This window comes from Sesamum indicum, linkage group LG3 (assembly GCF_026168435.1).
Source record: "Sesamum indicum cultivar Baizhima isolate 11 linkage group LG3, ASM2616843v1, whole genome shotgun sequence".
NCBI classification, from domain to species: Eukaryota; Viridiplantae; Streptophyta; class Magnoliopsida; order Lamiales; family Pedaliaceae; genus Sesamum; species Sesamum indicum.
In genome coordinates, this window is record NC_142659.1 from 22189914 (window position 1) to 22250000 (window position 60087).

The 60087-nt window shown below is 31.9% G+C and overlaps 5 protein-coding genes across 7 annotated transcripts; 3 read left to right on the top strand and 2 right to left on the bottom strand.

The window, feature by feature from the left end:
• Positions 1-3495: 3495 nt before the first annotated feature.
• On the top strand, positions 3496-12789 carry LOC105158413 (ATP sulfurylase 1, chloroplastic). The gene is made up of 5 exons (XM_011075167.3): positions 3496-4063; positions 6914-7319; positions 11003-11263; positions 11690-11776; positions 12380-12789. The coding sequence occupies exons 1-5, from the start codon at positions 3570-3572 to the stop codon at positions 12515-12517; spliced, it is 1386 nt and encodes a 461-aa protein (XP_011073469.2). The 5' UTR covers positions 3496-3569; the 3' UTR covers positions 12518-12789.
• Positions 12790-18348: 5559 nt separating this feature from the next.
• LOC148788794 (uncharacterized) lies at positions 18349-21263 on the top strand. 2 transcript variants are annotated; one of them, XM_088879013.1, is made up of 5 exons: positions 18349-18540; positions 18615-18675; positions 18766-18960; positions 19047-19277; positions 19520-21263. In XM_088879013.1, the coding sequence occupies exons 2-5, from the start codon at positions 18633-18635 to the stop codon at positions 20899-20901; spliced, it is 1851 nt and encodes a 616-aa protein (XP_088735139.1). In that variant the 5' UTR covers positions 18349-18540; positions 18615-18632; the 3' UTR covers positions 20902-21263. The 2 variants fall into 2 exon arrangements, with proteins under 2 accessions (XP_088735139.1, XP_088735140.1); XM_088879014.1 differs by having other exon boundaries at positions 18349-18514.
• A 1749-nt stretch (positions 21264-23012) lies between these two features.
• Positions 23013-26637, bottom strand: CAM8 (calmodulin 8). The gene is made up of 4 exons (XM_011075169.3): positions 26339-26637; positions 26023-26180; positions 24885-24965; positions 23013-23324 (listed from the first exon to the last, which is right to left on the bottom strand). Exons 1-4 carry the CDS (start codon positions 26415-26417, stop codon positions 23187-23189), a joined length of 456 nt encoding a protein of 151 aa, XP_011073471.1. The 5' UTR covers positions 26418-26637; the 3' UTR covers positions 23013-23186.
• A 20259-nt stretch (positions 26638-46896) lies between these two features.
• Positions 46897-52977, top strand: ARFC1 (ADP-ribosylation factor C1). 2 transcript variants are annotated; one of them, XM_020692685.2, is made up of 4 exons: positions 46897-47056; positions 47169-47367; positions 52270-52634; positions 52768-52977. In XM_020692685.2, exons 2-3 carry the CDS (start codon positions 47176-47178, stop codon positions 52627-52629), a joined length of 552 nt encoding a protein of 183 aa, XP_020548344.1. In that variant the 5' UTR covers positions 46897-47056; positions 47169-47175; the 3' UTR covers positions 52630-52634; positions 52768-52977. The 2 variants fall into 2 exon arrangements, with proteins under 2 accessions (XP_020548344.1, XP_011073472.1); XM_011075170.3 differs by having other exon boundaries at positions 52270-52977.
• Positions 52978-53115: 138 nt separating this feature from the next.
• On the bottom strand, positions 53116-56340 carry AGG2 (G-protein gamma subunit 2). Its single transcript, XM_011075171.3, has 4 exons — positions 55944-56340; positions 53722-53774; positions 53572-53616; positions 53116-53490 (listed from the first exon to the last, which is right to left on the bottom strand). Exons 1-4 carry the CDS (start codon positions 56058-56060, stop codon positions 53406-53408), a joined length of 300 nt encoding a protein of 99 aa, XP_011073473.1. The 5' UTR covers positions 56061-56340; the 3' UTR covers positions 53116-53405.
• Between the last annotated feature and the right edge of the window lie 3747 nt (positions 56341-60087).

Sequence of the window (60087 nt, forward strand, 5' to 3'; positions counted from 1 at the left end):
AGTCGGTGGTTGCATCAACATGTTCCGAAATCTCTAGCTCTAAAGGATCATTTGGCATCTTTGAGCGTATGAAATTGTACAGCAAACGACAAGTCAAAATGATCCTATCTTGGATGTTTATGGGATAAAAAGACCAGCTTCTCAATATTGCCTAATGAACTTTCAATAGTCCGAAGGCTCGTTCAATGACATTCCTTGCAGAAGAGTGTTTCAAGTTAAAGTATTTTTCGCGGTTCTGTGGTCCTCCTACTCCACGATCCCATTCAAGCAACACCTCTATATGGGCTGAGGAAGCCTTCAGCGTTCGTGTAACCGTTGTCGCACAAGTAGTAATTACCTGAAATGAAACCAAGATAGTTTCACACTGAATAGAAAAATAGAAAACATTGTATATGGTGAAAACAATCTGGTTTGTTATTAAACATTGAATACAACCAAATTTTCAACTGCTTTAAATGCCCAATGTGTTGACGATTGGTTACCATTAGGGACATGTAAACCATTCGGCCTGTTGATTGTGTTGTGCAACACCCTATTGTCTGCAGCATTACCTTCCCAACCCATTAGGACATATATGAATTGCATATTTAGGTACAAACTCTAAGAACATTCACCTACAACATGGCCCTTTCGAGTGTGGTAATCCTGTTCACTAACTCTTACATCAATAAATGTTCTGTCCAGTGCGCCGAGAGACCCCTAGTAAAAGAGTTGGTGCATTGTCATACAAACAGAAATAACAATGCAAGAAATGAAGTGCTATGAAATGTTACAAAGCTTGTCGGCCTGTTTACCTTAATCTCCACCTGCTATCGATGCAATCCTCATCAACAAGAGTTGGCAGTGCAAGGAACTTTGTGAAGCATTATTATAGCTTTCAGTACTGCGTGGAAATGTTTGCTCACTATTCTTCCAGATCTAATAAAATTTTGATAACCCAATTTTTCTTGTGAATGGAGATAACATTAAGGAATAATGCAATTTGTTTCGACATAGTGACGAATTTTGTGTCCGAAAGCCCATAGGAATGTTCAAGTAAATAACAAAGACGGTCAAATGCGTTAAGACCCTTAAGTAGGTTCCTAAGACAGACCATGTCATCGTACTCAACTAACCTAAACAGGTGCCTAACTTATTCGAGGATCCTAAAGTTACTCCTGTAACGACAAACCGAACACGCCTGGCGTTCGGGATCCTAGCTTTCAAGTATGCACAATTGTACAAAAAGAATGTGAGTGCAACAACGATACAACCATTATTTTCTCAACAGCAATTAATGGGCATATTTGTGGTTTCTCCTCATTCTAAGAAACATACATTGGATGAGAGTTTCTAATAACAATAGCAAACAATCTATTTTTTATAACACGATACATGTAGTCATATAATGCTAGCACTACTGCAAGGGACGATTTACAAATTTGTGAGTTTCCAGGTACTTAACTTGGGGTGGAATCAGGATAGAACTCTTAGAAAGAATTTATAATTAACATTTCATAATGGTTGCAAGATGAACATCCGTATAGTCCAACTACTAATAAAACGTTATTACAGACAAGAAGTCAGTAAAAGGGGGAAATGCGATTATATGCACCAAAAACTAATGAATCTTTACAGAAAATTATTTCGGGGAATTAGAACAAGGACAAATGTGATTATTTTCAAATAGCATCTCAATCATAAATAGCATACAACTAAACGACTATGCAAAAAAAAAGGGTTATCAAAAAATATGTAGTGAAAATATGTTACAAAAAATTGGATGTGTGCACTGTGGAAAATAGACAAACTCAATGTAACAAAGAAGACAAGTAAGACTTGATAATTGACTAGTTATTACAGTAATGGCCATAATGTAATTTTGTTTAAGTCATGGGGTAATTCAGCTAAAATGAGATGTAATGTTGGGGACAACAAAGGAAAAGAAAGTTAGTAGATAATTTGGTTGGACCCACCTACTTATAAACACCTAACTAAGGCCTATTAGCAAGGCTATCCAGCTTAGGATGTAGTAAACATGGCCTTAGATGATAGTAAATTCAAAAAAAAAAAAATTATAATAATTTTTAACATATAATTAACAAAAATTAATGAATTAAAGTACTAAAAATTTAGAAATAGAACTGTAACATCCTGAAATCTTAATAAATAATTATCCATTATTAGTGTAATAATATGGATAACCCGTATGATGATGAAGTATATTTGGTGATTAATTAGAATTTTGTTGGACAGGACAAATTCTTGGAAGTGAACAAAAATTTGAAGAGTAGGAATGGTGGGGCTAAAGTTTAGAATTGTAAAGATGAGAGAGAACAAATACAATCTTCTTTTACTATATATATAGTTATTCTATACACTAAAATTAGTAAAAAAAATAGAAATAAGATGAAAAAGGGGATGAGATGGTGGAATAAGGACAAGGTGTAAACACTCCTTACATCCTTATCAATATATATATATATATATATATCAAATATTATCAAACGCTTTATCAAGAATTAGTGCGAAGTGTACAAATATGATGTGAAGAAATTATAATATTAACGGTTCATTGATCATACGTTTTATAATTCATTATAAGACACGAGAACAACGTTTAGGATTATCCACATCATTTCATTATTTAAATAGTTGGGGAAAGTGATGTAAGTTTAGTTAATTGGATCTATATATATGTATCTACTTGTCTATCTATGAACTTGATCATAAATTGTCATGTACTTAATTGGATTATATGTTTGTCTCATGAAATGGTTGTTATATATTTTGTCTATGATTATGTGATACATATGGCGAATAAAGTTGAATTATGGGGATAATTATAATATGGTTCTAATTGATTGATTACGTTGCGAAAGAAAACGAATGATGGAGTTATTGTGAATGATTGTGACACGTTTCTATTTGATAATTGACTAGAATCAAATTGTGAAGATGTCAATGTATAGATGATACATTGAGATGAGCGTCAAACGGAGTTGAATTATGGAGTTGACAAAACGTCAATGATTTATTAAGAGGAGACTATCTTACTTAATGTGGGGGGCATATTCAATGATCTACAATGAGGTGATACGATTGATGACGAGCTGTATACTCAAATGATGATATAAATGTGATACGAGAAAAATGAACCTCTCTAACGTTATAAAATGTCCACCATCCTTAATCCATCCAAAAACTTCACATGTAAGTGGTATCCACCACTTCTAATCTCCACTTTGTAGCATGATATTTGATATTATAAACGTTTAAACTAATGGTGGAGAACTTGTATGAAAGTAAAGTGCATGTGAACCAAAAAAAAAGGAAGGCCGACCGTATGCTGCTGATAAGTTTTAACGTCTGTCAATAGGAGGGGGATTTTTAGTAACGTTTTGACCTCTTTTTGTAATATTTTACAAAACATAATGTTAACTTTAAAATTTCATAAAATGTAGCATTAAGTTTGAAATGGTGCTAAATTGTAAGACTAATTTTGTAATTTTGCCTCTCTTTCTATCCTCCCCAAACCTTATAATCATCAAAGCACAGTGAGAAGAAATAAGAGAGAGAGAGAGCCAAAAATGGCAGCCATGGCTTCTCTTTACCTGAAAACTTCCACCCAGCTCCCTCATTCTTTCCCGAAATTACCAAAAACCTTCGATCCGCCTCTGAATCTCCCCCGCCGCCGGCTCCCCGCTCCGAGAACCAGAATCTCCGCTTCCCTGATCGACCCGGATGGCGGAAAGCTGGTCCAACTCTTCGTTAAAGAGTCTGATAAAGAGTGGAAATTGCAGCAGGCCTCACACCTGCCGAAGATCAAGCTTTCAAAGATTGACCTTCAATGGGTGCACGTGCTCAGCGAGGGCTGGGCCAGCCCGTTGAAGGGGTTCATGAGAGAGTCCGAGTTCCTCCAAACACTTCATTTCAATTCCCTCCGGCTCGAAAACGGGTCGGTTGTGAATATGTCCGTGCCCGTCGTCCTCGCCATCGATGACGCCCAGAAGAGCCGGGTCGGATCGTTTACCAGCGTCGCGCTTGTTGATGAGAAGGACGACATGGTTGCCATCTTGAATGAGTAAGCAAATTTAGTCATTTCACTTTTCTGCTTATTGAATATTAATACATATAAATTTATGTAAATAACAATTTACCTTTCGAACTATTCTTTTTTCATACTTTCTCTAATTTTTCTTTTTTTTTTTTGTCATTTTACTATTTTAATTTTATAAAATTTATATTTTAATATATATGATCTTTTTTAATTGAATTCTCTATTAAAAAAAATCACATGCAATGCATATGTAATATTCAAAGATAATGTGATTTACATTTGCAGTTCATATAATGTTTTTCTTGAGAAATAAGTTGACAAGAAAAAAATCATATATGATCCAGTGTAAATTTTTCATAATTAGAATAGTAAAATAACCAAAAAAAAAATAATAGATGACAAAATATAAAATGGATATAGTTCAAACGATAGAATATTATAATTTACTCTATAAATAAATATAATTTTAATATTTTAGAAATTAAAAATTAAAATAAAATAAAACCAAACAAGCATAATATCAAGATAGCCGTGGATTTCTTTTTTCTTAAAAAAAATAAAATTACTAAATTAATTCATTTTTCGAACGTTAATTAGCAATGATTGATTTTTTTTCTATGAGGTGGATGCATAATGCATGTAATAGTTAATTGTAATAATGCGTTTATAATTTACCAAAAATATGTATAATTAATGAAGCTGTTCAATAAGAATTTTTTACTACGTTTTGACGTCATGTTCGTTGAATAACTGATATTTGTATTCCATTTGAAAATTTAAAATTATAATAAAATTAAAATATAATTTAAAAGTGGATCGCATATCATGTGTGAACATTCTAAATAATTAATTTTTAGTGCGTTTTCTTAATAAAAATAATTAAATTGAATGATCCAGAAAATAATGTTCATTGATACTCAAATATGTCATTAGAAAAAAAATACTATTAATTATAATATTAATAGATATGATTAAAATTACAATAAATAATTATTATTAATCACAACTAAATAAAATTGATATAAAAAAATAATTTTTCCATCGTGAAAAATTATTCGCCACATCTAGAAGTTATGGTAAAAATATTTATCATGACTAATTTTAGCTACCATCGCAAAAATTACCACCAACATCCGTTGCGTGGCGGTGGTCATTGACTATTTGCTATGGCTATTTATTATTATAGTTAATTATACTTGGACCCCTTTAAAAATGCTAAATTATACTTTTCTCCAAAGAGCCTGACCCCCTCCCGATAGGGTTTGGAAGAAAAATTATTGACGTAAGCAAAAAAATTACATAAATATTTAATCTTGTCCAGTATTTAATATTTTCATGTATATTTTTGTACTTACAAAGAAATAAATATAATATATATATAAAATTAGGTTAACATCACTCTATTTTTTGTTTCATAACTACAAAATTAATACATGAAAATATTAAACGAGAGGTAAAATTAAAAATTTATGCAATTTTTCTCTAACTTCAATATTTTTTGTCCAAATTCTAATAAAAGGGAGTCAGGTGTAAGCAATAAATTTTAAAAATAGTTGTAAGTATAATTTCAAATTTTTTTCGAAAAAAATATAATTTCGTATTTTTAAAAGGGGTGTAAAATAATTAACTCTTATTATTGATAATGGCAATTAACCATAGTTAAATATTATAATTCTTGCTGTATTTGTGCACATTTAATTTTAAATCTTAAAAAACAATTATTATAAACATATATTAATTGGACAAATAAAAAAAATTAGAAATATGGAAGTTAATTAAAAAAATAAAATTTAATAAAATAATTAACAGAATCTGTATAGTTGTCATGGTTGACTTGATTTCATTGTATTGTTTTTAATTTTCGTTTGTACTTTCAATTGCTGAGTGTCTGAAACAGTTAATGCATTGCTTAGCTGGAGCAACTTAAAAACGTGATTAGATTATGTATATACAGTGAGAAGTCGTGTCCTTTCTCCGACATTGTGTTCCTAAAGTTGGAGATTATGCTGTTTTTAAACTTAAGAAATTATTGCTACTAATTATTTTATAATAGAAGGTGGTTGCCCAGACTTTTATTATTTTTTCTTTTTGGTACAGTAGAATTGGTATATTAATTACTCAATAACTAGGAAAAAAATTAACGTGGAACTAATTAATAAGTAAAAATTTTGTTGCTACAGTATACTATTTAGTTTAAAAAATTTATTTACTGATGAATTTAACAATAAAAATTTACTTGCTAATAAATTTATGAGCGAGTTGTGTGATATATATATATATATATATATATTGAATAATGTAGATTAGCAAAGATAATTTTACTTATTAATCAGCTCGACACTAATTTTAGTATTAAATTTTTTTGTAGCTATTGTACCTTATTTTGTAGTAGGTCTGTTCAATTCGATTGACCAAATCGAACTAATTTTTCGATCAACCAAAAATTCAGTACGTCAATACCGAATTGAATTAATTTGTTCGATTCAATCCGGTTATAAACGAACTTTTTTCTAATTTGGTTCAGTTAAAAATCGAATAATCGAATTTAAAAAAAAAAAAAAACAAACTGTCATTTTTTTATTTTTAATAAAAAACATAAAATGGTAGAATTTTTATAATATACTTTATGCATAATATAATATATTAAATTGTAAAGTAAATTAATAGTTATCTAGTCAATACCCTCTTGTGACAGCCCATCAATCGTCGGAAATATTTGTTTGGTAGCCGTTAATTTTAAAGCAATATTTGTAATTTAATGAGGAAGTATTTATTATTACGACAAATTTCAATAGGACCAAATTTCATAAGGGTCCACTGTAGGTTACCGTATAAACTTGCCCTTTATACTGAATGATACCTATGTACTTGTAGCATTGAAATCTACAAGCACAACAAAGAAGAAAGAATAGCAAGAACCTGGGGCACCACAGCACCTGGTCTGCCCTATGTTGAGGAAGCCATTACCCATGCTGGAAACTGGCTTATTGGTGGTGATCTAGAGGTCATAAATCCGGTCAAGTACGACGACGGGCTTGACCGCTTCCGACTTTCCCCTGCACAACTACGGGACGAGTTTGAGAGACGGAATGCAGATGCTGTATTTGCTTTCCAGCTGAGAAACCCGGTGCACAACGGCCACGCTCTGTTGATGACCGACACTAGGCGTCGGCTTCTTAGGATGGGATATAAGAACCCTATCCTCTTGCTCCATCCCTTGGGAGGTTACACAAAAGCAGATGATGTCCCCCTCAGTTGGCGAATGAAGCAGCATGAGAAGGTTAGACGACTTTTTACATTTGCAATTGATATCATATATTTATGTTTAAACCTACGTCGCATAAAGCGGAAGAGGGGGCGAGCTAGGGCAGGGCAGGGCAGGGGTTTGAATACTCGCTGCATAAGTGGCTCAGGGTGTGTTAAGGATTACTATCATTACAATAGGTCTTTTATAGGTTTGTCGTGATTACGAATATCTTCTATTTATATAAAAAAATTACAAATACCCTCTTGGAGTTAACGACCATCTAACAAATATCCCTTATAATGGATTATCACGAAAAAATATTTGTTAAACAATCATTAATTTCAGAGAATTATTTATAATTTTTTAAATAACGAGTAAATATTTTTAAATTATACTTGGATATTAGTTAATTAACTTAACAAAATCTCTACTATTATAGATGTTTAAATATTCTTTTGAAAAAAGTTTCATATCTAAAATATTCCTATTTAATTATCATATTATAATTAATTGGATTCTATATCCATATAGATTAGATATGCACAAATCTATATAAGAAGGTTTATCTAACAAAACAATGGTTCTTATGAATATGAATAAATTTTTGTTAAAGATCCTTTGGTTAAGATCATTTCTAGTGATTTATTGTTATTATTATTATTATAATTAGATGAAAAAAATAACCTTTATTTATTGAATTAAGTACTTAGGAACAAGTTATGATTTTTCTTTTCTTCAAACTTTAAACATCTTTAATTTATTACATTTGAATTTTCCACTGAAAAAATTCATACTTTGAATTGTAAAAGTATTCTCATAATGAAATGTACTATATTAGTCCAACAGTCAAGCAATTTATGTAAAAAAATATTAGGGTGAATAGCAATTTACCCACTGTGATATTGAAAATGAGCACATTACTCATCTATGCAAAAAATATAGTAATTTACCATGCTGTACTTTTTAAAATGAAGCAATTTGCCTCCTTATATAGAGAGGTAAATTGATTCATTTTAAAAATCATAGAGGGGTAAATTATTGTATCTTAAAAAATACAGGGAGATAAATTGCTACTTGTTTTTTCATAAGGGGGTAATTTGCTGATTTGCCGTACCACACGGGGATTGCTTGTATTATTTCCAAAAATATTAGAACAAAAGAAGTTAAAAATATTCAAAAACAAAAGTAGACCTATAAGCTTGATTCAAAGTAGAAGCTTGGCATGTTAATAGTATTTTCTACTAATTTAATATGTTAATTTTTAGAATTAATTACATATAAACATCTCTATAAATGTAAAATTCTATTTTTTTTCAAAACAAAATTGAATTACACTCACATCCTCTCTCAAAATTGTCCGTTTCTACCTAAAACCCTCCCGTTATGTTTGCAATATTCCTTTTGTGGGCATGGCTCCATACATTTGTCTATTTGTCACCATATAATTGTTCTAGTTGGAGCTTTGACCAAAGTTAATTTTGTTTTGTTCAAAATATAATGATAATAAGAAATCATGTTAAAAAGAAAATTAACGTTTTTTTTATTATCTGAATTATTCTTGATATAATATTTACCTTCTAGACTAATAAATATAATACTTATTTTTTTGGTGGAAAAAATTACTTTTTATGTCTTGAACAATTATATTATTCTCAATATATTTTAGTATTTTACATATTAAATCATCTTCAAATTATTTTCTAAATTTTAAAAATTTAATAAGTGAAGAATTAAATAAAAAAAAATAGAGTAATAAATTAATATATATAATAGATACATAACAAATATAATATCCCAACAATTTCTATATACTTTTGAAATGAAATTGATATTTTATATATATATATATATATACATATGCTTAACTAAAATTTAAATACTTTTAGGAAAAGAAGATTAAAAACTGTATTTTGTCATATTTTTTAAAGAATATATATTTAAAAAATGAATATATAACTACTCATTTTTATCTAAAAATTATATAGTTAATAACTTAATTTTATTACCAAATTAATAATATTTTTTACATGAAAGTGTTTTGGGTATTTATTATACTCATTAATTAATTTTGGGATGTAAAGTAGTTCAATTTGTAAAGTAAATACTCAAAAAAAATTTAAGGTAAATAATGAATGAGTAATATACAAAAAAAAACTTTCATATAAAAGATCTTATTTTCATTGTGTATCTTTTATATACACTAACTTATTACTCCACTTTAATTTAAAATTTTTCATTTATTAAAAATTATTCTTATATAGTTAGAAAATAATTTGATGACTGTTTAATATACAAACTACTAAAATATATAAAAAATAATATAACTATTTAAGCTATGATGGGCAATTTTATTCAATTAGGAGATAAGTATTATATTTGTTAGTTTGGAGGAATAAAAATTACATAAAAAAGAATAATTCAGGAAGGCAAAATGTAATTGTAAATCATATTTTTCTTAGGTAAGACATTATCTTACCCTAAGGACTCGTTGGCTTCAAGTGATGGGATTAGGTTGGTATTGATTAATGATGGATTAAGTGTGGAATAAATTAAAATTATCACACTATATACTTTGTTTACTTGTATCGATAAAATTTGGGATAAAACTAATTTTATGCTTATTTTTAATGTATATTTGGGATAAAATAAGTGACAATTGATCAATTTTCAAAAATACCCTCCCATTAAAACCAATGACCAACAAATTTCCTAGAGAAATTGAACCTAGGTATGTTTGTATAAGTGAGGGTTGTTTGTAATTTGAATTTAGAGCTCACACACATAGACCTCGTGGGATAATATATCCCATCAAGTTAATTAGGTTTTATATCATGCGTTCGTGAAAGACTATAATGGGCTTGTGGCATTAATAGCGGGCCATAATATATTCAAGTAAATAAATGAAAGGACTGAATATCTTGAGATATTAAGCCCAATCACTTGAAGTAAACATAGCCCAAGAATTTTGGTTGGGTGAAAAGTGATTATATAAAAAAGTAAAAGTAAACGTTGATGTATAACAAAAGGTTTGGCGTTTGCTTAGGGAGAATAGTTGGAGAGGAAATAAAATTGGATGCATATGAAACCCCTTTAAAGTCTTAACTTTTTTATCATAAAAAAATTTGATGGAAAAATAAAAGTATAAGGCCAAGAAGATAATAAAAAAAAGGTACATATTTTATTTTTATTTACTCTATTATTCATATATAACTTTCTTTCAATTCTTTTTTTTTCTTTTTGCTGATAATATCGGTACACAATTTTTCAAGACAATCAAATTGCCGGAAAAACTACTACGTCGTGAATTATTGATAGTAATTTTTATTTTATCTAAATTTAATAGCTTAAAATAAATGCACAATACTCATTTTGATAAATATTTTTACTAATAAGATTCTTAAAATTTCTATATAATAAAATTATTTTGTTATAATACTAACTTATTTATTTTCTAATATAAAATAAAGAGAAATGGTTAATTATAAAAAATAGTATTTTCTTCTCAATTTATTTTTTAATACCAGATAAAGAAAAGTATTTGAAATTTAATCTGCTTTTCAATCATAACAAACAACTTAAAACAAAAATTATTTTTCTCTCCCTCTTGCTTTTTTCACTTTACCTCCCCTTTCACTTTCATTTTTCTGTCACTTGAACCAAACAAATCCTCCAAGCTTCCGTACGGCAATGTTCTATCCATTGACGTGTTCCGATAGGTGCTTGAAGACGGGGTTCTGGACCCTGAGACTACAGTGGTGTCTATATTCCCATCGCCGATGCACTATGCCGGCCCGACTGAGGTGCAATGGCATGCCAAGGCAAGGATTAATGCGGGCACCAACTTCTATATTGTAGGCCGGGATCCGGCAGGCATGAGCCACCCGCTTGAGAAACGAGATCTCTATGATGCTGATCACGGGAAGAAGGTGCTGAGCATGGCTCCCGGGCTGGAGCGGCTCAACATTCTGCCGTTCAAGGTAAACAAACACCATTCACATTTTACTCTAAAATTAGATGCAATGAAGCTTTTTTGTGATGTAAGACAATCTCTTTGAAATATGATTTTTTTACACAAATCATCCTGTATTTTAAAAAATTGTACATGCATCTATCAAAAACTTTTAACATTAGTTAGACAAATCATTCCTATTTTTTAGAAAATTACACACACCTCAGAAATGTTAACAATATTACGCAAACTACCCCTGATTTTAGGCTGTCAGGGGTAGTTTTTTAATTATGTAGAAAGATAATTTGTAATAAATCATAAATCAAGAGTAGTTTCTGTAATTATGTAAAAAATAAAAATAATTTGTATAAATAAATCAGGAATCAGGAGGTATAAATATAATTATCCCAAATAATTATCTTGAAATTTAATACGGAGTTGGGAATTATTTCAGTTGGCTGCATATGACAAGACTCAGAGCAAAATGGCATTCTTTGATCCATCAAGGGCTCAAGATTTTCTCTTCATATCTGGCACTAAGGTATATATGTGTTCTCTTTTCTTGAAAATTAATAACAAATACGTTATCATCCTTCGAGAAATTACGATATTTCTTGAGATATCTAATATAATTATGTGACTATTGAAGTCATAAGGTGAAAATGTCAACTTTACTTTTATTGAAATTTTAATTTTTTAAAAAATAAAAATAAAATAATGTGATGTTGGACGGATGTTATTGTAAAAAAATATAAAATTTTTAAAAATATGTAAATTCTAATTTAGGGTCCCAAAGATCATTTTAGGCAATTCAATACAAAATTGGAAAGAAACCTTAACGGAAACTAACAAAATGGCTTAATTGTTGAACAGACGTTATTATTCAAAGATATGAATAATTTCTCAAATAAAAAGATATTTGTAATTGTATCAAATTTCAAGAAAACTCACATAGTTTACCAAAATTTAAAACAAGAAGAAGATTTTTCTGTCTTAACTAGGATTACTGTTAAGATAGATGAAAAAGTTTGTCTTCAGAAAGCTTCTAATGAAAAAGTTTGTCTTCAAAAGGATTACTCTCCAAAATTTAGTTTCTAGCAACAGTTTTCCTTATACATTGTCCAATTACATCTCGTTACTCCAGATGCGAACCCTTGCAAAGAACAGGGAAAGCCCTCCAGACGGTTTCATGTGCCCTGGCGGCTGGAAAGTCTTGGTCGAATACTATGATAGTTTATCTCCGTCCGAGAATGGCAGGCTGCCTGAACCTATTTCAGCTTGAAAAACCATTACATGTGTAAATAGCTTTGGGGAAACCTCGTACCTCTTCATATGTACCATACGTGTGATTTCATCAAACTTCATGAACAGCTTCTCTTCAAGTTTCAACAATAATAATACCATCTAAGGCAGCATGTGAGAAGAATCGACATTCTTAGCTCAAATCTGTAACATTATGGTTTGAAAAGCACTCGTCTCAGTGCACATCGTATGATACTGTGTTTTCTGCTTTCTGAAGGATAGGACATGATTGTTGTATGTTTCTCACTTTTAGTGGTTCCTTGTGCATAAATTCTTACAGAAGAATGTTACTGATTAAGGATTGTGGGAGTGTTATAAATAATTGTGACCCAATGACTTTATTGAAGAAGCTTACTTGGCAGCCCACTTGCCCAGCCCACTTGGCAGCCCAAGGAACCGACCCGGTAAACCCGACCCATTCTACCTACCTACTTATATCTGCTACCTGACCCTAAATCTCATTCTCATCTCTCTTTCTCTCTTGCGCTGACGGTCTCTTCTCCTTCTCTATATTTTCTCTGAGATTTTCTTTCCCTTCATTCAATGGCAGCCATGGCCTCTTTCCTAAACCAACTTAATGGTTTAAGGAAAGTGACCTAGACCTTCCATCCCCACCTCTTCTCTCGACCCTTTAAATTAGGGGTTTTCTTCCCCTTGTTGAGATACCGAAACAAGTGATTATCTCGTAAAGCATTCCTATATTTCTTCATGAAATCGAGAGTTTGGGGGTCTTTGTGACCTTTTGATAAAAAGATCTAAGTGATCAGAGTGTGTGGTCGGGTTTTGAGTTTCAGTGATGTTACCGTGGGTCGGTGCTTTGGATGCGGTACTTTTGTGACCGTATTCCCTTGTGTTGGATCTGGTTTAATCTGAGCCGATTTCATTCTACAATTATTGTTTTTCTTTATTTATTTATTCATTGTTATTATTCATTAAATCTGTAATATTCGGTTTGTAATATTTTTAACGAGTTTCGTACTCCGCTATTGTAATAGTTGAATAGGCTATTTTGATGATATCCACTCTACAGGGACTTTTGACTTAATCTTAGGTTAAATTATATTCCCTTGAACTACTTGATGATCAGGCTTGTTCTCTGAACTTCAGCGGATGAAACATCTTGTTCTTACAATTTTTCTCTATGTGAAACATTAAGGAGGGTAATTACATAAACCTCATGTGTGATTTAAAATTAGCTGAAAACTCGTCGGTATTAATGAAATGAGCAAAATAAATTCTTGTGTTATTGTAAATCCTGTAAAAAGTACCCGTGCCATCAATAACATGCGGAGAGTGCATTACACTGCCAGTTGTGTGAGTATGAATATTTTTTTCACAACTATTAACAATAAATGTGGTGAGAATGATAAAAAAATACCCCTTAGGTTTATATTACACTTTATCATAAAATTAAAAAAATAAAAAAAGAAGCTTGTAATTTGATATAAGATAATAAATAATATTATTAACTAAATTAATGTTATGATTTAGTTTAGATAAATTTTAATAAATTCTATTTATTTATAGGATATATAATTAAATAACAAAATACAAAAAGGTAACTCAATTTTTTAATATTATATTATTTACTATAAATGATATTTTAAATTAACATATATTATTATATATCTTTAACATAAAAATCAAAATTATTTATATTTAAGATAAAAAATAATATTTTTATTTAATTTTAAACTTTAAAAAATAATTTAATGTAAAAATTATCATAGTGTTTGGATTTATTTTTTGAGTATGTTATTGTGTTTTATGGAGATAGAGAGAGAAAAAGAAAGATAAATAAGTATGTGTTAGAGATAGTATGTATGGTTGAGATTGTTTTTTGAAATAATTTAAAATAAGTATTGTATGTTTAATATTGTATTTTGGGAGACAAAAATTACTGTTCATTATGAAATTGTGTCTTTTTTATATATATGAGTGTGTATATATATATATGTACATATTTATATTAAAACAGTTAAAAACACTCAAATAAGATGTTTTTGTATGATAGCAAACATTGGTACCTTCTAAATTTTCTTTTTTTTTGCTCCCTTGCACTTACCATCAGTGACGGCTGTTAACCACCACAAATTAAGTAGGGCGGGGTCATTGTCACCCAGGCTGCAAAATGGCGACTCACCTTAGATCTGGGCCACTATCGCTCACAAAAGGGGTGTAGTCATCGCATGGATCTAGGCGCACGGCGATGATGCCCTCCGCATTTGGGCAATTGTCATCTAAAGAAAAAAAGAAATTTAGGCGACGCCAATGCCCCTTTTTGGATGACGGTCGCTCCATTGAGGGCAAGTCGCCTTCGCCCAAAGGTATCACGACCGTCATTGCTTTTGCACATGTATATATATACACATATATATATCATATATATATAAATAAAAATATTTATATACTAGTACAATGTGGACCCTTAATTTTTTATCATTGAAGATCAACGTTTGTTAATACAAGGATATAACGGGTGAAAGATAAATTTTTTGTGTTGTTAGGGGGAACGAATAGTGGGGGAGAGTGTGCATTATTTTAAACATTACAATTCATTTTTATTTTTTGTCTATTTCATTAACACAAAATGATTTTTAGCTAATTTTACATGACAAATGGGGGTTTTATGTAATTACCCCAACATTAAGGCCCTGTTTGGTTCAATGATTTCAAGCCTCGATGTCAATATTGTCCATTCAAATTCTAACATAAGGGGTACAATCGTAAAATAGAGAACTTCTACTACTGGTGCAAATATAATTCTAAAAGCTTTTTAGAGAAAAGCGTAATTTTGCCCTTTTAAAGGGGATTTAAAAGTATTTAATCATAAATAAAATATGCATATATTAAATAGTACTAACCTGTATGCCACAGTCAAAACACGGTATTATTACTATTTCTACGATTTTCAAAAAATTGACTTGCATTATTGCTAGCAGTTACAACTTTAAGCACAACAACGAACGCTTGATTCATCAATTTCCATCATACCGAATTTGACAACGGGCTTTAGCAATTATACAGAAAATGGTGATTTGTTGGCTTTGTATGACATCAATTGCTCTCATATGACAGGATCACAGTCAAAACAAGATGTTTTAGTTGATTTTCATTTTAAATAGATACAAATCGTATCGCCTTAAGCAAAAACACTCAATTCAATAAATTAAATATGGAGATAAATATTATTTTATGACATATATATATTAAATTTAAAATGTTGGATACTTATGATGAGTTTAAGGGCAGTGTAAGCTTTAACACCAAGAAAACACATGAATAGTCCCATAATTTCCGAAGCTTTATTGTCACAATAATTTGGGGCTCCACCACCATTAGCCCCAATAATTTATTCCTCCAACAAAAGAATTTCCAAATATTGACTATAATCATTTCATTCACACATCCAATGTGTTTTTAGTTTTCTATTTTAAGCTTTTTAAAAAGTCTTAAAATTGGGAAATTGCAACACATTTATTCTTATATTCTATGAAACTTCTAAAATGATCATAAAGTTGAAAAACAAAACTCGATACATTCAGTTTCATGAATCCCGTAAAATGACTAAATGTGTCGAGTTTTCATAAAGCAGCAGAGTAAAAATGTTACTCCCTATTCTATGGGACTAAAAGTGTAATTTTACCGAGATCTAATTTAATTGATGAAATTGAGGTTTTGTAACCAAGAAGTCATGAATTCGAGTTTCACCAATATGTTGGTATTTGATTTATTTTAATTGTAGTTGTTGGTATACTATAATAGTAATTTAACATTTGAAAATTAGATATATTAATTACTAATGATTGTAAATTTGTGATATAAATGTAATCCATCTCTGAAAAAATATTATGTGTAATGGCATTAGACTTGATTGGTCCTAAATAGGCTGGTCCTGATGCAATGGAGGCCCCTTTGTTATAATGGGGAACTGTTGACAAGGAATCATGTGAATGAAGCAGAATAATTGAGGAAGATGATGTTTATTCAAGTGAAACTGTCATGTTCCAGGCCCACGACATTACGTGACATGAGCTAAAATAAGCTAACAGTTATAAGTTGGTGTAAAAGTATATATTGCAGCTTAAAATATTTTGTAAATAAGTTAAAAAAAAATTATAATTTTTTTGATCTCATTATTTTTATATATTTCGAAAATACCCAATTCTTGTAATAGTTAAAATCTACCGACCTACCAGGATAATTAGGTAATTTCACAAATCGGATGGTAATACATCAGCTTTTTTACCTAACACTTCTACGTTAACTTCTTTTTCCGTATGACTATTACTTCAAAATACTTCCAACTTTTATATTTTAATCATGTATCCAGTCTAGTTTTCAATAATTAGAAACTTTTGGAAAAGCATACATAGTATTTGGTTTTATTTTTTGCCCGTGTCTGAAATGGGTCAAAACATGGTAAATGTTTGTTTTGGAAGTTTTGATGGTGTTTTGAGATGTTTTGATACAGTATCTCATTTATTTTTAGTCAAAATAAGTCTACATTAATTATAGTTCCTACATTTAAAAGAATTTATATACATACTCATACATATATATAAATATATATAAAAAAAATATGATTTGACAATGAATAGTAGTTTTTGTCTCCCACTAAACAATATCAAACATACCATACTTATTTTATATTATCTCCAAAAATAAATCCAAATATACACACTATCTCTAATACATACTTATTTATCTTTGTTTTTCTCGCTCTATCTCCACAGAACACAGCAAAACAAGTCAAAAAATGAAATGAACATAGTGATAAGTTTTTGCATACACCCCTTAATCCAGTCTCATCGAGCTTAACATACCTAGTCTGTAGGTGGGATTCTATGGCATTGAGAATGTTGAGAACATAGAGCTCTCCATTTTATGTGAATATATAATGCGTACTTCAATTTCACTAGGCTTAATACTAGACAACAGAGCTATAGTGATGAAATTGGACAATGTTACGATGGGTTTCGACAATAACCACATTATACTGCGTTTATGTTACCTTTAAATTATCCCAAAATATATTTTTTGATAGTCATATTTCGTTAGTTGAGGTAGCCACTATAAATTCATTCGACATACCTTTAAATTATACCAAAAAGAAAAAGAAAAAAACTCACCTCATAGATCTGCTGATTGAATTTTCTGTTCAAATTCCTATTGAATCTTTAATTGAATTTAATTTATACACGCGACATGTATAAAGATGGCATCATTTATTTTATCTAAAGAGAAGTGTGTATATATTAAAAACAGTACAAAATGAATAGCGTTTGAAATAGAAAATCCAAATTCCATAGAAAGAACAAGAAGCCGCAAAACTCAACTCAAACATTCTCTTACACAAGAGTACTCATTTTGCTGGCAGAAATGCAGCTAAGACATGCAAATTTCTTACTTAAATCAAGTTTGGTCGAACAAAATCAATCATATGACAAATGTGCCACTTTTATTAAATTATACACCAATCACACCATAAATATATTATATATATCATATAAGTAGTTAAAATATAACCAAACCTGAGTTGGAGTAAAAATTTCCCGACACATAATAGATCACTTCACCATATTCCTTCCTCACATCCTAAGAAAAATAATCCTTTGAAACTCCACAGTTGTCGCCGGGCCGAAAGAACATCATCTGACAACCTCTTTTCAGCCAACTTTTGTTTAGTTTAACTGAATTCTCATCATTGTACAAGTACTAAAAGAACACCTTCTAACAGTGTAAAAAGGTCTTCAATTCAGCCTCCTTTTCTGTACTTCAAATGTATGGAATAAGAATGAGAGAAAACAAAGTCTAAAGGCTTATGCTTTAAGCAAACATGACCAAAAGTTGCTGTACTAATCAAGTACCACCACTCTGGCACTACACATTCTTGCTGCATTAAAGCTGTCTTCTAAAGTTTTCATACCTATTAACATCTGAGAAATCGTTTATGGTCGTGGTCGTCTTCATCATGGTCTCAATTCTTGCACGATAGTCTCGGTGATTTTTCATATTTGGGACTAATGTGGTTCTGATCAGTGTTCGAATGTCTGGCTGACATTGTTTTCGTGCAGGAGTAGAGACCGTTGAACATGCGAGAAGGGATGGGGAATCAGAACACGTCAGGGATTGTAGGTATGATCGATCATGGAATTGTTGTAATAAATCTTTTCAACTTGTGATTGTTTTTTCCTGTAAACATCCCTAAGCATTGGCCTCTGGCAGACGAGAAAGGCACCAATGAGTCAGTGGAAAAGGCAGAAGAAGTCAGTTCTGGACATGATTTGAAGGAAGACAAGCCGGTACTAACTCAAGAACATGAAACACAAGGTTCTCAAGAGAAACCTGATAGATCAGATTCTCATGATGTTGGAGCTGATTTAAGTCCTCCTGTCGAAAGACTGGCAAATGGCGAAAAGGGTTAGTAAAACATATATGGTCTCGTTTCTTTTTTCCATTTTAGCGCTGCAGTTTCTCAAGAAGCTTAGGATTTTTACATGGTTCAGAGGAAGAGCACGGATATGTTAATGAGGACTGTGAACCTCAGACATCTGCTATACCTGAGATCTCGAGCAATGGTGTAGAGATGGAAGAGTCGAATTTGGAGGGAGGAAAATCCATGTTGATTGATCAAGTGATCCACAGCAATGGTGAGGAGACGGAAGAGTCGAATTTGGAGAGAGGAAAATCCATGTTGGTTGATCAAGTGCATGATCGATTACCATGCAATTTAGAAGGTCAGTTGTCAATTTGCATATAATGTCTCAGCTTTGCGATACTGCATCAAGTCTTACCAAGAAACTTGTCTAGGCACAAAAGAGGTATTCTTTGTAATAAATTCTGCAGATATTTGCTACTTAGAGTCTTAGACATGCTGAATCACTTGTTGTAAGGCATGCAATATAGAGTTAGTTTTTGCATACGTTTCACAATCAGTCTTGCAATTTTCTGATGTTCTATATTCGAACACTGTAAACAGAGGAGATACAGAGAAGCGACTCCACTTTGGAACCAAAATCCACGTTGACTATTGAAAACTTGGAGTTTTTACTTCATGAATCTATCAACATTGCTTCAGAGCCACAACATCAGATGATGTTCGTAGAAGAGACGGCCAAAACTCTTGAATCGGTCAACTCCTGCCTGACTGAGATGGAAAGTAGCACGTATGACACCCAAGTAGTAGAAAACTTAGGCGTAGACGCCATTTTAAACATTGATGATAATGACGCAGAGAAGAACAAAAATGACTTGGTTGTTTGTGATATGGATTCTGCTAAAGGCGCATTATCAGAAACGTGTACGTGTAAAGACGAGCTTGCTATTGTAATTCCTGCTGATGACACTGTCAATGAGCTTCAAGGAACTCGTTTGCTAGATTTGTCTGCAGCAAGAAATGAGTGTTTGGCTGATGTTGAAGAGAAGTTAATGGTGAATGAATTAGGAAATGGTGATAACATGAGTCCGGTCGATGAAACTCAGCCTCCCGGTCAAGAAATTAACCAGCCCTTGAGTTGCAGCAGTGCACAACCATGGATGATCGAATCTGATATCAAGAAAAACAGAGATGAAAATTCAGTTGAAAGCAGTTTTTCTGGTTCAGCAGAAGAAGAAACAGATCAATTTAGATTCAGCAACTCCCCCAAAATGGTCCCAAGTGAAGAACCTGAGGACACTAACGAAGAGGTGAACGACATTCGATTAGTCCAAACGGAGGGTTTAATATCAATGGCCGCGAATCAAGAAGACAGCAAGTCAACAGACGAAAGTGCACTAATTCCACCAAGCCCGTCTGCTGAGCAACACTCTAACAGCATAACACCTATATCAGAAAATGCTGAATGTAAGGAACATCAACAAACAACAGAAAGCATCGGTGTTGATTCAAATCCGATCAATCAAGCTGAGCTCAGAAAGTCTCCAAGCTTCGACTTTGGCCTACCTTTTGACACAAGGTCCGAAGAATCTGATCAAACTCCCCTGTTGTATCAGGACAGGACTGCAAAGAGAAGCTTCTCCAATGGTTCGGCTCTGAGGTTCAAGAACAGAAGTGTTCAAACTGAGTTCTTAGGCAAATCCCTGCAATATGAAGCAGTGGAGGTGGACGAAAAGACTATTACAATGGAAAGAAGCCACTCTGAAAGCTCAAGAACTCATCCCTTAAACCTACCAAACAAAAACACAAAGGCTGATACCGAGATCAAAGCAAAACAAGAGAATTCAACTTCTGACGAGAATAACCTAAAGGCCTCTGCATCAAAGGAAGATCGTGCTATCGTTTCACCAAAAGAGAACGGTAAACGTAAGCCGAGGCCATCCCTCTTCACTACATGCATATGCTGCACAGCAGCAATCAGCTAATGCAATTTCTTGCAAAAACAGCAGTACTTCTTGACCTTCATTTGCATGATTTATTCTCGGGTCCGTTTTTCGTTCAGTTTTAAGCTGTTTGAGAGGAGAATATCGACAAAGAGTCCATTCGGAGATGAACTTCTTTTTCTCTGTTCTCTTTTGTGTTCCTTTTTTCTTGTTTCATGTTTGGGAAGCTTCTTGAGTGCTTGGAGAGGCAAAGAGATGTTTAAGGTGGCAATATGTAGCTGCCAGGATTTGTGCATACAATGATTTTCAGACATTGTTGGACTATGTATATACATCTCTTCAACTTTGTGTGCCTGCTATGTAAATGAAGTGTCCAAGTGTATGTCGTTAATTTCAATCAACAATCGATAAACTTTAATTAGTATTATAAATAGAATTAATTACATTTTTATTTTTCTAAAAATACAAAATTATAATTTCATCAAAAAAAAATTTAAAATTACACTTACACCCCTCTTGAAAATTCTCCGTTTACACCTAACTTCCTTCTATTTGGGTTTGAACGAAAAATACAAATATTAACAAAACAACTAGATGAATTTTTAATTTTGTCCCTTAATTAACATTTTCATATACTTTTTTATATTTATAAAGAAATAAATACAGGGGAAAGCCCAAACCCTGCCAAGCTCATACGACCAACAAGTCTTGGGTTTGGGCTACCTTATAGACATATAGCTCATTAGTTTTTTTTTCTTATATATATACATAAGTATGTAAGATGGGCTTATTTGACAGGGTTTAGTCGAACTCCCTTTTTTTTTTTAGCCCATCATTCTTGTAGGCTTTTAGCTCATTAATTAATGCAGTAAAAAAAAAAAAAAAGAAAAGGTAAGGAGGAGAAAAATTAAATTAAGGCAAAATATTACTTTTGGTCCCATTAGATAGGGTCCTTCTCACTTGCAGTTCCACGCTTTACGTGTTTAACACTTTTAGTCCCAAAACTCTATTTTTTTAACAAAAATGGTCCTATTTTGTTAACAACTAACAGAAACGGCACGTGACTTGTCACGCGCCGTTGGTCAACTGTGGCAAAATATCACTTTTGGTCCCACTAGATAGGGTTCTTCTCACTTGCAGTCCCACAATTTAATTGTTCAACACCTTTAGTCCCAAAACTCTATTTTTTTAACAGAAATGGTCATGTTCCGTTAACAACTAATGGAAACTTGTCACGTGCCGTTAGTCAACTAGCAGCTAGCGAAAAAAAATAGAAGACCATACTTGTATTTAATTTTTGGAGGGAAAAAAAAGCGTCAAAAAAATTATTTTTTTGCTATTTATATATGTAAATAACCCACAAACACCACACAATATTTTTATCTTTTTTTCATCACTTAATCTTGAGAGCAATAGGCTAAATAATGTCACAAACATTTCAAAATACTTCAAATATTGTGTGATGTTTTAAGGAACAAAATTTTGCAAGGTACTTTAAAACTTTTGGGGGATGTTTTGCACATTTGGAATTTGTAAAGTGGTAGAATATGGCAGATTTTAAGCAGTTGCACTTTACAGCACATTTCATTAATGATCAAAATCAGTGGATTTTAGTATATTTTTTGTTTTTTGCATTTTAGTGCTTTTATGCAAATTTTAGTTTCTGTTTTTATTGCTTTCAGGATTTATGCTTACACATTTAAACACAACAAAAACTATAATTACTTGCAAAAAAGGCATATCCATTAGTCCTTTTACACATAATTCACCATTACTTAAATGTCATCTAGTAATATATAAAAGCATCCTTTTACATTCACCATTATAATAGCATTCAATATTTGAAGGATGTTCTTATGGTGAATTGTGTGTAAAAGGATGTTCACTCAAGGGTGCTAGATGTAATTTTTTAAAGCACAAAAAATTTACGTGTAATTATATCAAATCTCAACGGAGGAAAATATAATTATCCCTTAATATATTATTTTATATTTTCATAATTCAATTGGGCGCTAAATTTTGATTGTTTAAAAAAATCAAACTTTTCTAGTTTAGAAAAAACATTGGGTTAAGCAAAACATCCATGAAAAATTTGAATTTGAACTATAATTAAAGAATACAATCATGAAAATAATGTATTTGAGTAGCAAAAATGGCACATGAACTTGAAATATTAGTAAAAGGGAAAAAAAAAATAAATTGATCCTATTTTTTGTGACTGCATTTAGATATATATGTTAACAATAATAATGAAATAATTGGTGGGAAATTAAACTTGAGATAACCAAAAAAAAAGAAAAAGAAAATTGAAAGTGGTGCATGATCCTCTATCCCACGGTCATCATCATCTTCACGAACTCATCGTAGTTCACTTGTCCATCACCGTCCAAATCAGCCTCTCTGATCATCTGCTCCACCTCTTCATCTGTTAATTTCTCCCCTAGATTGATCATCACGTGACGAAGCTGCAGGAGATTGAAAAATAACTTATTTTTTTAGTACCCGATTTTGATCAGAACAGAGTACACACAGTGCATGTCGATGTACTGTATTACTGATGATTAAGGATGATGACATGAATCGTAAATGTATGGATATGATGTACCAAAAAATCCGCGGTTCCTAACGGAATAGGTAACAAAGCCACTTTGCCGCCCACTGCTACTAAATCACCACCCCCCCAGGTTAAACTGGTGCTTGCCGTTGCACCAGGAGCCGTTGCACCGGGTGCTAAAGCATGGGTGTTTTGTATCCATTGAGCAAAAACGTACTTTGGATAATTTCATTTATATCCCTAATTTATAGTTTATTTCTATAAATCGTTCCTGTTTTTTAGCAATTACAAAAAGCACTCCTAACAGCTAAGAGATAAGAATAATTTATGTAATGATGACGTTTCTGGTGGGTGTATATATAATTTTTCAAAAAATAGAGACAGTTTATGTAAATTATATTGTTATTTCTGATGGGTGTATGTATAATTTTTCAAAAAGTAGTGGTGATTTGTATAAGTAAATCATAAGTCAGGAGGTGTATATGTAATTATTCTTAATTATTTTTTATGATAAATTATGTTGACACCCTTGAAGTTATATCCAATTATACAAATACCTCTATTCTTTGTTAAATTATAAATACACCTTTTATTTTGAAGCAAAATTTCATAAGTAACTCCCCGAGTTAAGTTACATTTGGGGGTGCACTAAAATTTTTTTAAAGTGTAAGGTGTATTTGTGTAATTAATTCTAACATTAAGAAGTGTCAACATAATTTATCCGATTAATTTTCAACTTAAGATAAATTTGATTTATTAAATTAGTATCACTATGAAATTTTTAGTTTTCAATTTGGTCAAGCTTACGAATCAACTCAGGCTTTAATTATAAGCATTTTCTTTTACTAATTTAATTTATTAATTCTATTTCAAATATTTAAAAAATACTTTTTCAATTTTTTTTGATTTTTTTTATAAAGTTTGCGAACTTTTCTAATTATTTTAATTCGTATAGAATTCTTGAAAATAAATTGTTTGACTGCAAAATTTAATTAATTCCAACATACTTTCATTATTTACTATTCAAAATATAATTTTCCAAGTAAAAAAATTTATCGTAATAAATATAAAATATCTAGTATTTTCAAAACCGTTTTATCATTTTTCCCGAGTATGTGTAAACAAAGAAGCTTTTACTTAATTTCATCAGTGATGAAATTATATATTTAGTAGGACAGGAGGTTCAACATTTTTAGTCTTTTACTTTATGAATATTTTTAAAAATAGTCCCAAAATTGAAAAAATTAGACATATTTTTTTCAATTTTGAGATCATTTTGAAAAAATCTCTTAAAGTAAAAGATTAAATGTGTCGAATTTTTCTAATTTTAGAATTATTTTAAAAATTTCGTAAAACAAAAAACCACAAATATTGAACCTTATGTTATCGGACTAAAAATAAAAATTTCCATTACATCACTATTTCAAAAGTAAAAATGAAAATCAAACCAAACAAGGCATCAAAAACTGACCTCATTAGCTGATATATAACCATTTTGATCCTTATCAAACACTTTGAAAGCTTCTTTAAGCTCCTCCTCAGCATCAGTTTCCTGATTAAAATAATCCATCACTTCTCTTTACTCAGTAATTTGTAGCATAAAAGCATACAAAAATATCTAACTGGACATTTCTTTTGAAATAAAGAATGAATAATTTACACATATACCCACAAGGTTTGGATATATTACAGAAAAAAATCCCTCAAATTTAAAAAATTGTACCGCAACCCCTGATTATGTATTATAACCCCGATGGGAATCTGTAGACAGGGGGTGCCATGTAATTTTGCAAAAATCGAAACATGGAATTTTGAAAACTTTTACTACATTTATACAGCCATGCATTATAATTACATGGAGAAATTTAAGTGTAAAATATGACTATTTTTTGGGATTATAATATAATTTTTCATGATCGAACTACAAACACGAGAAAAAAAGAAAAAAAAGATTTTTCATTATTTTACAAATGGTTACATGGACACCTTTCGAGTTTTGGTTTAATTAGACGTCTTGTAAGCATAATATATATAAATATCTCGAGAGAAAAAACTTATACAGAGCACTTAAAGTACATTACGTTGGTTTCCGTCACCCTCTTAAGGGGTGTATTTAAAATTTTGCAAAGTGCATAAGTATTTATATAATTAGATCTAGTTTTAATACGTGTCAATGTAAATTATTTTAAAAATTATGGTAAATCGATACTATCCATACAATTACACAATATTAAAGCAAAATCTTAAATTTTGATTGTGGTCAATCAACATGTATTTTTATTTCAGCAATGACCAAAAAAAATTTTGTCATTGTTTTAGGTTATGGCCGATGCTTCAGCCTCACCCATGAAAGGCAAAATTACACTTTGAAACCCACAGCACACGAGGTTCAATACTTTAGTTTTATGTTTTACGGAATTTTAAAATAATCCTAAAATTAAGAAAAATTGACACTTTTAGTCCTGTGTTTTATAAAATTTTCAAAATATTCTCAAAATTGAGAAAACTCAACATATATAATTCCTGCTTTATAGGATTCCTAGGATATATATATATATATATATATATGCTTTGTGATTGAGAAAAACAACATTAATGATCACCCATACCTTAATTTTCTTGGCCATGAGGTTCAAGAACTCTGCAAATTCTATGGTTCCATTCCCATCTGAATCTACTTCATTGATCATGTCCTGCAGCTCTTCCTCAGTGGGGTTTTGATCCAAAGACCTTATAACTGTAGCCAGTTCTTCTACAGTGATGCAGCCTGCGGTTTCATTTTTTGTTAATCGATCACAAGTTTGTTAAAAACTTTTTTGGCACGAAATTTAGTATGCAGTCATCACTGTCTGAACTGAAACACAGAATGCTTCCAAGACAAGAACAACAACAGACTAGGACAAAAAGAGATGAAAAAAGACTCACCATCTCCATCTTTGTCAAAGAGACTGAAGGCTTCTTGGAACTCAACAATCTGTTCCTCATTCAGTACTGTGTTTTCCATGAGCTTTCCTCTCAGCTACTGTTAAGTCCAAAGGGACAATGATGTATGTGCAACTAGTGTGTGTTTTTGGTGTGAGAGAGAGGAAGAGAGAGAGAGAGGGGGGGAGTTGAGTAAAGCTCAAACCTTGCTGGCTTTATGTAGAAATGGGAATTGGACAACAAAGGGTAGTAAATGCATCCCCATTTTCATTAATGTTTACAAAGAAAACTATAAAAATCAATGATGGGAGTCAAGAGTGAGGTTGTGAGCGGACTTTGGTACATATTGTACTTACTACTTAGTGATCTATACACCAATAACCAGATGGAACACACTCAATACATGTATAAAATAGGAACGAGAATTTATAAAATTATGGGTAAAAAATAATAGAGATGTACGATAAATATGGGATATTTTAGGAATTTCACATTTCACACGCCAAATTAATATGGATAAATTATTAAAGGTGCGAGGGTATTTTAGAACTTCTGCATTTCGTATATCTTATTTTTTTATTTTCATTTTTCATAAATTAATAAATACTTAGATAATTAGAAAAATTAATTCATAACATCTTTATTTATAATTTTAAAAGAAAATTAAGCACATAAATCGAGTGATCCAAATGGTGCTAGTATATATTCAATTCAAAAAAAAAAAAAAGAACTATATCAAATGTTGCAACAAGAATTTTACTTGCAAATTAGCTCGACGATGATTTTTTTTTTTGTTTTCATAACTATTGAGTCATTTTCTTATAGTGTAAATAAAAAACAGAACTGTTTCGAAATGAATTAAAGAATTAATGCACCTTATAATATTAGATAAAAAAAAAAAACCCATGTTCACATACATTATTAGCCTCTAACAAGTACATTAAAGAGTATGTAATTGACAAAACCCTAGAAAAGACATACTCAAAACAAATGAAAAAGGGGTCAAAGTTTGAGATGTAGTTTTGACAATATTTAGGTCCCGTACTCACTTTTAATCCTGATATATACGAACTCTAGCTAGGTAGCCAGCCAGACAACTCATGCCCTTGACCTTTTCAAACATTGTCCCCTTGGATTTTCTCCCTTGACCTCATTTCTATGTTCACATTGAGGCTTCTTGTTTACGCGCACATTTGTGTGTGTATTATATTGTAAGATAAACACAGAATTCTTACATTATTTTCATTAACAGCTGTACGGTTTAATGTCTAGGGGACATTTGAGAGCTCCCAAAGTCCAAAGGGGAAGAAGTATATATGGGAAGTCGTGTTGTGTGCATTTTTGTTGCCCGTAGTTAACTCTACGCCCTAACGGCACGCTGCACTGCCTGCACGAGGGCAGCCGTATATTATACTATTATGTGCATGTACTTTTACTGCTCGTGATTTGCACGTATATGTCACTTCTGTATTATGTTCTTCTAGGAATTATTAACTTAATGTCTCATAATCCAATGAATTCCTAACGTGTGTATATATATATATATATATATGTATGGCTTCTTAATTATGTGTCTGTTGGAAAAAAAATTATTTCAAGTAATTGAAACAACGTTTTGAAATATAATAATTAGATTTAGAAATTAAAAGCAGTCAAAGCAAGGTTGGAACAAATAATATAAAATAATTAGAAACGCTAATTACGATAAAATAAATTAAATTCGAAAACTTACAATGAGAATTGTATAGTAACAATTATCACAACAAATTGTAGTTGTTAATTTAACCGAATCGCGGAGTTACTGCTTGCCTTGAAGAAAATATACATACCGTATCAATAGTGCACCGGGTACAACGTAATTTCTCCTAGAATAAGATGGTTGCAGTTCTTTCGATTTTATAACTATACCGAAGAGCACCTCGAACAAACACTGAAAAGCTTGTTACCGAAACTAAGTTCAAGTTTGTAAAATATTGGGAGAGATACCGAGAGAGATTGTTCCAAAAGGAGAGATTGAAAAAGAAACTTTAAGTTTTTTTTTTTTTGTCTTGCAAATGAGAAATAAATGGCCTATATATATAGGCATGACCAAAATCCACTACTAATTGCAGCAATAAAATCAGCCATAAAATGCCTTCAAATCCAATTAAACAGCCATAAAACTGCCAAATTATTTCTTGTAACAACAAGAGGTTAAGGATCATAATGAGGTGATTCAATTCCTTCAAATTTCAATTCTATGGGTTTCAAATTCAACAGTGTCTACGTTGTTAGGTAATTAGCATATTTTTTTGTATTTAATGGGTTTCCTTTATTAAAAAATAAATTATAATTCAATTTCTTTTGAAATTTGATATAATTACGAATATTCTCTTTTTATTTGAAAACTTACAAATACCTCCTTCAAATGAAAACTAATTATGTAACCCCTAGACAGTTAGATGAAATTACTACTTTACCCTTGCTGAATTAGAAACAAAATAGTTGAAAAAATGTAAAAAAAATTGAGATGTGGGTAAAATAAATAATTCATAGGGAATATTAGTCCGTAAAAGTATTTTAAGAAAATCTAAAAGAAACTATAGATTCTTTCACAATCAAACCCACTTATACAATAACGGTATTTAATTCTGAAAGTTGGCTAGGTAGCTGACCCTCGTAGTCCGTTCTTGACCAAGTAAGAACTTCATGGAAGGGTTTTGCAGACTTGTACTTTCTATCAATAGATGGGCTAGCAGAAGAGACCTAAGGGGGTTCTTTAGATGCACTTACAGGCAGGGAAATCATTGTCTTGCCTTCCCGGCTGGGCTTCGAATGGAGTGGCAAGTGGAGGAATGAATAGCAGGAGAGCTATTAAGTTCATTTTATGATGTTAGCTCGCTAGGAGTGGAAACGGAACCTTCTGGCCCCTTTCTCCCCTCGGCCTAATCTTCCTTTTGCGAAAGGAAATAACTAGCGCAATCCTTTAAAGTTTGATCCCGCCCTTAGACTCCTTACCTTCTTCGACTAAACTCGTTGGCTCCGTGCTCTTTTCGGTCGAAACCCTATTCAAGAACTTTCTCTCATAGATTCCCTTCAACAAGTCATCGCCAGCAATCAGCTCTTATCCACTGTTGTCAAAGGGCGAGCTGCAAGCCTGTTTGTAAGCCAAGAGAGCTCTCCAACCCGACCATTCCAGACATTATAATGCATAAGTCAAAGGGGCATTTTGATAAGTTCCCCATAAAATTTGAATAAACGCTCAATAGAAACTAATAGAATAAGCTCGTTGTTAGGCAAATATTAAACTTAAGAGGTAATTTATAATTTTCAAATAATAAGAACGTATTTATAATTATGTCAAATATTAAGAAAAGGGCATATTATTTACCCTTTAATTAAAGATATTTGTTATTTCTATGTCACTGATCATATAAAAATTATCCCATGGTATGTATCTCTATGTCAATGTGTGAGCTCTAATTAAGTACAATACCAGCATAACAATTTTTTTATATAAATAAAAACTTAAGTTGGATTGTTCGTCTTATTATGACATTTCAAAAGAACCAAGTGATCCTATATTATAAATGAAAGCGATTTAAAAATTATAGTAAATTAATATTATTTTATTATAGTAAAATAAAATTAATCTAAAAATTTAAGTTTTGATCATTTTTAATTAATATTTTTTATAATTTTAACTATGGTAATAACTTGGTTTTGCTTACGAAAAAAATGAGTAGCCATGCTATGATTAATTAATATTCATTAATTAATTATAAAAAAGATGATATGTAGTGTGACTAACCCATTAATTAAAGAAACTTAATCAAAGTGGAGTAATTCTTTTTTTGGCAAAAATAATTGAAATATTGCATAATTAAGTATCAACACAGCTCCGCCATCATATTCTAAAGGGTTAATTACATTTTGTCATTCGAACCATGATCGTTTTTACACTTTGGTATTTAAACTTTTTTTGTGTGTTAACTTACAATCTCAACTTTATAAAATTTTGCACTTTACCATTTACGATCGTTTTTTTTTTTATTGATTTTTCTGTCAAAAATGCATCACATGTTGTGCATATATGGCAAAGTGCAAATTTTAAAAAGTTAAAATGGTAAATTGACACAAAAATAAAAAAAAAATGATGACAAAATGTAAAAACAAACACAGTTTAGATAGCAAAATGTAATTTACCATACTACGAACTAGCTTCAATTATTTCCATTGAATCAAACACTTTGTTTCATAATTAATTATGATGTTTTAAAACTAAAAAACTCTAAGACCCTTTAAGATTAATGATCCTTTGTCTATGGTGAAAATAAAATGAATTTGAACCTATATCTTCTTCCTTTTTTCATAATAAAGACCGTTGTGTTTAGATGGCGGACTCGTCTTTTTAGCTTAAGATATAAAATATAGAGTTAATTACATTTATCACCCTTAAAGTATACTGCACTTTCGCAAACGCCCTCCAAATGTTCAAAATGTATCAAACATTATAAGAGTATTTGTAATTTTTCAAATAATGAAAAATATTAATAATTATATCAAATTTTAGAAAAGCACATTCTAATTTACCCTAAGAATAAAATAAAAGACCCTATATCTTATTTGGTGTTTTCATAATAAAGACTCTAGACGGAGGAGTCGTCTTTTTAGCTTAACACATAAAATACACCTTCAAATCCCTAATTAGAACCTAATTATAATTAGGGGTGGCAGATGAGTCGAGCCAGCTCGAGCTTGAGCTCAATTGTTTCTGTTCATGAGCTCGCGAGTTTTTTCTATTTTTTATTTTTTATATATATTTTTATTTTTGAATTTTTTATATATTTAATTTTATATTTAATATTTGATCAATTTAATAATCAAAATTGACCATATATTATAATTATTAATCAATATCATATATTTTATTTTGAATAGTAATAAATATGGTACTTTTATTTATACATTTAATCTTTATACAAAAATAAATTTAATCAATAACTTAGTAAATTATAATATTTCTTGTAATTAAAATTATTATTTAATATGACATATATAAACTTTATGTTGTATTTTAATATATATTTGTATTACGTTATACATTTTTTAAATTGACAAGTAATTCACTTATGATTTTTTATCTATTTTTGAGTTTTATATTTATATCAGGATACATACTATGGATTATGTAATCCATTTTATTATTTATAAATTTATGTCAAAATTTAGTGATTCCTATGAATTAATCTAAAAATAATGATAATGATAATAATAGTGATGGTTGAACAATTTTAATTATTATTTTATTATATATATAATGAGATCAAAAAATTGAACAAACAATTACGATATCTTAAAATTTGGGTACCCGATTCACACCAAATTTAAATATATGGAAGGTCGTGTCCATTAGATCATATCGGACGGTTTGATTTAAAATCACATGACCTGATTCTACGATACACCTACTTGAATGATTATTATTATGTTTCGAGTACGATATCTTGACATATGCATATCCAATAAGTCTAAAATTTTACCAAGTGTATTTTTCTATAAGCTTCATCATATCAATGGTCTTATCTGAATTTTGATGGTCCGATTAACCCATGTTGTTCAACAATGTAAGATGATTGTTAAATCAATGTAATACTAACATTTATAAATATATAAATTTACTGCAAATTGTAAACATATATTAATCTCAGCTATAAAATATTTTTATGTATTTCAATTGCATTATTTTAAATAATTCATACTTTTCTATAACTTTAAACTATTCAATATGATTTTTTTTTGTACAATTTACTAATTATATTACTACAAAACTAATCAATAATTTATATTTATAACAATAAATTAGAATTTCATACTATATTTTCGTGTATTTATAATATAGTATACATCATACAATCTATTATATTACTTATAAATTTATGTGAAAAATTGGTGATTTTTATTAATAATAATAATATAGTATGCATTATCCAATCTATTTTATTACTTATAAATTTATGTAAAAAATTAGTAATTTCTATAATTTAATATAATAATAATAATAATAATAAAACAAAAACACAAAAAATCAGATTGGGCTCGAGCTCAGCATATAGGAGTCGAGCTCGAGTCGTTGCCACCCCTAATTATAATATATGCACGCCATTTTCTATGGTTGCCAAATATTAATTTACAGCGTATATAAACTCATAAATGCCCTCACATGCATTAAACATTCCAAGCAAGCAATTAATGACAAATTATCATAGTAATTAGTGCAGACGTACAGCTTAGAGGTTTGGAAATTGTGCTTAAAAACTCTTTTTTAATTTTCGTGAGAATTTGAATCCTTAATTGTAATTAATGTTGTAATTACAAAATCAAGACGACATAAATGTGCTCGGCTGTTATTGATCAAAAAAAAAAAAAAAAAAGTGGTTGGCTGTCAGACGCGGTTTTGCTCGCCATTGGCCCACTTAACGAGGTACAACTACGACATCTGTCCATGTATATATTATAGTTCAAATTTATCTATGATTTCCTTCTTTTAGTCAATTTTAATTTTCAATGATCTTTTCTTTTTTTTAAAAAAAATATATATATATAATGGTTGAATGTCTAGGTTCGAATGTTAGTATTCGTTTGATTCAAGTGAGAAAAAATGAGAACTGAAAGAAGGAGGAGAAGTGAAAAGGCAACGGGGCGGAAAGAATAATAGAAAAATTATTTGATATGATTGAAAAGGGAGAAAATTTCAAATACTTCATCTTATTCTATAAGAAAAAAAATAGATTGAGAAAAAATACTATTTTTTTAATTTTAATGATTTACCCTTTTTTATTTTAGATGATAAAATAAAGAAATTATTATACTAAACTAATTTTAGTATAAAAACATTCGAAAATCTTATTGGTGAAAATATTTATAAAAATATATATATAATGGTTGAATGTCTAGGTTCGAATTGTGTTAAGATTCGTTTGATTCAAATGAGAAAAAATGAAAACTGAAAAGGAGGAGGAGAAGTGAAAAGGCAAGGGGACGAAAAGAATAATAAATTTTTCTTCAAATTATTTGATATAATTGAAATTGGAGAAAATTAATCTCAAATACTTCGTCTTATTCGTTATAGATTAAGAAAAAAAATCCTTTTTTTTTAAAATTTTTTTACTGATTTATCCTTTTTCTTTATTTTATATTATAAAATAAAGAAATTATTATACTAAAATAATTTTATTATAAAAAAGCTAAAAAATCTTATTGGTGATAATATTTACAAAAAAGGAACAAAAATATTTTTTATTAATTAAAATATTTATCAAAATAAGTATTGTGCATCCATTCTAAATTATTCAATTTAAACAAAATAAAATTTTCTACAAAAAATCAATGATGTAGTAGTTTTTCCAACGATTTGCTTATCTTTTCTCAAAAATACATATGTATCTCTGTTATCAGTAGGAAGAAAAAAAATTACAAAAAAACTAATATAATGTTTAGATTCGTTTTCGGAGTGTTTTGTTGTCTTTTGTGGACATATAGAGAGAAAAACAAAGATAAATAAGTGTGTGTTAGAGATAATATGTATGTTTGGATTTATTTTTGGAGATAATTTAAAATAAGTATTATATGTTTAATGTTGTGTTTTGGGAGACAAAAATTACTATTCATTGTCAAATCATGTCTTTTTTATATATATTTATATATATGTGTGTATATATATGTATGTATTTATGTTAAAACCGTTAAAAACACCTAAATAAGGTGTTTTTGAATGATAACAAACATTGAGTACGTTTTGACTTGTCTCAAAAATAATTTGGAAATGAAAACAAACATAGTGTAAATGTATGGAGATCAATAATGGAGCAAAAAAAAGTAAAATGTGTACTTTTTTTTTACCTTTTAACCTTATACTTCTATTTTTCCACCCAATTTTGGACGAAAACGAAATTAGATTTCAGAGGAGTTTCATATACATTTAACTTTACAACTATTATCTCTAATCAAACACCAAATCTTTTCTTATACATTTATTTCTACTTTTATTTTTTTTTTATATATTCACTTTTCGCTTCAACCAAACAAGCTTTAAATTTGATTCACACACTTACTTTTAAAGATAAAAACGAAAATATTCACAAATTTATAAATAGCTTTTCCATTAGTTCGTGCTTATAATTTTGTTTAAAAAAATGTCACTTTAGAACTAATTGAATATATTCCTTTTTTTTTTTCTCCCATGAAACGTATCTGATTCAATTATTTTAATTCAAGGAAAATAAGAAAAGTGAAGAATTAAATCAATTATTTATGATAATTGCAAAAAAAAGAAATATATAAAAGATGCAAGAAATGTTGCGGACACAACTGATGTGGGACTAAGCTTACGAAGGTCGTTAAGACCTCAACCCCCAACTCGTTGTCAAATTATGGTAAGGTTTGAACCCGCACCATCCATTTGTTATCAAATAGTGTCTTGCGCGCTTTGTGCATAAGTTATAAAAAGATTTAAAGCGTATCTTACATATTCGGGACAGAATTCCCAAAATTCTACACACAAAAATGTAAAATTACTATTAAATCTCTATGAAAATGTCTTGTTTTAAGTACTTCATTTATTATTCCAAGAAATAGATACATCAGTTACAGAAAGATTTAATGCGTATCTGACGTATTTGGGGCAGAATCCCCAAAATTCTACACACAAAAATGTGTAATTACTATTAGACCCCTCTGAAAATGTCTTGTTCAAGTATTTCATCTATTATTTTAAGAAATCGTACATTAGTTACAGGAAGATTTAAGGCGTATCTTACGTATTTGGGGTGGAATTTTCAAAATTCTACACACGAAAATGTGAAATTACTGTTAGACCCCTCTGAAAATGTCTTGTTCAAGTACTTCATCTATTATTCCAAAAAATAGATGCAATAATGGTGTTTACTTCACCCCATATGCAAAAAGTAAAAAAAGTACAAACATGACTAATTTTTTCAATCATAGATAACCTTTTGTTGTACAAATGGCTGTAATTTAGGAATAATATCTTATGACAATTACACCATTTTAACATTAAATATATTGCATTTAACCCCTTAAAAATATAAAATATTATCAAGAAAATACTGAATAAGGGGTAAAATTAAAAATTTATATAATTTTTTAGAAAGTGTTTAAAAGGGTTCTATGTGTAATTAATTCAAACATATATCATCTATGAAAGTAGTAACCGCAGCCAAAATAAAAAATATCAAGAGATCTTTTTCCATTCAAATTTCCAGTGATTATATGATACCATTAACGTCACATAATTAAAAGTAGTTATGTGTTAAAATTTTATTGAATGATTTATTTATTTCTCAGAACATAGTTTGATTGAGTAAATATTATATTTGGTCCCTTAAAATTTTCATTTAAAATTATTTTAGTCTCTCAAGTTTATTTTTTTGACTTTAGCATCCTTAAACTTTACTTTTTCTCTCAGTTTGGTCCCTCTGACCATTTTTCTGCCAAAATATGGCCGACTTTTGATTTTTGGAGGGTAAAATGGTCAATAAGTTTGATTTTATCATTTTAATTCTTTAAAATTATAAAATTATAAAATTAATTCTTTCGTACATGAAGAAAAATAACTTTTTTTATATTATTTCATGCTGATATATTGTAATTATCTTATGTGAATGATAAAAACTTAAAACTCTTGTGAACATAATAATAATATATTGCTTAACTTAAAATAATCAGTCTACTTTTTTAGTAGTTAAAAAAATACTAAAATTATGAATAAATTTCATAACTTAATTAATATGATGACAATATAATAAAAAAACTAAGTCACTAACTTTTTTATTCCAAGAGTTAAAAATAAGTTTAAAAAAGGTAAATACTAATAATATTTATTAAATATTTAGATTTTCGAGCAAGAAGTTGGTGGAATGTGCTCTTTAACTAAATTTTTTTGGCGGATTTCATGTATATAAAATTCATTTTAAGAGGTTTCTAAATATATAGTCACATTTTATAGAATAAGTTCCATAAAAGTTTTTTAAAATAAAATTTATACATATTCAAAATACACAAATAATCTAATAAAAGTTACATTCCATCAACTTTTTCTTCAAAAGCGTAGCTGTTAATATTTAATGACATTGTTAAAGTTTAATTTATTCGATATAGATTAAAAAATCGACTTAATTTTTTTTATTATATTTTTAGATTAGACAAGTTTTGTAATTTTGTATTTTTTTGGTCACTTTTGAAAGTGGAAAAAAAAGAGACTATTTTATTTTGAGTTAAGCAATATGCTAATATTTTGTTCACAAGAGTTCAAAGTTTTTATTTTTCAAACAAGATAATTACATCATATTTCACCATATAAAAATATAAAAAAAATAGTTTTCTTTCTAAAAAAGGACTAATTTGATAATTTTATAAACGTAAGGGACTAAAGTAATAACATCAAACTTAAATTGACCATTTCACCCTCTAAAAAATCAAACTCCGGCCACATTTTTGAGAAAAAATGATCAGAGGAACCAAATTAAGACATAAATTAAATATTTAGCGATGCTAAAATCAAGAAATAAACTTAAAGGACTAAAGTGATTCTAAATAAAAATTTAAGGCACTAAATATAATATTTACCTTTATTTATTTGAATTGTTAATATATTGAATCAATCTTAAATTTAAATGCATTAAATTATATAATGAACAACATACTATTTAAAAAAAAATTTTATTGCTAATAATTCGAGGAATACACTGAACTAAAATGCAAATTAACTCTATACAAAAAAGATGTGTTTCAGTCCACATTCAACCCAGTAATATTTGAAAAAATCATAAAACAAGTATAATTAGTACACTTATGTGCAAAAATTCACATTCTTAGTGCTGTCAAATCAAATCACAATCAAAATATTTCTCAACTTATTTAAGCAATTATATGTTATGTCTCACTAGCCCTTTACGTTGCATTCACAACTCTAAAAAGTTTTGGTGAATTATATTTTGTCATTCAAATTATAATCGTTTTTAATATTTTAATATTTGAATTTTTTATTTTTTGTGTCAATTTATCATATCAATTTTATGAAATTTTACACTTTGCTATTTATATTAATTTTTCACCAGATTTTTTGTCGAAAAAATATCACATGTGATATTTAAGAGTTATATGATGTGATATTTTTCACATATGTATAGAATGTGATGTTTTTTCGGCAGAAAAATCAACTTAAAAAAAGGTCATATATGGGAAAGTTCAAATTTAAAAAAGTTGAAATAATAAGTTGGTAAAAAAAAAATGAAATTAAATGCCAAAGTATAAAAATGAGCACAGTTTAAATGGCAAAATGCAATTTAACCTGAATTAAATGCAATATAATTTTTCCACTTATTCAACAAAAATGACTGAAATAAGCATCTTCTCATCAACTAATAACTTTTAGCTTAATTTGAAATAAGCATAAGTAGAAGTTATGTTTCCAAACACCCCAATCGTAATTATATTCATCTTCTAATAAAATTATGAAATAGAATTATGACATAATTGCATTTATACTCCCGACCTATGGCTTATTTTTATAAATTGCTCATATCTTTTTTAAAGTTTACAAATACACCCCAGAAACGTCAATATCATTTACACAAACCATCCATTTTTTTCCAAAAATTACACATACATTCCCAAAAAAATCAACAATATTACATAAACTACTCTTATTTTTTAGTTGCATGGGTAACTTTTATAATTATACCAAAAATATGAGTAATTTGTATAAATAAATTATATATCAAAGATTTAAATATAATTATATGTAGAACTATCTATTCTCCAAATTAATATGTTATCTATGCTTGCATTAATTGTACCCAATTGGGTAGGGTAGAGAGATATTGATAATTCTCAAGTTATTTAATAATAGAGAAAATTATTCAGTTTGGCAGGTTGCATATTTAATGCTGCTGCTCCAATTTATTCATCACCAAACGCGGCCTTAAGTACAAAGGCTTTCTTTGGATTTGTATTCTCGCATTTTTTGAGATAAGATAAAATATACTAAATATTTATTTTTATGTTTTTACACTTTATCTGCGTGTTTTTCTGTTTTTCGACTTTTTATATATAATACATATATATACATAATATAAAATAGACATGATTTGATAATAAATATTAACTTTTGTCTCTAAAAAATACAACATTAAATATAAAATATTTGTATAAATACATATTTATATATAAAAATATATGATTTGACAATTAATATGATTTTTGTCTCTTAAATCCCAACATTATACCTACACCACTTATTTTAAAATATTTTAAATTACACTAAAATATAAATCTAAATATATCATTTATTTTCAACACATATTTATTTATCGTTATTTTTCTCTATCTATTTTAAAAATACAAATCCAAACGCAATCAAAGTTCTTTTGTCAAATCAAAAAATAAAAAATAAAAAAATAAAGTACAAAGTTTCTTTGACTCTATCAGAGTCTAGGACCAGACGGTGACGTTTTAATGTGTTGTTGTCCAATCAAATGAAGTTGTCAGCTGGAAACTTTGACCAAAGACCACTCTCTTACTTTTATTCTCTCTTTAGGTTAAATATATGGATTAAATACATTTTGCCCCTTCAATTATTCCCAAATTACATTCACCCCTTAAATTAATATACATAACATTTATCACCTCCTGACTTAATTATTGGGACACAAATACCCCTTATGCATGTCATATATCTTTATGACCCTAATATGTCAAAATTTTGAAATACTATTAATTAAAATATAGAAAGAGTAATTAATAACTTGAGCATTATAAATCAAATTAAAATAATAATTTAGTATCATATATATAAAAAAATTACTAATCATAAAAGGTTTATTTCATTATTTTGATTTAAAACTCTCTTCACCATTTACTTGTCGCCATTTTAATAATAATTTAATAATAAAAATATAATAAAAAAAGTGTTACTTCATTTATTTGGGACTTTTGTGGATTTTTGATTAGTTAGTAATTTTTCTAAAGTAGAATTATTTATATATTTTTATATTTTTAAAAATAAAATTAAATATTCGCTCTTTTTTGAAATTATTATTATTGCATGTCTATCTTGATCTCGTTCCTTATGCGAATGTGGAAAAATAGGAAATATTCCTCAAGAATCTTAATTTCAAAAATTGCATTTAAATAAATATTGTGAGACGTTCTTATCTTTTGTTATTATAATAAAATAAGCAAAATAACTCTTTTGGGTTCTATTAGATACGATCGTTTTTACTTTTGGATCCCCACCTTACGAGGCCGACACTTCTAATTACAAAATTATAAAGTTTGCCGTTAAATTTACCGACAACGACTTATTATGTTACTAAATGGTTGTTGACCAAACCAATAAATGCTCAAATTATATTTAAACCCCTTATAATTTTTTTCAAAAAGGTTAAACCCCCCCATATTTCTAGAAAAATTATTATTGGACTTTTCCTAATCTTATAAAATCATCCTCCTTTTTATTTGGAGGTTTATTTGTTTTTTTTTTCTCACTAAAAAAGAAAAATACTGTTATTCTTAATTATATTTATTTAAATATTAAAATACCATAAAAGTAAATCAATTTTTTTATTTTTTTTATTTAAATCATAAAAATAAATTAACATCACATGAAAAAATATTATACTAAAGTTTATTTTCTAAATTTAAATATTTATATGAATATAAATATTAATTAATTATAATAACTATATACTTTTAACTCATTTAAATTATTATGTAATTTAAATATACTTAAGTAAATTATATTATCTATTATATGTAATATTTAAAATTAAACTATCATTATTTAAAATAATGATTTAATACTTTCTTGTAATTATGTTAAGTCTTAAGATTTTAAATTAATTTCTTAATTTTTTGAAAGATTAAACATTAGAAAGAATATGATTATTATTAAAAAATAAATTTACTAAAATTAGCGCTTGCCAACCCACCCCCACCCTAGCCACCAGATCCCCTCTGCCGGTCTCATAAGGCACCTTTCACAATGCGGAAAAAAGAGCATCATGTGGCTAGTAGTCCATAATAAACGACTATTTCTGCACGATAGCAACAACAACAAAACTCTCGCTGACGCTCGCATAGGGTGTAACATCCATAAATTTTTAATTCATAATTGTGGAATTAATTGGCTAATATTTATAAAATTTAGTTAATTAGTAAATAAATTATACGTTACAATTGAAATATAATAAAACTCGAACGGGATAAATGGGAATTTGTTATAATATTTTGAAACAAATTATATTAATAAAAAAAATTTGCTAGGACGGAATGGATATTTTAGGAAAAATTTGAAACAAAAATAATATATTATATATGCATAATAATAGTATTATATACTAAAAAAAAAACTGAAAAAAATAAAAAAAAAAGACAAGAGGGGGGCGGGTGCGCCATCACCCCCACCGCCCCACCTACATTTTGTTATCTACATATATATGTTTGCCATTCTCCAAATTCACACACACAGTTCACACAAATCACAAATTGAACACACGCGTTTTCGGACAAAAGAGGTATCGAATTTTGAATTTTAATTTTTACGTAAATAGACAATGAACCATTGAAGGAATTTGTGCAGAGGTTCAATGCTGTAGCATTAGAGGTACCCTCTGCTACACATGAGGCGGAGGCCAGTGCTTTCGCATAAGGACTCTTGGACGGGAACTTCTTCAAGTCCCTAGTCAAGAAACCTGTCTCCAAGTTCAATGCCCTCTTAGCTCATGCAATGAAATATACAATATGAAGGATGCTCAAGCTACCAAAAAGGAGAGTCGTGGGGAAAAAGAAAAGAAGTGTGGGAGGAAGCCTCCTCCAAGAAAACTCGGACTGATTTTTTGAGACAAGAAACACCCTTCCAGAGGATTAATGCAATATGCACCCCTTTGACAATACCCATTACTCAAACCGCCATAATTACTCAAGCCCTTATGACGGTTGAAGAGAAAGGCCTACTAACTTGTCCCAAGTCATGGAGAGAGAACCCCTAACATCCTAAGTCGGACAAATTTTGTCATTTCCATAATGATTACTGTCAAACCATTGAAGAATACCGACATCTGAAAAATGAGATTGAAAGACTTATCTAGAACGGATATTTGTAAGAGTACGTTTGTTGGGAGAAAGCTCAAGGAATAGGGCCATACTGAAAGCAAGAAACAGACAAAGGGAAGGAAGTGAAAGTTTCCAGCCTTGAAGTTTCCCCAAGCAAAGAGCATAAAAATACATTTGGGAGGAAGGCTGGCGCTAACGACCTTCCTCATAAGGGAGTCATCCGAATGATTGGAGGAGACCCAAGTGGAGGCAACTCCCATCATGTTAGAAAAGCTCAAGTCAGAGAGGCGCACCATATAACTATAAAAAAGATATGGGATGTCAGGATGATGGAAGACACCCCCTCATCCAGTTCGGAAGAGTAGAACGACTGGGTCCCAAAAGCTCTCACAATGATGCTCTAATCATCACAACATTATTAGCCAACTATGAAATAGAATGCACCTTTATAGATTCGGGTAGTTCTGTGGATGTATTGTTTTCAGAGGTATACGATCAAATGAAGTTAGGGGAAACCCCCCTGGAAAAGGTTAACACCTCCTTGTATGGTTTCGGGGGAGAAATAGTCCACCCTTGGGGCATGGTTTCACTTCCATTAACTCTGGGTACTAGGACTACTTGGAAGATTTGCTTACTGAAATTTTTAGTAGTGGATACACCCTCAGCCTACAATGTTATTTTTAGGGAGACCCACCCTCAACGCTTTCCAAGGTATAATATCCACTTATCACATGAAAATCAAATTCCCTACATGTGCAGGTGTAGGAGAAGTGCAAGGAGACCCCTTCAATATCACAAGTGTTACGTGGAAGCTGTTTGTAATGGGCAAAAAAGAAATAAGGACAAAGTACCCAAGGAGGCACCCCCAAACAAATGAGAGAAGGGGACTATAGAAGATAAAGAAAGCAAAGGGGTGTCCCCAAGGTCCAGCCAACCAAAGAACTAATGAATATCGAACTTGTGCTTGGAGATCCAGAAAAATTTATGCAAATCGGTTCTCAGATGGAGGACACAGTATTTGAAGAAATAGATCAATGCTTACGCCGCAATGTGGATATCTTTGCATGGACCCCATAAGATTCTGAAGGGATTGACGCTAACATCATACACCATCTTAATATAGATCTCAACATTAAACCACTAAAGTAAAAGAAGAGGCATATTGCGCCTAAACAGGATAAAATAATCCAGGCTGAAGTCGACAAATTGTTGGTGGAAGGACACATCAAAGAAATATAATTCCTTGAATGGCTATCTAATGTCATGTTAGTACCCAAGCCAGGAGAAAAATAGAGAATGTGTCTTGACTTTAGGGACCTCAACAAGGCATCCCCTAAGGATTTTTGTCCCTCACCTCAAATTGATCAGTTGGTGGATTTCACTTCAGGATGCAGTTTGCTAAGTATGATGGATACATTCCAAGGATATCACCAAATAATACTAACCTTAGATGATTGCAAAAGAGTTTATCATGTCTGCTGGAAGATTATGTTATATAACCATGCCATTTAGTTTGAAGGACGTAGGGGCCACCTACCAACGGTTGGTAGATTAAATCTTTTGCCCATAAATTGAAAGAAAGTTCGAAATATACGTGGATGACATGCTAGTAAAAAGCAAGGAGATCAAATACTATGTTGCAAATTTAGAAGAAACATTCTTTATTTTGAAGAACTAACGACTAAAGCTCAACTGGGACAATGCGTGCCAACAAGCCTTTGAAGAGCTTACACAATATTTAGCTCCATCTGTTGGTGAAACCATTTACCAGGGATACCCTTTATGTGTATTTATCGGCCACCCCCCAAACTATTAGCTCCATCCTTATTTGCGAAGATAATGGAAAATAAATGTCAATTTATTACGTCAGCAAAGTACTTAATGGAGCGAAAGGAAGACATACCCTTATCGGAAAAATGACCCTCGCGCTCGTCATCACTGCTAGAAGACTACATCCTTATCTTGTCTCGCATCTCATTGGAGTAAAAACTAATCTACCTCTGAAGCAAACATGGAAAAACCCAGATACATCTAAACGACTAATAAAATAGGCGGAAGAACTAAATAGTATGATATCTCTTACTTGCCCCGAGCTACCATTAAGGCCCGGCTTCGGCCGATTTCCTCTATAAAACAGCAAGGATATTTGAACAAGACTTCCCTTAAGTCAAAAAATGACTATTACACGTAGATGGATCGCCTACTAGTTAGGATAGTGGTGCGCGCATACTAATTACTTCATGACAAGGAGAGGATTTAGAATTCACCGTCAAGTTCAAATTTAAGGCCTCCAACAACGAAGTTGAATACAAAGCACTCGTAACAGGCCTCAAAATGGCATGAGAACTGGAAGCTAGACACTTGCTAGCTTACTTAGATTCACAACTAATAGTAAAATAAGTAGAAGGCTCATATGAAGCTAAGAAAGAAAATATGATACAATACCTAAAACAAATAGCAGAGTGAAAGACATGATTTGAGATTTTCTAGCTTATTCAAATCCTAAGGGAGAAAAATGTCAAGGCTGACTGCCTTTCCAAATTGGTTAGTCCTTTAGAAAATTGTAGGATGAGTCATATTACCATACAATATCTCCCCAAGCCAAGATCTCCAATTCATATTCTAGTCATATCCTCCTCGGGAGATTGGAGGATACCCATTATCCAATGGCTCGCAGAGGGACGCCTTCCAGATAATAGGTGGGAGGTGGCAAGACTTAAGGCTCCAGCTTCCTATTTCCTGATCCAAGGAGGGGTCCTCTACAAAAATCTTTCCCACACCCTCATACTCCAATGTTTACTGCAGCAAGAGGGAATACATATTCTTAAAGAAATGCATAGTGGCTGTTGTGGAGCGCATGTACATGGATCCTCGGTAACAAAGCATTGCAGGCGGGATACTTATGGCCCTCAATGAAACAATAAGCACGACAACTGGTTAGCAAATGTGAGAAACGCTAGAAGCACTCCTCCTCCATACATCAATTTGCGAAACCCTCACAACTATGGTGTCACCTTGTCCTTTCGCACAATGGGGAATGGATATTGTGAGGCCTTTCCCCATAGCTCCTGGTAAAAGAAAAATTTCTTCTAGTAGCCGTCGACTACTTCACTAAGTGGATAGAAGCCAAGCCAGTGGTCTGTATCACGGAAATATAAGTGATGAAATTTATATGGAGGAATATCATATGCCATTTTTGTCTCCCTCGAGAAATAATTTCGGACAATGATTGACCATTTCAAGATCACAAAATACAAGATTGGTGCAAAAGTTTGCATATCAAACAAAAATTTACATCAGTGGCACACGCCTAATCTAATGGACAAGATGAGATCACTAACGGAATCTTAGTGCAAAGAATCAAAAGGAGATTAGAACGAGTTGGTGGAAATTGGATGAAACAACTAACTAGCGTCTTATAGGCGTACCAAATAATCCCTCGAGGGTCTACAGGAGAAAGCTCCTTCATATTGGTTTATGGGACTGAGGCTATCATCCCAAAAGAATTGGGAGTTCCCACCTTTAGAATTTTACACTTTTATGAAGAAAACAACATGAAATTACTAAAAGAAAATCTAGATAGGGTGAATAGGGTCTTATTAGATGGAGGCTCAACTGTTAATATTCTACTCCTTCGCACGATGAAGGAACTTGGCATCTCAATGGATGAGCTTGAACATAGCCCTTTCTTTAATGATGAAGGGTGAAATCAAAAGGGGCAAAGCAATTAGTTTAGCCCTATGGCAACATATAATGATCAAAGAATTAAGAGAGAAAAATTTTATTCGCATCTAGAGATATAAAAATACTATGATTAATACCCACAACAGAAGAGTGAAAATACAAAAATTTTTTGAGTCAAAAATTAGTACTACGAAGGGTAGATACTTTAAAACCAGTAGGAAAGCTAGATCCCATTTGGGAAGAGCCTTATGAAGTCACAACAGTGATAGGGCAAGGAGCATATGAAAGCACTTGGAAGTGCGAGTGGATCCGCCCGGAAATGCGCAAGCGGAAGCGGCAATAGTAAAAAATGCGTAAATTAAAACGATATCGATAAAAACATAGTTCCAAGAGGTGTACCCTTGGAGTTCCCGGGCGTTCGATGTAGTTAGTAAAAATAAATGATAATAAAATTAACGAGGCTAATGGTTGATGAAATACGAGAGGTACATAAATCATAAATCAAGATTACCTCCTTGATTTTATTTATCTTGAACCTTCTTCGTTTGACCCGTTCACGTAAAGCTTCAATATAGAAGCCCTTTAAAGTTGCATTCCACCACACCGAAATTGGGATCCCTCAATTCTCTTTGATAGAAGAAAATTAGAGAGAAATTGAAGCCCAAGTCAAAAGGTTGAAGCAAGTGAGGAGTTTCAACTCCTTCACATGAGAAGGCCATAATGACTTAGTGGTGGATATAGTATGCACGTGCATGTATAGTAGTTATATTAGAGATAACTTGTAAGAATTTGGAATTCATTCTAAACACTACAACACTGCCAGCACACATGTTTTTTTCTCAACTCCTTGGCTTCATCACTAGCAAAGCCATGAAATTTCCCTCATCTTTTCTCCATATTTTGAGTTATTCTTATCCCAACATTAAGTTGGGAGATTTCAAATTATATACTAAATATAAATGTATATCGGGTCACGAGTTCACAAACTCGACCTAATATTCAATAGATATAATTATATAATATAAATTTATTTATTTTCATTCCCTTTAATTTTCTCTCCAAGTTCTATTTTGAAACTTAAAGAGATATATCTCATTATTTATTTTATATTTATTTATTCTTTCAATATAGGAGGAAAGATATATCCATATTTTTATTTACAAACTATTTTCCTCAAAACCTAATGTACTTTGCACAGAATACTTAAGATGTAGATACATATTCCATTATGAAGGTACACATAGAAAGCACCCCGGTGCACTTTCAAAAAGATTCCATCAATGGGTTCCTACAATGTTAGTAAAAAGGGTAAATTACATCCACCTCAGAAGGTTAAGTTAAATTACATAAATACTTGTATTTGGTAAAATTAGGGTTATATTTTTTGAGGGGTGTTAGTGTAATAATTTTTAAAGGGTATTTGCATAAGTATTATCTTTTTTAATAGAAATATAGATGTAATTACATCTATAATCTTGAGGGTGCAGGTGTAATTTTATAAAAAATGAAGGATATTTATATACTTTATCTAACCTTAAAAAGTATTAATGTAATTTACTCCATAAAAAATGTATTGTCTTTCCGACATATTTGTTAATTTTGTATATTTTGAACTTTTTGTGTACTTTGATTATGTTTTCTGGTACCCAACCAATATTTTAGGGAAATAGCAATTGTCATCTCACAAACAATATTCCAATACTTTTCAATATTTTGAGTTATCTCTCTCTTAGCCCTCCAAAAATTATATATATCGAAACACACCCACTCTCCCACCCACCTTTTACAATATTATCATTTTACTTTTGAACAAAAGATCTGTTATATCCAACCAACAAAGTAAGATCGCTAAAACCCATATTCTTTGTCGAGCATCAGTTCGTCTCCATCGTCAGGGAACGAATCTGAGTAGTTTCAGAGAAGGTGCGATTTTATGATCGATTTCATTTTCCGATTTCAAGAATTTGTTAGCTGTTTGCGTTATAATATTTCTTGGATCTTGATCGGTGGAATTTTATGGTAACGAAAATTGCAGGGAATCGATGGGGGCACTGATGTCGAAGATGTGGTTCATGTTGTTCCCGGCGAAGGAGTACAAGATCGTGGTGGTGGGCCTGGACAACGCCGGCAAAACGACTACGCTTTACAAGCTCCATTTGGGGGAGGTGGTTACGACCCATCCCACCGTTGGCAGCAACGTTGAGGAGGTTGTCTACAAGAATATTCGGTTTGAGGTAGTGTTTCCGATGCTTTTTCCTTTTCACCTTTGAAGGCACGTGTTAGCTAAATTTAATGTTTGTTGATTGAAGCGATAACGTTCAAATGCGAGATGGTATGTGATGGATTTTTCTTTTGGCAATATTATTGATAAACAATATTGTGTTTCTACGTGGATTTTAGCAATGAAAACCTAAAGAAAGCATCTTTTCTTTGATTTGGTTTTGGTGAGGGAAATGCTTGTTCAAATGTGCTCGTTTATGATATATCAATTTCATCTCTTCCTAAATTACTCAACTGCAGGAGGAAAGCAAAATTCAAAATGATAAATTTGTTTCTGTTGGATAATAGTCCCAAAATTAATTAAATTACTGCAATGGAGAGTAAGAAATCCTTTTCCATCTTGTTGTTTAAGTAAGTTGACAAAATGCAGGATTCCAGAATGAAGTGTAAGAGGAAAGAAATTGGACATAAGAATCTACAACTAAATTGGAAAATCCGTGGTGCTATCAAATATCTACCACTATCTATCTCTCTATCTACCTATATATATATAAAGAGAGAGAGAGAGAGAGAGGATACAAAATCTTCCTTAAAATAAATTAAAGAGACGAATTTCTCTAGAGAATATCTATTGAATCACCAAACATATCATGTTGCTCAACTTAGAAAACCAAAGGGAAACTATTTTAACAGGAGTTGTAGAGAACTCTCTGCCCGATTGTTCTTTTACTGTCTGTACTCCCCTCTCTTCACTTACTCGTTTAAGAATTGCATTTTGAAAGATTTCCTTTTTGATTTATGCATTTTGGTTGCTGGCTTAATACCGTTAATGTATCAATTGCCAACTGAGGAGCTCCGTCATTGATATTCTTGCCAAACTTGGGGGTTAGTGGCCCTAGGTGCAAAAAGGCCTAATTGACCATCTAAGGAATCAAGCAGCAAAAAGGTTGCGACCGCATTTATATTTCTTTGACTTACCCTTTCCTATACACATTTGGATGGCCCAACCCATCAATTCTCTCTCTCTAGTTCATGTGCGGCTCACCAATCTGGCTTTGCTGTTGTAGGCTTGAAGCTTATCCCTAAGTAAAGTAATTTGTAAGCATATCCTCACCGTTTTCATCAGTATGAACTTTATTTAGTTGCATTGACTTTTATCAAGTATGCCTCAGTTTCAGTGATCTAACATTGATGTGTTTTAATCTTGAGTGAAAATTTTTATATTCACTCAACTACATAGTACCCTACTGGTACAGTAGAGCATGTATTGTTGTGGCTTCAAATTGACTATTGTTAAACTTTCTTCAACCACAACATAACTTTGCACGGTTTAGTTACAACAACATACTTTATCTCAATTTTGGATAATTCCACATCTTTTCAAGTTTATTCCTATCTTTGATTCAGTAGGAGGAAAAAATTTATTAGTTTTTACTACTGTACATCATTTGTTTTGGCACTTTTACCCAACAAGTGACGTCAGAGCCACTTGGTGATAGTGAAAGTTGATACTTAATTAACTGCAATGGATGGCTTGTCAATGACAAACACTTCAAGGTACAAAAGTTTGACGGTAAAGGGAGCTTCACTCTTTGGTGAAGAAGGGTGCATGATCTGTTGAGGCAAAAGGGCTTAGCAATAGATTGAAGGAAAAACAGAGAAAGTCGAGATATATGAAGTATGTGTAGTGGGAACATTTGGAATTGCACTTCATTAGTGTGATCAACGCAATATTGCGACAAGATTATCAATAATTTGTGGGTGATGATTCCTAATAACTCAGTGCTGGCGTGGGTATTGCGTAATAGGTACCTTATGAAATTTGTCCACAAAGTTGCTTCTAAAGCACCATTTGTGTAGTCTTAAGATGTAAGAGAGTGAATATCAGATGGATATAAGTTGATACAAAATTGAAGAAAGAAGATAAGTCATTTTATTTCATAAGTGCCTCCTGAATTCATGTGATAGTTTAGTAACGATATCAATTTATTATGAAAATACATTGGAATTAGAACATCTAGTAGTGTTATTCTTGTCTGATGATAAGCAAAAGAATGTGAATTAAGATGTGGGATAAGAATTAGGTTGGTTTGTTCAAGATATGAAGCAGAAGGGGAGGAAATTCCAGTGGTGGACGTCCACGCAGTAGGTCAATTCCAATGGCTAGAGAAAAGGACAAAAGGTTCTATAATTATAATGAGAAAGGGTACATTAAAAGGAATTGTCCTTATAAAAAGAGAAACGAGGATGGTGAAAGTGGCAATATGACGTGGGTTAGCAGCTGCATAATTTGAAGATGGAGATACTATCACAAAATTGATATGCATGAATACTTCTATTTGAGATGTTTGGATTTTAAATTCTGAATGTGTAACACATGCATGCTTGAAAAGGGATTATTTTGATTAAATTAAAGAGGACGAGTACTTTGTCCTCAAGTGATGATTCTACTTGTAGATCGTAGGTATTAGATTGGTGATAATCAAAATGTTTGATAGAGTATTTTGTACTTTGGGTGATGTGGCATGTTCTGGAAGATGCTAAGAATCTAATTTTTTGAGTCAGTTAGATTCCGAGTATTGATGTATTCAGTTGGAGGTAGTGTTCTGAAAATCACACATGGTGGAGTGGTCCTAACAAAAGAAGTGCGCAAATTTGTACCATATGGTGACCCTAAAGGATGACTGGAAATGGAGCATGTTGGAAGACTTTTAGAGAGTAGACATGTGGGAGAAATCCTGCTCGAGAAAAGGGTTGATGGAGGTTGTCCCTCTCTTCAATCAACTAGTGATGTTATTTAGGCTGCTTTTGTGCATTGATTGATTTTAATCAGGTTGAGTTAGGACTTTACTGATTCAGCATGTGTTTGAATTAATTAAACTTCAATGGAAAATTTTGGTGTGTTGGTTTACAATATAAGGTATTTTGTGATGAAAGTAGAAATGTTGGAAAATCTACCACAGAACAATAGGTCTAAAAGGAACTCTAATACTTATTGACTTTGATGAACTGCTCCAATTGAGCGTGATCACAATGCAATCTAAAGGTGGCTAACCTTCATCAAAGTTAAGTGCTGAAAATTGTGAAATATTTGACTTTGTTGGAGACTTTTCTCATATAAATAGTGAGTTTGTGCTGCAACTTATGTGGCAAAGATGCTTCTAAAAGTGGCTATGTGCAGTATTGGATATTTTTCGAATATGAATGCGAGATGGATACATATTGGATATCTTTTTGGATTATCTAAAATTGATAGAAAAAATCCACTTTACGTATTGATATGGTTGGAGGAGTATCTGGGAAATTTTATAAATACGTTTTGGGTACGGCTGGATAGTTTATTTATTTATATTTAATTTGAAAATTATGAGGTCTTTTGATGATTATAATAATTCAGTGTCTTTAAAGTGGGAATCAGACTGTTGCCTATTGCCTGCCACGGCTGGGATATTAGAATTTACTGGTAAGACCGAAACAGAATATACCTTTATTTTTTTATTTTATTGGAATCTATCGAAAGCTGATTACTCTAGATTTTGAGCATCCACAGTCTTTCAAATCCATAAAAGATATTCATATATATTAGGAAAGCGCTACATAAGTTATTTTGAGAACCTGACCTTAATTGTAATCTATGTGTGAATAAGGCGATGCAAACAACTATAGCATTATATTATTGCATGACTCATTCAGATGGCGATTGGTTCACACAAGTTTCATTTTAAATTTACTTTTATCAAATATATGCTTGATTTTGGGTCTTCTGTTATTGCTTATGGTAGATTGAGAATTAAACTGGAATTAATTAGTAAAATGTAGTAGCAGACGTGATAACTTGCTGCGGAAAAGTTTAGTCAGAAGTACTTTAAGAGTCTATGATAGTTGCAGATTTAAGGTAAATAATGAGATAAATATATTTCCGGAATAAACTTCAGCCTAAATCTTCACATTTTCAATTGCCACATCTTGGGTTCGAGAAGTAATGCGGTGGAAGGGAATTGGAGTTGGATTTAGAGGGTCCTCTTCATACATGTTCTCTGCATCTGAATATTATACTAAGTATATATTGACATGAATTCAGGGAAGCATTAGGGAGTTGTTAATAGCTTATTTGGTCACCTTATGTATTTGTTTTAGAAAGTTGGGAATGTCTGGAGTTCTTGGGGTTGATTTTGGATGGCTTTCTGAAACTGAATGTGAATTTTGGAGAGCTTGAAGGGTGTTTTGGAGAATCCGATTGGTAATATTATTGTTTTTTATGATGGTTGAAAAGCGTTGAAAATGGATGAAAATATGTTGCTATTATTTTTCGAGAAGAAAAAGTCAATTTAGATGTCAAATCATGGTTGTTTTGATAATGGTCTAGAAGTGTTGATATAGATAGAAATGTATTTAGTATTTGTTTTGATTAAACAAAAGTTATTATAGATGTGAAATCATGTTTGATAGTGGATGGTTTATAATTTTAATTTTATAAATAATATAAGATCTGGTAGGATAGGTCTTGCCTTGATAATAGCGAAGATATTTGGTTAGTTCTAAACCAGTCAATCTGAGATGTAAATGATGATAGCTATGGTTCCTCATTAACTAAGCTATTTTCCACTCTTAAGATTTCTGGACTACTGACATTTTAGGGCAGTAGAGTGCACCTTATTATATGAGAACTAGGGGTTTTAAGACAGGAGGCTTCACCCTTTTATTTAGAACAGGGGGTGACAGAAAAATGCTTCAATTGATGAAGTCAGTATTCACCATAATTGTATGATTCCGTTCAAGGCACATATTATATTTTCTCAATTAATTCGGTTAGTTCCTTGCTTGGAAACGGTTCCTGATGTTGTTCTTAGCTTACTTCTCAATTCTACTTGAGTTTGATCTGCAATATAATTTGCATTTCGTTCCTTGTTTATCAGGTTTGGGATCTTGGTGGGCAGGACAGGCTAAGGACGTCATGGGCAACTTATTATCGTGGGACACATGCTGTGATAGTGGTAATCGACAGCACTGATAGATCTAGGATCTCGATAATGAAAGATGAACTATTTAAGCTACTTCCAAATGAGGATCTACAAACTGCAGTAGTACTCGTTTTTGCAAACAAACAGGATCTCAAGGACGCTATGACACCTGCTGAAATAACTGATGCACTATCTCTCCATAGCATCAAGAACCATGATTGGCACATCCAAGCTTGCTGTGCCCTCACTGGCGAAGGCCTTTATGATGGTTTGGGCTGGATTGCTCAGAGAGTTGCAGGAAAAGCAACAAGCTAGAAATGGTAAAAATACAAAGCAGAAATTAATCTTAACGTTTCTAGTTTGATGAATGCTGACAATATCATGTATCATCTAATCCCCCAAAATCATGCAACTGAATACACTTATCTAGTTCTAATGTTGTTTCTGATGAAGGAAGGAGTGGTCGGCAGATTACGTTGCTGAGTTTGCTGATAACTGATCACACTTCAGCATATCTATAAACGATATAGGAGTGAATGTTTCAATAGAGTAGCTGAATTTAGTGATCTTTGTTAGTGCAAGTGCTCATCCACAGAAGCACTATAACTCATGCTGTTTACTTCAGTTAATCACTTGTATTTAAGAATTCCACTTGAAAGCTTCTGTTGTTCATGGTCTGACACTGCATTGACATCTGCAGCATGGAATGGGGAAACTCATAGTATTTTGAGTCGATTCTACACACTAGCCTCAACCTCAACACTCTTTCTCAGGAAAATTAAGGCTCAACAAATAGCAAGATGAAGAACATCATCATAATATAACAATAGAAAACTATCATTTAAGTACATTAAAATTTCCAAAATGGAAAATTTTGGTGAAACATCTCACCCATTCAACACCCTTACTCCTAATAACAGTGAATATCCAAAACCTTAACGATATCAATCTGCTTAAAAGAGATCTTCTGCACATTGAGCCGTCACTTTCTCAAACCACATCGTACCCAATAGCAGTCCCGTTGTTAAGATTAACATTTTGGAAAAAAACCACTCCTAGAAAGAGTTGGTTCTTGGAAACTGCTGCAGACATTATAGTATCCAGCACCTGCATCTTGAAGAATCTTGTGGTCCTTCAAACCATCTATCCCACATTGGATTGACCGGACCCTGGGTTCTGGAAACCACACGTAAGCAAACCTTGAATACTACATTGTTGATTTGAAATGTTAAGATTTACAAAAACAAGATTTCTTACAGTGGGAGTAGCGGATCTGGTCTTGTTTTGATAGTAATCAGCATCCTGGTAAATATACAGGCACAATTAGAGGGCTGGCGACAAGCAGAAAAGCAGAAATGCAGCCAGTTATATATATATATATATATATATATATATCTTTTCACTTACTCCTTACAAGCAACTGATGCTTTCTCCATTCTCTCGAGCTGTTCTAGTTCTTCCTGAAAATGAAATATTAGAGTGAGCAGTTAATTGTCCATAATAAATTTAATGGAGTAAATGAAGTAACAACCAGAAAGAACACTATCAGCCGTAAGTACTTAAAGAACGATGATTGAAAGAAACTTGTTTCTTCTTGCGGGCATTCCTCGAACTAGACATCTTAAAGCAAGGGGATTTAATTTTCACAGCATATAGTGTTCGAATTTCTTAATCAATTCAGAACTTTAACTCTGGAAGCATCAATTATGAAACCAGCCAAGTCAATTTCAGCAGATTGTACAAAAACCCCAGATTTATGAGAAATCCAGAAGAGGTTGGGGTTACAGCATAGAATATTACGAGCCAAATAAGGAGATTTGATGGTTTTCTGAGTAACATCAAATTCATTTTGTTTCTTGATTCTTACCCACAAGTGCAGTGATTGCTTGTATAGAAATGGTTTAGCATGCAACAAATGCGATCTCCTTGAAAATTTAACAGGACAGCATCTGAATAAGTTCGGACTTGGGTAGTTTTAGATCAAGTATAACGGTTCTTCTTGGTCAACAAGTTTCACTTTTGCAGCCTTAAATTTGAGTTCAGACTTAAATATGCATGTTAACCGCGGTCTCCCTTCTGAATTTTAGTGCAATGTAAATAATATTTTCATCTCTCAAGTGACAATGTATTCAACTAAAGCAAGTTAAATATTCATATATGAATAATGAGAATATGTACAAACAACACCATTCTAGGCATAAATCTAGACATGCAAAATTCGGTCAGCCTTACATAGGAGATCTATTAAGGACATAATGGATGCATTTGCAATAACATAGAAAACGACACGGATGTTGGATAAACTCAAACTTTAGCATATGTATTAAACAGGTATCCAACATTCATAACGAGAATCAAGTAGTTAGATGGTTAACACATATCCCACTTTCTAAAAATGAGGAGTATGTGGCAAACATCCATACACGTGGGAAAAATACCGGATGTAGCATGAATTTAACCAAAAGATCCCTAGTTCAGCCTCCTTGGACAGTTGGCACTTCTCTGACGACATGCATAGTTTGACTGTTAAAACAAAGAAGAACTTCTTTCAAGCCAATCGCATTCATTATAGCAGTAAATAAGTTTTAAAAAGAAGGGAATATAAAACAGAAGTTTCCCAACTTTTTCATCTCTGTTCACCAGTTTCTAGAATCATAAACCAACAAGATCAAGGACATCATCCCTCAAGGAAACACACTCCAATGACTGTTTGCATTCAACTGCAGCTAACTAGTGGATCAGATAAAAAACACATTAAACAGTACACAAATTTTCTCACAGGTACCTGTATTCATATATCATCCAATGTCCATAGTCCATCCATTGTTGAGATCGTATTATCATTGTATGAGGAACAGCACAAGTGCAATTCAACCAATTTTCTAGAAACATGTTATTGCATAAAAGGTTGAGTTGACCTCAGCTAGTAGTTAGTGTATTATTGACTATACCTTGCCACGTTCCGAAATTATCAAGATTGGCCTCAAAGTTGACAATGTTTGCATGCTCCCAGAAGGGAAATAAATTGTGATTTTCTGATAGAACAAATTTAGAAAGGAGGTTTTTGGAATTCCAAAAGGGAGATACATGTATTAAATTAACACCAACAGGAGATCGTTGTAGCTAACCTTAAAAACTATGAGCCACAAATTTCAATCCCCAATTTCAGGTTGCTGTACAAGAAAATCAAATGCAATACCTATACATACACATACAAACACACACACACACATAGACGTACATGCGTTAAGTGGGAGTGCTTGTGCTCCCACTAGACTCCACAAACAGAAAGATTCCAAGTCTTCTGGAGAAAACAATAAAAGACAACCAAAAAGTCCTCATATAACATTCATCAAGTGGCCAACAAGATATACAAATGCTTGGGGAAACAATAGCTTCTCTTTTCACTGTTGTAGCCTAACATGAAAACAAAGTTCAATGTCCTACAGCACTTTATCATTGCTGAATGAAAAATGCACCAAAAAAGACATCATACAACACCAAGATTTTCACCTTTCACCATTCAAACTAAACAAGGGCACCGAAGTTCAACAGAAACAGCAAAAAAAACTTATAAATCATTAAACACAAGTCAAAATGGTCAAATTCAAAGACAAACAGAAACAAACCTCCAAGAATCGAGTTTCTTGCTCGAGTCTCTTTAGTTCAGCAGAAATCCTGTGCTTCCCTCTTGTATCTGTTGCTCCCACCACTGATTTCAATTCCCCTGGACTCCTTGTTTGCATTTTCACTTCAGGGTTGCAATGTATTTATCTGTTTATTTACTACAACCAAATCACAAAAGAAATTAAAGATAAAAAAAAAAAAATTAAGCAGCCCTTCAAAATTGGAGTGAAAAATATAGACTAATGGCCATTATGTGTGTTAAAGATGCTAATTCTCTAATGCTATCTCATTAAGATTGCAAATTTAAATTAAGGGAAGTGCAAAAGGGGCTTTTACAGTCTGGATGTTTGTGGGCGTCTCTTTTGTTAAGGTATTGAAAGGAAGCTAAAAGGAAAAAAGAAAAGAAGCTTGGGGGGGGGGGGGGGGGGTTGAGGTTCTTTTCTGGTTTTGTCTGCATTTGATTTTGTCAAGAACCAAATGATGAAATGAGGAGTTTTCAACTTTCCAAAAGTTGCTGTGGAAAAAAGTTACCACAGAAAGCTGCGTTTTATGAAAATTTATTGTGTTTCAAAAAAAGTACTAAAAAGGTTAGAATGGTTTAGGGGGTGCTCGTAATTTTGAAAATAAATTGAAAAGAATTTTATATTTTATACGTTTTGTTTTCAAATTATTTAAATAAAATTATAAATATTAAACTATGTATTCAAATATTCTATTTTTTTTATTTTTTAATTTTTATTTTCAAATATTCTAATTACTATTGTTTAATTTATAAAATTTTTCCTGTAATTTATTTCATCATAAAAATAGAAATTATCGTAAACACTCCTTTTAATAATTGAGGTTCTGAAAACAGTATTTGAAACTTAAATTATAGTGATAAAGGTAATTGATAACTTATATTTAAAATCATTTTTCATTAATCATGATTTTGAAGCAAATAATTCGAATTTTGTAGAAGTTAAACTTTAAAGCATTTTGGCAAATCAAGATTTTATAAAATCAATTATTTTAAAATTACTTATTATAAAAAAATCAATTAAAAGAAAAGTAATTTTTAATATAATCAATTATCAAAAAGTAGGCCTAACTCATCCGAAGTGAAAAGAATTGAAATTGAAGCATTTCATAATAAATTATTGTATCAAATTATTTTATGATAGAATGTATTAATTTACTGCTAAGTTTGAAAATTTGTGTAATACAAATAAAAATATGGGATAATTACATCTACACCCCATTATTTATACAAATTATTTCTATTTTTGAAAAATTATACATACACTCACTAAAACGTCAACATTATTTACAAAAATCATCCTTACTTTTTGAAAAATAATGCATATACCCCCAAGAAACGTTAATATCATTATATAAACTATCCTTATTGCCAGGAATAGTTTTTATAATTATGCCAAAAATAGGAATGACTTATGTAAATAAATCATAAATCAGAACGTGTAAATATATTTATCTCTAAAAATATTTGAGGGAATAAATAATTCAAAACAATTTTTAAATATTTATCATTTTATCAAAAAGTGGTTTTCATCAAAAAGCTTATCAACCACCAGATTAAAGATTGAATAGGGCACACTTAACAGCAGTTTAGAGGAACCTTAAAAGCACAAGACATATCACCCACTGTAGATGCTAGTCCTCTTCATGGCGATGTTTCCTGCTCTTCTTCTCAGACCGCTTCTTGCCCCTACCACTCGCAAATCATCTGAAGTACTGACGTCGCCTTCCCGCTCCTCCCTTTATGCCGCAAATCAGCAGAATCATCAGAAGAATCATCATCTGAATGTTGGTGACTCCTCCTCCTCCTCTTCTCCTTCCTACTCTTCCTTTTTCTTCTCCTGCGCTTCAATTCCTGATAAACAGTAAACCACATGTAAGTACAAGCATGAGTCATGCATCAGCTACAACATATATAACTGATTAATTGTTCCTGAGCAAAAGGACCATCCTCCCGCTTCCATACGGGTACCCAAAAATAAAGGTGATGCTACAGAAACTATTATGTGATTCAAGGGTGAAAATTATAGAGACCGCTATTAGTAGGAAGGAAATCAAAATGGCTAAACACATCAAACACAGGGTTCAAAATTACAATATTTGGTAGTGGTCGCTGGCAACCAATTTAAGAAATGGTTAGCAGATCATAACCACCCAAGACATTTATCAGATTTTATCAATCATCCACACATTTTCTCACGCTATATCTCTTCTAGTAAAGTAAATCAATCCAAGACCACTCTTGCTAACGAAATATATTGAAAGGGAAAAAGAAGAGGGACAATGCACTATCTCCTGTTCTGTTATTGTTCTTCATTTCAATAAATACTCTTTCATATCAGGTAAACAAAAATGAGAATACATTTCTATGCAAACACAAAAAAATATTGCAAAGGACATAAATAGACCACAAAGACACACAATACCCGTAATGAGTATAAAATGTTGCGAAACAATGGTGACATCCTGGACGAGAAAAAGGGTTGTGTAGATAGAAATGAAGACTTAAAAATTGAAGGAGAATGACAAATATAACAAGACGCAGATGACATTCGTTGGCGCAGAAGATAAAAGCAACATCTCACTTCTTTTATCTTCAAAATGAAAGTACATTTAACATGTTCTACCATGACACACACACACACATGCACACCCCCCCCCCACACATACTGCACACACACACATACCCCACACCCCTCCACACACACCGCACACGCACACACACACACCCCACACCCCCCTCCCCCCCCCCCCCACACACTCATACACACACACACACCCATCGCACATTCACACACACACCCCGCACACACACACACACACCGCACACACACATGCACACACATACACACACACACACACTGCACACGCACACACACACCGCACACGCACACGCACATGCACACACATACATACACACACACACCGCACGCCCCACATGCGCACACATACACACCGCACATGCACATTCACATGCACACACACACACACCCCGCACACACACACACACACACACACCGCACACGCACACACGCACACACACACACACACACACCCCCCACACCCCCCACACACTCATACACACACACAAAACAAATACACACACCCCCACACACACATACACACCGCGCATGCACATGCACACACACACACACACCCCGCACACACGCACACACACACCCCCCACACACCCCACGCACACACACACACACACCCACACACACATACACACCGCGCACGCACATGCACACACACACACACACACCCCGCACACACACACACACACCGCACATCCCCCCCCCCCCCACACACACACACCGCACACGCACACACACACACACACCCCACACACACTCATACACACACACACACACACACACACAACAAACACACACCCACGACACATGCACACATACAAACACACACATACACACCCCGCACACGCACACACACACACACACTCATACACACACACAAAATAAACACACACACACACCCACCGCAAGCACGCACGCACACACACACACACACCCCCACACACACACACCCACCGCACGCACGCACACACACACACACTCCCACACACACACCCCACGCACACACACACACACCCCCCCACACACACACACACATACCGCACACACCCCCCCCCACACCCCCCACACCCCCCCACACACTCATACACACACACAACAAACACACACCCACCGCACATGCACACACACACACACACACACACACCGCACACGCACATGCACACACATACACACACACACACACCGCGCACACACACACCCCGCACACGCACACGCACACACACACACACACATACACACACCCCACACACCCCGCGCACACACCCGCCCCCTCCACACACACCCACCGCACGCGCGCACACACACACACTCCCACACACACCCCCACACACACACAAACCACACACCTCACATGCATACATGCACACACACACACACCGCACATGCACACGCACATGCACACACATACATACACACACATTCCGCATGCCGCACATGCACACACACACCGCACACCCCACATGCACACACATACACATTGCACATGCACACACACACACACACACCCCGCACACACACACACACACCGCAC

Excerpts from the sequence above, each read along its gene's own strand:
- LOC105158413 (XM_011075167.3), top strand. The coding sequence starts at position 3,570 with ATGGCAGCCATGGCTTCTCTTTACCTGAAAACTTCCACCCAGCTCCCT. Across the intron at positions 4,064-6,913 it reads ATGGTTGCCATCTTGAATGA|CATTGAAATCTACAAGCACA; the intron begins GTAAGCAAATTT and ends ATGTACTTGTAG. Across the intron at positions 7,320-11,002 it reads GAATGAAGCAGCATGAGAAG|GTGCTTGAAGACGGGGTTCT; the intron begins GTTAGACGACTT and ends GTGTTCCGATAG.
- LOC148788794 (XM_088879013.1), top strand. The coding sequence starts at position 18,633 with ATGCGAGAAGGGATGGGGAATCAGAACACGTCAGGGATTGTAG. Across the intron at positions 18,961-19,046 it reads ACTGGCAAATGGCGAAAAGG|AGGAAGAGCACGGATATGTT; the intron begins GTTAGTAAAACA and ends TACATGGTTCAG. Across the intron at positions 19,278-19,519 it reads ATTACCATGCAATTTAGAAG|AGGAGATACAGAGAAGCGAC; the intron begins GTCAGTTGTCAA and ends CACTGTAAACAG.
- CAM8 (XM_011075169.3), bottom strand. The coding sequence starts at position 26,417 with ATGGAAAACACAGTACTGAATGAGGAACAGATTGTTGAGTTCCAAGAA. Across the intron at positions 26,181-26,338 it reads CTTTGACAAAGATGGAGATG|GCTGCATCACTGTAGAAGAA; the intron begins GTGAGTCTTTTT and ends ATGAAACCGCAG. Across the intron at positions 23,325-24,884 it reads GTTATATATCAGCTAATGAG|CTTCGTCACGTGATGATCAA; the intron begins GTCAGTTTTTGA and ends AATCTCCTGCAG.
- ARFC1 (XM_011075170.3), top strand. The coding sequence starts at position 47,176 with ATGGGGGCACTGATGTCGAAGATGTGGTTCATGTTGTTCCCGGCGAAG. Across the intron at positions 47,368-52,269 it reads ACAAGAATATTCGGTTTGAG|GTTTGGGATCTTGGTGGGCA; the intron begins GTAGTGTTTCCG and ends CTTGTTTATCAG.
- AGG2 (XM_011075171.3), bottom strand. The coding sequence starts at position 56,060 with ATGCAAACAAGGAGTCCAGGGGAATTGAAATCAGTGGTGGGAGCAACA. Across the intron at positions 53,775-55,943 it reads AAGAAACTCGATTCTTGGAG|GAAGAACTAGAACAGCTCGA; the intron begins GTTTGTTTCTGT and ends TTTCATTTTCAG. Across the intron at positions 53,491-53,571 it reads CCAGATCCGCTACTCCCACT|AACCCAGGGTCCGGTCAATC; the intron begins GTAAGAAATCTT and ends TGTGGTTTCCAG.